Source organism: Arachis hypogaea, chromosome 11 (assembly GCF_003086295.3).
Source record: "Arachis hypogaea cultivar Tifrunner chromosome 11, arahy.Tifrunner.gnm2.J5K5, whole genome shotgun sequence".
In the NCBI taxonomy this organism is placed as follows: Eukaryota; Viridiplantae; Streptophyta; class Magnoliopsida; order Fabales; family Fabaceae; genus Arachis; species Arachis hypogaea.
Window position 1 is genome coordinate 132476799 of NC_092046.1, and position 72089 is coordinate 132548887.

Here is a 72089-nt window from a genome sequence, read left to right on the forward strand (position 1 = left end):
AGAAGCATAGTCAGTCCATCCCTCATACTCTACAGGAGCAAACTACTCTGATACCATAATGTAACACCCTACCACATAGAGTCTTATGCTTAAGTTATACAACAGAGGTGGCGAGGTATTATGACCTCTAGAAATAAAATTATATATATAATATTGAAAAAAGATTGCTAACTAGGAGCCCTTGAAGAGAAAGAGGTAAATCAAAATCGTTAAATCGTAAAGCGCAACACTCACAAAGCGGTAAAACAAGCAGAGAAGATAGAGTAAGATAATGCGGATATATATACAATAGAGTGCCAAAATACAGATAACGTTACTGGTGCGTTAGTGAGTCCAAACGGCATCAAAATCACCTTATAGTGCCCCATGTGAGTCCAGAAAGCAGTTTTATTGATGTCCTCCTCCCGCATTCTAATATAATGGTAGCCACTTCGGATGTCAACTTTTGAAAAGAAATCTACACCATGTAACTCATCCAAAATCTCATCAATGGTTGGAATAAAAAACTTATCCTTTATGGTGATAGCATTCAAAGTTCGATAGTCAATGCAAAATCGTCACCCCCCATCTTTCTTCTTCACTAATAAAACTGGGCTCGAAAAGACGCTCTGACTGTCTTTGACTACCACTGTTCGTAACATCTCAGCTACCAAATGCTCCATCTCTTCCTTTTGAAATTGTGGATATCTATATGATCTAATACTTACTAGAGATGCCCCAGGAACAAGGTGGATTGGATGATCTACCTCCCTTGGTAGTGGTATTTGGGTGAGTTTAGCAAATACATCAGAAAAATCCTTAAGTATCCCATGAACAATCTCATCAGTCACTATTGAAGTAGGTGCTACTACCACTGAATTAGATACCTACAAGTGAAACAAAAAGGCAATATTTCCACTGCCAGTTAACATTTTAAACTCTTTAAAATTCAATTCAGCCTCCCTTAATAGTCTTTCCCCCATGAAAATGACCCATTTTTCTTGCACCTTGAATTTCATGAACAACTCCAAGTAATTAATTCAAATGGTTCCTAAGCGCATCATCCAATAGACTCCCAAAACAACGTCTTCTCCTTTTAGGTCCAACACATAGGTATCCACTGTAAAGTTATGCCCTTGCACCAATAGAGAAAAATCATTACACTTTGCAGCACAATTAATTGAATCACCATTACCCACCATTACCTAAAGTGTTAGAGTGAAAGTGAGACTCAGGTTGAGTTTCTTGGCAACTGATCCCTTGATAAAATTGTGAGTACTTCCATCATCAATCAAGATCAGTAACGGTGGGTTGCCATGGGTTCCCCTCACTCTTAAAGTCTCTGGGTGAAATTCGCCCTCCAGGGCATTCAACCTAATGCGCAAAATTTGTTGTTCGCCTTCCATATCATCATCTTCAGAATCAAAATTTGCCACCCTTTCCGGCATTGAGTTCGTGTCGTGCAGCAATTTTGCAAGTTCCTCTTCACCGACGAGGAGTTGATATGATGCCTTGCAATGGTGCCTAGGTGTGTACCACTTGTCACAGTAATAGCAGAAGCTTTTTTCTCTCCGTGCTCAAATGTCGGCGCTAGTCAATTTCTTGACTGCTGGTCATACCCCTTTCAACGTGGGTGAAGTTGTGCTGTTGGAAGCCATTGGTCCTATGGGAGTGGAGTTCGGTGCCGAAGAAGTAAGCTCAGGGGTAGAGTGGGTAGGGTTGAGGGTCCTATTGGGTGTGAATCGGGTCGGGCTCTGGGAGGACATGGGCTTGTTTCCACCACTTCTAAGCAGGCCCAAATGTGATGCATTTTTTCTGCTCATGCAGTTTGGCAATGGAGACTGCCTAAACATATGAAGTAGGTTGGGCTAGGAGGAGTTCACATTTTAGCTAGTCCTGAAGCCCAGCCACAAGAGGGAGATGATCCACTTTTCACTCAACCCATTGACCCTGTTGGTCAATTCCTCAAATTGGGTTTGATACGCCTCCACTGAGCCGCTTTGTTTCAGATCCTTTATGGCGGTGCATGGATCATAGAAGAGGGATTTTCCAAATCTAACTTCCATGGATTCCAAGAAGGTGTCCCAGCTGTAGGGTATGTTATTATTGATGCCCCATCGATACCATGCATACGTCGCCCCAACCAGGTGGAAAGACAATACTCGAATCCGTTGCTCCATCGGTATCTCAAAAGTTTCCAAATATTGGCAGACGTAGAAGACCTAGTCATCCACTCTTCACCGTCAAACATCAGAAGATCGGCAACCTTTACCCTTAGTCGAGGCCATGGTTGTTCTACTCCCAAGCTCATCGCACCAGACTCCAACACTCCATCTCTGGCATTGTCGCCGGTTAGCACATACTCAGAGTTCTTCGTGTTCATCTTCGTGGTGTCACGTAACAACTTCTCTATGGAACGTAACAACGATTCCATTCCAGTGAGACGAATTTATGTATCGGCAATTTGCTCATTCGCCTCCACAGGACCCCGGCTTAGGGTAGTGATTTCTTGCTTATTGGACAAGGTGAGTTCCTCCAATCTAGTCATACGCGTTCCCTCTGCCATGGTGTTGTTAACTCAATGAAACCATCAATAAATAGTGATTTTCACTAAGAACTTCACAATAATCACAGTAATGGCAATTACCAACATTAACAATGAGACATGAAAGAGTATTGATAAGAGTAAAGTACCAAAACTGACCATGAAAGATTATAACGCTGATAAATCAAACCATAAAAGAATTAAAACTAATTTATAACCATGAAAGATGGGGGTTTCAAAAACAAAATTATTCAAATCCTAAAAATCTATCAAAAATCCCTAAATTGTCCCTCTACTTTAACCTAACCGCTCTCCAACTCTATTCACATCTCATCTTCAACGACAATGACGCCACTTCACACCACCACTACAATCTCACTCCCTTCCAATCGAAACCCCAAGATCCTTCTTCACCCACCCAAAATCCATCCTCAACCTTTCCCTCTGAGAAATAGAGATTATGCTGGATCTAAGTCGCTGCACGAGCCCATTAGTTCCGATAGTGACAGCTTAACTTCCAGTAGTTCATCTAGAGCACAGGAATTTTCCAGCGCTAGAGGACAGCGAGGTACACGTTCACTCATTGTTTCGACAAGGTTCTGCCAAGAGGCTAACAACAAGAATGGTGAAAATAGAGTAGTGGAAGTTCCACAGAAACTTCTGCTACCAAATAGAACATCGTTCGATAGTCCTAGACCGTCCTCGCAAGGAGTGGCAAATAGCAAGGGACAAGCTTCTTTTCCAATTCACTATGTAGTTCGACTTGCTTCCCTGGTCACACTCTCGGCTATGCTGTCTTTGGCATTTTATTCACTGTCATCAAGAGGGGTGAATCATGCAAAGGTTAGAAATTGAGTTGCTGCTTGTTTGAGCGACAAGTTCTTCAGGAATGAGCCTTCTGTTCTGAGCTTCGTTGTTGATGTTCTGAGAGGAAAGGTTGGGGATGGGTGGATGAGGAGGGATCTTGAGGTTTCAATTGAAGGGAATGAGGTTATAGTGATAGTGTGAAGTGACGCCAATATCGTTGGAGATAAGGTAGGATTAGAGTTAGAGAGTGGTTAGGTTAGAATAGAAGGGCAATTTAAGGATTTTTGATAGATTTTTCGGATTTTAGTAGTTTTGTCTATGAAACCCCATCTCTCTTGGTTATAAATTAGTTTTAATTCTTTTATGGCCAGATTTGTCAGCGTTATAATTTTTCATGGTCAATTTTGGTACTTTACTCGTATTGATAAACTATGGAAAGAAAACAATGAAAAATATGAAATTGTACTATGTACTCCAAAGAATACTGAGTACTGGACTAACGATTCTTAACCATGATAGAAGATGAGTTACTCCTTTACACTCCTATTCTCCCTTTAACCATGTATTTTCTATTCTGTTGTAACTAACTCACACATCAGCAACGGTAATAATCCTTTGCAATGCACCATTCTCACACCTCATAATCTTTCATCCACAGAGGTGCTTTTCTCACCATTTTGCTAACTGGGTACTCTCTTTAATGCATTCATTCAGGCCATCTTCTTTATCTTTTTGGACTTTCATATTGACATTGTTATTTTTATCTTCCTTAGAAACAAGGATAAATACACATAAATCTTGTGCATCTTCGCAAAACTTTTTCAATAAGGACCTAGTTTGTATTTTCTATCTCTGTTCATGCTCTTCAACAAATTGACATTGAACCTTTGCACACAAACAGAGACCTCGTGCAAGTGTACGGGACTACATAATTGTTTTGCTTAAAGAAAATATACAATTTCTTTATATAGATTCCATGTGATCCTAGTACATTGAATTTAAACACCAAAAGAAACCACAATTTAACATCTAGATGTAAAAACTATAATTATTGTACAAACTACATTTTAACTAAAAAATCATATACAAAGGATATTTAGAATCCCAAATTCAATTAATTACAAAAAAAATACCTTTAAACTTTTGTATTCTTTTTAGAATCCCATGCCATATACAACTTTTGGTAACAAATTTGATTAAAATTTACATGGTATTTTTGTTTTTTTCCACAATATCAACCATAATAATAACAATAGTGAACTTTGACTTCATGATAAGAATTAGTTAGTTTATTTCAAAGCGAAAATTCAAATAGACAATTTGAGTTAAAATAAAATTTATACATGAATATTTTTAATTATAATATCTTGTACAACTATCAGCAAAAATAGCTTCTTTCTTTTACTTCAAATGCACACTTCTTATTAAAAACACACACACATACTTCATGGAATCCTGAAATTGGAAATTAAACTTTAAATGCAACATTTTGGAGCATAATGCTAGACTTGCCCAAATATTACTTAATAAAATAATGCCTTAAAGCTATTATCTCTACATTCCAAAGTTTCGACTGATTCTCCAAAACAAAAGATTTTTGGAAAAGTATAGGTAACCAACAACATTTTTGAACAATGTGTAAACAATGTGAATTAATAGGATTAAAAGAGTAAATTTAATTAGTAGCATTAAATTAGAGTGTAGTGTATTTTCATTTGATTGGTGGTTGTTCATATTGTTCAAAATTTTTATTGTTCCCCTAGCACTCCCCAAGATTTATTTATTCATTATTAAATAGTTTTTCATTGCTGAATGTAACTGTTTCCTTTCATTGAAATCATAGACAAACACAATAACCAAATTAAAAAAAAACGTAATAACCAAAGCAAGTTAGAAAATGAGATGGAAGTGGTGCAGTAAGCAAAATGCATTGAAAGTAATGGACCAAGACAAACAAAACCAAGATTCAAATTCAAATATAAATAGTTTGAAGGGAAAAAAACTCAGCATAACTATCCACACAACCAATCAGAAAGATAAAAAACAAAGAACCTTGTTTGCATAACCTAAATATGAATGTGAGATCCAAATCAATTAACTTCACTAAGAACCATGAATTTTGTATTTAAGAAATGCATTATCCCTAAACAATAAGTTGTTTTTTTCCCTTCCTTGCACATTTCAAGCCAATAATTTGAGTATTTGGTAAGAGACAGTTAAATCAGTTTTCATTCCTCATTTTATTTAGTAGAAAAATTTTATTCTATTTTGAAAACTACCTAAACTATGACTAGTAACAGAGCCAACGTCAGAAAAAATATCGATGAAAGTATAATGTACTACTAAATTATCCATCTTTTTATAGAAAATCAATGAATAGAAGAAAAGGATAAATGAAGCAAAATAGAAAGCAAACTTAATGCAGACTGAAGAGTATAAACACATGAATTAATGAGCATTCGAAATTATAAAGTAAACTGAAATTAAATCTAATATTAGCTATCAATATAAGAAAAGGTTGCTGAATTGCTGTTAATATAAAACATCTTTTCTTTTTAATCCCAACCATTCATCACCTATACTCTCTCCCTTGAATACACCATAAAGAGATAGCTTTACACAAAATATGTATCTAAACCAGGTAAAATGATTCAAATCCATAATACATGTCTTTGATTGACATAAAGCACACCACATATTCTCTTGTAACCTTTTTCCTCAGTATACTTACTTTTACACATTTAGTAATATTAGGTAATAGTCCTATTTGCTTATAGCCATATTGAACTTTATTGGCATGTTGTTGACAATGAGACAAACAGCTACTATGTAAAAGTCTAAAACAACAAACCACCATTTTAGCTTCTAAAACTATGTAGTACTCTCTTGCTGGATTATAGACTTAGATAACTGTTGTACTAATCATAGGTCAATTAAGTTTTTCACTCAATCAAATCAGATCCTAGTAATAAGTAGCAGGTTGTCTATCCCCTGGTAAATCCCTACTAATGGATTCATGTCAGTTTTGTTGTTAGTATATAACACATGCATAACAATTTCATTAAGAATATTGGAATCCATTCAACAAACTAATAGGATCTCTAGTTAGCAACTCAAGAAAACTGTCGCATCATCTTAATCCTTTATAGTTTTCCCATTTTAGTTTAAACATGAATCCTCAAAGAGACATATTCAAAATTCACACTAGAAACTTAGGATCAGAGTCCCTTCACAAACGTAAACTGAAAAAGAAACTTATTAGTCATTTTAAAATAAACTACAAAGCAGCATCAATTGGGGGAACACACTCATTATCTGATGCAAATGATATTTCAAGTTTTAGACACAATTTGCATAACTTCTACAGTTTTAAATACAAATAGTTGGAACTTGGAAGTTGAAATATTCAATTTCCATTTCAAGATATTTTATGAAACCATTTCTATCCTTTGATTCCAAAGGCTATTCATGCAGCAACCTTTTTTTTTTCCTTTAAATAGATCTTTAATATTAATGTCTTAGTAACCAAATACACCTCTAAGGGAAGAAGCTACTCATGTTTAGTTTGTACCCAGGATATAAGACCAAAACTACACTGCATTCCTAAGTTCTGAAAATCTAGAGTGAAATTGCTATAGAAATAAATTATTCATGTCAAATTAAATCTAAACATTCATGGTGTGAGGCTTGGACATTAAGGGCCTAAGAAAAAAAGAGTATGGCAATAGCCAATTTCAAACAATCTAAAGAGAAAAGCAATTCAACCATTATACATGCTGTCAAATGAGTTTAATAAACAGTGGCTTCGAATGAGGATATAAATGCACCTGTACTCCATCAAGAACTTTGTGGTGATGAGCAAAAATTATCATCCTTTTAGAATTCTCTGATCCTGCCTATCAGTGGATGGAGGAAAAGCCATTCACGAAACCCAGAAAGATTTGCAATCCCAAGTTCTTGGACAGAATGGTCCCTTGGCAACATATAGGTGAAAAAGATTAAGACCATATATTCTTCCAATTCAAACAAACAATAATTTCGTGAAGAAGAGAGAGGCAGACAGAGTGAGTGACATTAATGGAAGAAAATTTAGGAATTTGATAATAGAGAATTTGAATAATAGTAAATAATCACCCAAAAAAGGTTGATCCATTGACATAGATTTTTATCAGTTTTCTCCTCATCACTCATATGCTAGTTAGCAGCCCTTTGTAATACATGTCAATTAAAAAGTTTCAATAAAGCTTATAATAGACAAAAACATTCATTCTGGTTGATAATATGAGCAACGTTTGATGAATTTTAAATAATGTAAAAAAAAATACATAGCTAGGTTCAACCGATAATGAAAGTATCGGTACATCCAATCCCGGGAATTAACTCCAGCTAAAGTTCAGGCAAACCTAGTTAAGCAGTTGCGGTTGATAACCGAAGAAAAATAGGCAATTCATTTCAATGGAGTAAAGAAAAAAACACACTAAAACCATCTTCAATAGGCAAATCATTCTACTTTCTATTTATGGCACACTTATCATAAAAGGTAACTCTATATCAGATTTTGTGTCATAAACAATAAATAAGAACTTAAAGCATCTCTCTTCTCTATTAGAAAGAACTAACTTTAGTCCCTATCGTGGTTCTATTTAATTAATTATTTAAAATAATTAAAATTAATGTAATTTTTTTTTACAATAATATTATTAAAATTTATAAATTTATCTTCATTTCTTTAATATACTTCTGAGTTTGTAATTCTTGTTCTTTCATTGCCGCTTGAATTTGTAACTCCTTTTCTTTGACTGCCATAATCTATGTTCCCTCTCTTCTTCTCTTTTTTTTTCTAATCTATTAATTCTTTTTCTCTAACATTCTTAATATTTTACATGAGAGATAACTTTTTAACAACGGATAATTTCTTTTTGCTAAGATCTTTAAACATTTGTTTTTTTTTCTTACTTTTCTCTTGCTCTTCTTTGATCCTTCTGGGCGAACGAGAGAGTTCACACTGGTTTCCTCAACCAACGGTGTTTTTAAATTTGATGATGATGAGTATGCTCCAGTTGGACTAGCTTTGGTTCTCTATGAGCCTCCACTTTGTGTAGGTAGTTGGCTTCTTCATTTTTGTTCCAAACGAAGCATATTCCAATGCCTCTCAAAAGTGTATCTTTTACCATAATTTGTAGAATAAAGTTTATAGATCAACTCCTTTATATCATCAATGTTCAAACCACTCTTTATGTTTTGACTAGCTTGATCGTAGCAACTAGCAAATTGTGCAACTGCCTTGTTAATCTTATACCATCATTTTTTACATGTAACTGCCCTCTTTTTCATGTCGGCACTAAATTCTACACAATAGTTGTGAATTTGATTCCAAATGTTTCGCCCTTTTAGTCAGCACCAAATATAGGGTCAGTTAAAACATTCAATCATGCATAGATCAACATCTCATCCAATGCCAATGTTGAATACTATCTTGCCTATGATTTTTTGTATCATTATTATTGAGGTCGATAACATCTAATCCACGAAGGTTGGCAAAATCTGAAAACTGAAAATTTGGACTAGATTGTATTAAAGTCTGAAGGAATGGGTTAGAAGAGCTACCAACAACAAATGAATCATGTCTCGATGCATTAAATTGAGTTGGAAACGGCAAGGATGTTGGAGTAATATTTCCGATAGAAGGATTAAATATGGATGAAAATAAAAAATGTGGTGTTTATGAATTTAAATATGCGGTTGGAAAATAGAAAATTGATTATCATAAGGATTAAGGAGCTTGAAAATTGAAATTAGAAAGATTTTGTGGATTTGGACCTTGAAATGTATTTGGTAGTGTGAAGTTTTGATTTGGAATTTGAGAGTTTGAAGTTTGAAAAAAGAGTTGAATTAGTTTGGATCTATTTAACAAAAAATAATATCAGTAGAACTTTGATTTCGTAAACTTAAAAGAAGATGAAGAAGAGTAGAAGAAATTGTGAGAATAAAAGTGTATGTTGTAACACCCTACCATACAAAAACTTACGCTATAGTCATAAATCAGATGTGGTGAAGCATTATGAAGACTAAAAAACAAAAATATACATATATTCAAGGAATAATAATATAATTAGGAGCCTATGAAGAAAAGATAACAAAACAATAACTGTGTCACTCATGAAGCGTTAAAGATAAAAACGTTAGATATATAATAAGAGGGGCATAAACATATACAGCAGATTCAGAATAGATACATAATAAGTACTAGTCTCGACCTACGAAAAAAAGGCCGATTAGACAATATTAAAACCCAAAGTATACAAAATATAATCTTGTTTCTCCACAATATAGAACCTCTAAGAGGAATATACAAATACATGTTAAAAAGTGGAGAATAAACATCTAAGTACAAAATGAAATCCAAAAGACAAGTCTTCGCTTTCGCCAAAAGGAGTCCTGCACACTCAGCAAGGTGTGTCACATCATGTATCTGAAAAATCAATAATTTTCACAATAGGTGAGAACCCGAAGATTCCCAATAGGGTAATAATTCTAAATAGAGACAATGTAAAACTACATGAACCCACTAGGCAATCCTAGTCTCCAATTACACAAAGTTCAAGTATAGAGTCTTTTCTAATCTAATCAGGATAAACAGACTAAATCTCAGCTCTTTCCAACACCTCTCATTGTCTCCAATTTCCAATATCATAGTGAACCAGTATTCAGTAATCAATTTAGTAGTAGCAAGCACAAGTAACGAAGTTCAAACACAATCTAGAGCAATTACATCAAATATGGTAATTAGCAGTTAAACAGAAGTAATCACATAAGCAAACCAAATACTGTAAGAACCTGAATTTTCATGAATAAAATAATTTAAATGCCCAAATTAAGTTCCGGAAAGTTAGAATGAGAATTTGATTATTTAAATATGATTTTTGGACTTAGTAGGTCTTTCCAAGTCAGAAAATGTGTTTTCTGCGAAAAATCGTGAAAAACTGCAAACCGGCAGTTGAACCGATCGAACCAGTTTAAATCTGCCCGGTACTGTGCGAAAAAAAGTGAAAACAGTCGAAAATTCTAGAAACATATTAGGAATAAAAAATCGGGCGTTAGTGTTAAAAGTTTGGCCCAAAGTTGAGCCGAATGGGCTAAAAACACTAACGGGTTGGACCGGACCCAAGTTGAGCCCAAGCCCAACATATAAAAGCACATTTTAATGAGCCTTAAGCTCATTTTCAGCAACTCACAAAGAGAGGGTCGCTGGTTATGAAAGAAGAGAGGAAGAAGGAAGTAGCACTATTCATCATCCACTTCCGGGAGCCATAACTTGAGCTACGGACCTCCGATTGACGAGCCGTTTGCAGCCACGTGAAGCTCTCGACAAGCTCTTCCTTTCTATCTAAAGAAATCTGGTAAGATCTCGCATCTCACTTCCCAGTTTCGTGCCCTAAATTTCTACGCGTTTTAGGTTTAGTTTTTGAGCAAGTTTTGTGGTTTTGCTTGTTTAGGTGATCTCTAGTAGCAGATAATTGTTGGATTTTACCCCTAATCTCGTTGGGTAAGGTAAGATTTCACTAAACCCTTGTGTTTAGTTGTTTTATGCATCTTAGGTTTTAATTTTAGTGATATATGTGTTGTTAGTTTGAGCTTTGGTATTTGTTGGAGTTGGTTGAGGCTTTGGATCGAGTTTGGTGGTTTTGTTTTGGTGTTTTGAGCGTTTGAGAATCTGCCAAGGTATGGTTTCGGTTTTCTTTATGTAATATGTAATATTTTTGAAAACTTAGGCTAGTTGACCCTAAGATAGGAATGAATGTTATTGGTGTATGAATAATTATATGTGAATTGATGTAATTGTTGGTTATATTGGATTAGTGTGGTTGATGGTGATTGTTGGGAATTTTGTGTATTGATGAGTATTTATGGTGATTAGTTATATTGGTGAATAATGAGGATTATGAAAATTTAAGGTAATAAGTTAATGTAAAATGTTGTGGTGATTTGGAATAAAGGATATTGATGATTATGATGTGTGATGATGTATATTGATGATGATTTTTGGATATTGAGTCTTGCGGTTGATGTTATGTTAAGGTTGGTGGTTTATTGTTGATGTGTAATGTTGTTGAGAGTTGTGGGTGTGGTTGATAATTGATGAGGGATTGTGGAAATGATATTGATGAATGAAGAGAATTAGGATTGTTTGTGATGATTTTTTATTGTTGGAGAATAATGATTTTGATGGTGTGGGATAGTGTAAATGGGAGATTACTGATGGTTGAGATTGAGGAATGAGTGGTATGAGCTTTTGTGTTGATTTGGTAGTATTTGGATTGTGAGTAGTTTGGTTTTGAAATGAGAGTTTTGGTAAAAGTAAGTTTTTAAGGTTTTTGGTAAAAACAGATTTTTGGTGAATTTTGATGGATCATAACTTGAGCCTCAGTTTTCAAATTTGGTTGGGATTTTTCTTAAATTAAAGTTCATTGAAAACCCTTCAAGTCGATATAAAATTTGCAAAATTTGGATTTTTGTAGAGTAAGTTATGATTATTCAAAATTTGGTGTCAAAATCTGAAATTCTGCAGAGTTGCAGAATTTTGTGATTTCTGGTATGTGCGCACACACAACCCTGCAAGATTTTAAACCTGTGCGGACGCACAAACCTGTGCGTATGCACAGACCTGTGCGTACTCATAGTTAGGGATGGGCGTGCTGTTTGCAGCGCTAGCACAGCTTGTGCACGCACATACCCAATGAGGTTTTACAACCTGTGCGCACGCACAGCTCTGTGCGCACGCACAGCTCTGTGCGCACGCACAAGTTAGGAAAGTTAATGCCTATGCGTACGCACACCTTTATGCGTATGCACACATCATGAAAATCTTCTAGACGTGCGCGCGCACACCCCTGTGCGTACGCACACGTCCTATTTTATAACTTAAACTTTATTTTTAATCTATTTCACTTTCCCAACAAGCTTGTAAGCTTCTGTGACACCATTTTAAGACTCTTGGGCTCAATTTTGGATATTGGAACATGGGAAAGGTCCTAGGAGGTTTAGTTTGGGTTTACTTTGAAAAGTTAGCAAACGGAGGTTTAAGTTTCTGATGTATGGATGATGAGTTAGGTTGATAGATAAGGAAGAGTGGTGAAATTGGTGATTACTGATAATGACTGGAGGAACCGATGAACTAATGAGTTCGGAATGGAAAGTTATGAATTGAGGATAGTTGTGACGAGTATGAGTAGAAGTGTGTTTAGAAGAGTGGCCTCTAAGATTGAATGTGTAATTACAATATGCATTGTTCTCCGTCGGAGGGGCTGTGGCAGTCTCCCGCCTACGTTCGGATGTGAGAGTTGAAGCTGGGCTTCTCACTCACTCATATTTCTCACAACCAGAGGAAGGTGGTAGGGAACGCTCCCTCGGAATATTTCCCTATGAAAGGAGAAGGTGGTAGGGCACTCATCCCTCGGAATTATTCCTCCTGAAAATGATTCGATTTCTCTCTGATTGCAAGGTGGTAGGGCACTAACCCACGAAATCATGCGGCAACCAGAGGAAGGTGGTAGAGCACGCTCCCTCGGAATATTTTCCTCTGAAAGGAGAAGGTGATAGGGCACTCATCCCTCGGAATTATTCCTCCTTATGTGCAATAGAGAGATTGATCCGGGAGTTGTCGACCAAATTTTCTGTCGGGTTTGGCAATAACCGACATGTGATATCACCGTCAATAGGACAGACATGCATCATCTGCATCTTCTATATGCTTGCTTGCTTTGTTCACTTGAGTTTGCCTAATCGTATAACATGCCTACCTGCTTCTTGAACTACTTGTTGTATATGAATATTATCTGTATTTTACTTGTGTGCATTAATTGTGATTGTCTGGTGCTGAGGAGGTTAGGTAGGCGGTGGCGATGGGATCGCACGGAGGTTAGGTTGGCGAGGGCTGTGGGATACAGCGGTGTGATTAGTATTAGTTAGAATTCTAGTAAGTTTAGATAACCCGGTTTATGGTTTAAGTTCTTTAAATATTTATTTATTTTGCTCTAAGCTTGAATATCCGTATGTGATGTGAAGTTCTAGGATTGCCTTCGACGTCCCGAAGCCTTACATCTTACATCATTGCGCACTGTTACCATACTGAGAACCTCCGGTTCTTATTCCATACTTTGTTGTTGTTTTTTAGATGCAAGTCGCAACCCACCTCGGTGAGTTGTCTGGTGACAGAAGCGGAGGATCCGGATACCTTTTGAGTCTCCTGATTTATTTTGCTATACATCTCTCACTTTTGTATTTGTTTAGCCTAAAGTCATGTATTGAGAGAACAAAACTTGTATAAGCTGTTTTTACTGTCTGGTTTCATGTATGGTCTGTATATGGCTAGCCGGCTTAAACTCCGCAAGCCGTGGCTAGATTCTTATGATATTATACTATGATATTTTGTTATATGATATCTATTTCTTGTACTTTAAGTTAGTAGCTTCGCTGGTACGTTTTGCGCTTTTCAAATCCTATTAAATAAGATATATCCTTCATCAGACTTCTAGAATATATTATTTTCTTCTATATATAAATATGTATAAGCCTTAGGACTGTCGTAACCTCTGATTAACCTTGGCTTTACGGCTAGAGGTAACGCTTAGGGTAATTGGGGTGTTACAAATACAATATGCACACTCAAATAATTTCACATAGATGCATATGATGCATACCTGTCCTACTGATCATGAGCTCACATATCAGTTATACTGCAAAACCCGACATAAAATCCGATTGACACCCCAGATCAGTCTCTCGGTGCGCATCCCCAGGAGAAATTATACAAGTCATGGTACCATTATCTCAATGGAGAATGTTGTCTCACCTTGCTCTAAAGGTATAAATCGTGCCAAACAATGGAGAGTGACGTCTCACATTAACGGAGTGTGCCATCTCACCTTTCATCTGAGAAAATATGGTTGTTACGTATCACCGTCCCTACATCACACCACAACCAAGGACAAGCAGGATGAGACTTCCGTCCTTGCCCGGTGCAGGTGCCAAAACAATTATCAAATCGACATACAAGCAGGACAACACCCAGACCTTGTCACGCAAGAGGGACAAACCTCTGTCCTTGCCAATCTAGCCATTTAGGCTATAATTAATCAATATCGATGTCTTTTAGCAATATCATAAGTTATTAAAATCATTAATCACAATCTTTTGTCAATTTGCCAATTCCATTAACACGTGAGCGGGATGACACCACTATCCTTATCAAGGACGAGATAAAACTACCATCCCCGTAATATTTTCTTTGGTCAACTAAGTGTTTATTCATAAATTAATCAATTTAATTCATTGAACTTAGCCACACTCTATCCAGAGCTTAAAAACTATTTATCAGACATCATACGGGGTTTACAAAGGCTTACAAGCCTGCCGAGAAAGCTAAACAGTGGTAAAATCAGAGTTCTTCCAGAAAATAGGGTGTGTGCGCATGCACAACCTACAAAAATTCCTTGGTGTGCATACACACGGGCCTTTGCACTCGCTCTGTGTAGTGCGCACACACGCACAGGTCAAAAATCCTAATTTTCTGCATAATCTCATAATTTAGTTTTTTACACCAGTTTTCAAACCTTAATAATTTTTTCTATAAAATCCCATTTTCCTACGTTCTTCGACAGTTTTAAAGCTTTTATTACTGGCTTTAATTTAAGATATATTTCATATAATTTCACACTCTTAGTGCCATGTTATGACCCGTCGAAGTTGGTTAAAATTCTGTTTTTACCAAGTTTTATATAATCATTAATTTTACTAACTTCTTTATTCATTTCGTTTCAAAACAACCCCAAGTTATTCCTCGACACTTATTTATCAATTCCTAACCATTCAAAACCTAATCAACCCGATTCCAACTCATATAGCATAAACCATCACAATATCCATTTACAACAGCGATCACTACTCATCAATTATTTATCCAAACTCATCAATTATTTACACCAACTTACCAAATAGGGGATACCTCGAGTAAATCCCCATAGTGGTCCCCGAGATTGACGCCATACACCAAAATCGTCCATAAGATTCCAATTGCACCAATTACGTCCCTGAGATTAGAAAAATTGCACCATAGTAGTTCCTGACCCATTTTCCGTTAACGACGCGCTGACGTGGCTTGATGACGTGGATCTTTAGTGACACGTGTCACCTCATGGTTTGGTCACGTATAACAGTATGATGACGTGTCGGTCAATGACACAGGGCATGCTGACATGGATGTGTATGCCACGTGTCACAATGCTATTTTGCCACGTGTCAGATTATGCCACGTGTTGCAATGCTATTTGTTCACGTGTCATCCACTATGTCATCGTTACATGTGCACCAAATTGGTCCCTTACTTTGCATCAAATGACTCATTTTAGTCCCTGAAATTGAATGTTGTGCACCAAATTAGTCCTTTCATCAGTTTTTAGTCCCTGAAATTGAATGGCATAATCTGACACGTGGCAAAATAGGATTGTGACATGTGGCATACCCATCCATGTCAGCATGCCACGTGTCGTTGATCAACACGTCATCATACCGTTACACGTGGCCAAACCATGAGGTGACACGTGTCACCAAAGGTCCACGTCATCAAGCCACGTCAGCGCGTCGTTAACGAAAAACGGGTCAGGGACTACTATGGTGCAATTTTTCCAATCTCAGGGACGTAATTGGTGCAATTGGAATCTTATGGACGATTTTGGTGCACGGTGTCAATCTCGGGGACCATTATGAAAATTTACTCGGGATACCTCACTCTATTACAGCTTTCAGCCCAATTTTCATTTCATAGCCTTAATAGGCAATCAACCACAATTTTTATATCCAATTTCATTCATATATACATTTATGACTCATCAATACCTCATTTCACACAATCATGGCAATTCACATCATTTCATACAAGCATTCACACTAATCAATTACCATCAACAACAACCTATCATCCAACACTATCTTAAAGGCAATTAACCTAGGTTTTCACATAATTTTACATAATGCCTACCTGAAATTAAGACTCATACCTCTTTGACGGCAGTTTTTCCAACACTTGAATTCTCACCCTTCCGGCCAATCCAAACTTGCTCAACGTCAATCAAGCCTCAAGAATTGCTCCGCAACCACACCAAGCATTCAAAATCAACTAAGCAACTCTAGCAACTCTAATTTTACCAATTTTACACATATTTCAAACTACAGTTTGTAAGTTACGTGAATTTGAGTGTATATGGTGAATAGTGAAAGCTAGAGCTTTACTCTCACTCATCTCCTCTCTATCCGCTGCTCTTTCTCACTCAAATGGAAAAGAGTGGCTGAAATTTCACTAAGTGGAGTTGGCTAATAAGTCTTGGGTTTCGACTTGGACACAATTGAAGGCCCATTTTAATTTTGTGTCCGTTTGGCCTCACACGGGGCCAAAACTTTTAAGATAAGTGTTTGGATTTATGTTTTAAATATTTTTTTGTCATTTTTATAATTTTAGTTTTCTCATTTGCAATACCGGACAAATTTAAGCCGGAACATTTGATTTTAATGTCGATATACGTTTTTCTGGAATTAATTATATCTTTGCGCTCAATTTTATTTTCTAAGTTTAATTCTCATAAGTAATTTCCAAATTAATAAATTTTTAATTTCTTAATCCTTTTTTCTCATAATTAATTTATTATTTATTATTTAATTGAATTTTACATATGTAAGTAGTATATGTAAAATAATAAAATATTAATTTATTAATAATAACAGTAACATAGTAACAGTATATATATATATATATATATATATATATATATATATATATGCAACGGTCAAAATAGACAACTTAAATTTGGTTAGCATTTTAAATTTTATGAATAAAAATAAACAACTCAACTAAAAATTATTTTATAATGTTGAAAAATTAAATTTATTTTTTTATTTAAACAAATGTAATTAATTATAATTTAATATAATTAATTATTAAATAATTAATATAAATTATTAATTAAATAAAAATATAATTATTTAGTTAATTATTATTTCATATAATTATTTGTTTTTAAAGTTATTATTGGACACTAAAATTTTTTTCTAAAAAAAAAATATCCCCTATTAAAATGCGTGCAAAAACTCACCATCTCCTTTCTTCAACGGCTGGCCCTTCTTTTTGTCAGAAAAAGTGAATTTGAAACGTTTTGAAAACCATACCGTTAAAGTTGCTCTAACATTTTCCTGTCATAACCAACAGAAAAAAGAGAAAGTATAGACAGACAATGAATTTAGTGTACAATGTGTACAATAGGAATAAAATTAAAATTATAATCAATTAATAATTAATTTAATTAATTCCTAATAATTTAGAATTTTAAATTTTAAAAACATAAGGATTTGGTTATGCGAAAGTTACGTATTCCTCCATTTTACGCGTGCAAAGAATGTGCTGCAGTTTCTTCCTCTCCGGCAATCTCTTCCACTCTCTCCGGACTGACGCCGCGAAGATCACCACTGTCCGCCGCCTAGAACGCAACCCGACATCTCCCAACTGTCGGAAAACGTTCGACGAAGACACCCTCTTCGCGCACGTTGCGTCTGTCGTGTAGCCCAAGACCGCCATGGCCGCCGCTGCCGCCTTCAACGATGTCGCGGCCTGGATCCTCCTCGCCCTTGCCGTAGCACTCGCCGAAAAGGCCAACGGTAGCGGTGGCCACAAGAGCCCCCTGGTGTCTGTGTGGGTTCTCCTCTCCGGCTTGGCATTCGTCATCTTCATGATTACGGTTATCCGACCGGCAATGAAGCTGGTGGCGCGGCGGTGTTCGCGGGAGCAAGATACAGTGGATGAGGCGTATATCTGCTTAACCCTCGCCGGAGTGATGTTCATCAAGGTATATACATCAATGGACGAATTTAGATGCTGGATGTTCAATTCACTAGGTATGCAGATGGTTATTTTAATTCTTAATTGGATAGTTATTTTATTTGATTCAGTTTAAGTATATACAATTAACAAATGCTAGATGGTATTTCACTAGGTAGTTGAATGATTATTTTAATAATTACGTAGATGGTTGTTTGATGGCCGGTGAAGGAACTTCTAACGCTAAAGAGGTGGGATGATTGATGAGGATGGAGTAATAGACAGTTGTGGGAAAAGAAGGTATTTAAGTAAATTTCATTGATAAATTAAGGTTGAGATGATTAATTTTTTGAAATAACTATTTGAGTTTTTCTTTTCCTTGTATTAGGCCAAATTTAAAATCTATTGTACACGTTATCAAGATTTCTCCTTATCTTCCTAACGAAATTCAAAGAAAAACATAGCACTTCAAGCTCTAACTTACTCCCTCACATCAGATTTTGCATCAATATAATAATTTTTTATCTAAACAAGTTTTTTCCCGTAAACCAAATAAAAACAAAAGAAAAATGATCATTCGAAAAAAAAGAGAGGATAACAATTAACATAGAAGAAAATATCAAATTGGAATAAAGTAAAGAGAAGTTCAAAAATTAGAAACGAACCAATATTAAAATTAAAATTGCTCCACGACAACCAATTCAGCTTTAGCACAAGAGAGAACCTGCCTCCTCTTCATTTTCTATACCAAAAAAAAAAATTATAATTATAATATGATACAATTGAAAAAATATAGAGTAAACTACCATTTGTATCCACAAAAATTGAAAACGTTGATATATCTACTCATAAAAAAAGGAAATTACCATTTGTACCCATAAAAAATAATTTTTACAAGCAAAATTATCCAAATCCTAAAAAATTACCTAAAATCCCTAAATTACTCTTATCTTCACCACCACACCACCTCCTTCACCCAATCACCTTTCTAACCCTAACCCTCTTCACCCAGCTACCACCCCCTTTTTCCTTTCTAATCTCAAATCCCACTACCATCTCATTTCTTTTATCACTACTATCACCACCACCACCACTATATCTCCATCATCATCTTCTTCACATGCAGCAGCAGCAGCAACAACAACAACAATAGAAAAAACAGAGAAAAAACGGTTCTTCCTCACTGAACAGCGTCGACGACGATGGTGGCAGTGACACCCACCGGCGCTGTCGCCCTCTCCTCCTTCTCCGATCTCTTGCGCGCTCTCTTCCTTCCAGACCAGCGACAACGACAGCGACGGACTCAATCAATGGCGGCGACAGATGTGACGGAGCCGGCAGCAGCAGGGCGCGACGGCGGCGACAGCTCCCCCTTCCTTGGTTCTGGCTTGCATTTTCTCTTGGGCACCCTCAACAACGGCGACGATGATGCGATAGCGGCAGCGAGTCCCCACGTTGCCAGTGCGGTCTCGCTCCTCCTCCTCTTCTCTTCTTCTTCCTCGGGTGGGGGTGTGTGTGTAATGTCTCCGTGTGTGAATTTTGGAGGGAAAGGGGGTGGTGGCTGGGTGAAGGGGGTGGTGGTGGGATTTGAGATTAGAAAGGGAAAGAGGGGTGGTGGCTGGGTGAAGAGGTTTAGGGTTAGAAAGGTGATTGGGTGAAGGAGGTAGTGTGGTGGTGAAGATAAGAAATTTCGCAGATAAGAGAGAGTGTGGGGGCAAAGAATCTGAAGATGGTTCTGTTGTTGTTGATGATGGTGAAGCATTTTTCTGGGTTGAGAATTCGAAGAAGTATAAGAGAAAGAGAAAAGCAAAACACAGAAAGAAAGCGAGAGAAAGAGAAAGAGGAAGGAGTTGGCAGAGTTGACGAATTATGGCGGCGTCGACGAGCTCAAAAAATGGAAGGAGAGAGAGAGAGGATGGGTTAGTGGTGGTGGTGTCAGTGGTAGGAAAAAGATGAGAACATTGAGAGAGAGAGAGAGAGGAGAGGGGGAAAGGGGAGGAGATGATAGTGGTAGTGGTGGAGAGAAGGGTAATTTAGAAATTTTATTTAATTTTTTAGGGTTTGGATAATTTTGCTTGTAAAAACTATTTTTTATAGATACAAATGGTAATTTCCTTTTTTTATGGGTAGATATGTCAGCGTTTTCAACTTTCGTAGATACAAATGATAGTTTACTCAAAAACATAATATCATCTAATATCACATAACCATTACATAAACATGATTTGCAATTAGAAAGTAGCAAAAAAATCCTAGCAAATCAAAATAAATACCTTATGCACACCGGTTGAAGTGATTTTAGACCGCCGGAAGCCGTCATAACAATCTACCAATCTAGTCCTACCTCAACCTTCAGCCAAAACAAGAGCAGATTAAGCATACATAAATAAATAATTTTGTTTTAAAAAAAGAAAATATAAAATAAATTTTTGCTTTTGAAAAAAATTACCTCAACAGAAGTGCAAGACAAAAATATTAAAAAATCAATAATAGAATTGTCAATATAATGACTCTACTAATATCAAAGAAGGTGCTTCACAGAAACTCACTTGTCTTATTCCTTCAAAGAGATATGGATTCCTATCAGTAATAGACAAAAGGTCAAAAGCAAATGCTTGAGTTGTGTAAAGGCATCAATATCTACACTCACTTCAAGTTCTTGTGCCTTAACATTAGCTGAACTGCAAAAACAATAAATGAATTTTTAATAAATAAATTTAAAAAAAACTTTTAGAATTTCACTAAAAAGGGCCGCTGTTCATATCATCAAATGCAATTTCTTGAATGCAAGTATAAAAACTAAAAATTGCCCACATAATTACGGGTTATTTTTATTTAAAAAGTATAAAAATTAAAAAAGAAAAAACATAATTAAAAGTATATGAAACGACATATGAAATATTCCGATACAGATTATAAATACATGTGCAACTATTTTAAGACTAATTTAAGTACCCAAAGATCATAGTTAAAAAAGGATATTTCCTTAGACTAAATTCAGAAATTGGCAACCTCTAGGAAACCTTTCATTACATCTCAGAATCATCTTTTGTCGGGAATGGATCCTTTTCAATTTTTTTGATACTTGAGAGAATAAAGTGTAATTTTTTATTGTTAATTTTATAAATGGGACCAAAAATAAATATGAGAGAGAATAATAAAAGATGAGATTAAACAATTGACACTATCCAATTTTTTCTCCACTCCCTCTTTTGTTATCCAAAACAGCAGCCTTTGCCGGAAAGTAATTATGATGATCACACAAGGGGAAAATAAAATAAAAACAAGATTCCAAAGTTGCAAGATTCAACAATCATGAACATTATGCACAAAAAATCCTAAAATAAATATATCTCATTACATTAATCAACAAACCTTGAAACTCCACGTAAATTTGATCATATAAAGTAATTAATTTGAATAAAGATACACAAAAATATATGTAATGTAATTGAACAAATAAAGAAATTCAAATTGTTCGTATTTATCTCGTGGTACGTACTTAAGAGAATCCGAGATTTTCGAGTTAAAGTGTTCACGGACCAGGCCGAAAAGACAACTTGCAATGACACTCCAAAACTTATATTAGAAGTGTATTTTTCGTGGAAAATGATCATGATCCTACTATTTTAGAGCCCTCGTTTTATATATTTCTTGAATTGAGCATTTAATGTCGGATATGCGTTCATATCGAATTCCAGTCATTTTTTTTAGGGCAAAATACTATAATAAGCCAACATGAATCCAAATTTACCTATATGAGCCAAAATGAAAATCGATACAGCAATGAGCCAGATCATATTTTTATGTAATTCGAACCAGGCTAGTTCGAACTTCATCTTCAAATAAATCAAACCAGAGCATTTCGAACTTTAAAGAAAAAATTGAAAGTAAATCGAACCAGACTGGTTCGAACTAGGTATGCAAGTAATTCGAACCACTCCAGTTCGAATTATGGGTAAATGAGGTCTTCATGTAATTCGAACCACCCTAGTTCGAATTACGCTTAAGCTAGGTTGTTAGTAATTCGAACCACCCTGGTTCGAATTACTAGTGATTGGGCTATATAAGGAGTTCGAATCAGCCTCATTCGAACCATTCTCATCTTCCCCTGCCCCACCAAATCTCAGAGAAAACGACCCAGATTCTCTCCGAGAAAGACCTGAACGGAATACTCTGCTCATGGGGGACGATCCGGCACGGTTATATCGCTTGGACGGAGTCGCCCATATAGCTGGGGTCATCAACGAAGAGGTTAGTACGGAAATAACTTTATTTTACCGGTACATGTGAGTTAGTGGTTTGGCATGCGGGTTAGATGTTGGTTTAGTTGGTGGTTTATTTTAGCGGTTTATGTTAGTGATTTCTGTTAATGGTTTATGTTAGTGGTTTTTGTTAGTGGTTTATCTTAGTGGTTTATCTTAGTGGTTTATCTTAGTGGTTTATGTATGTGGTTTATGTAAGCGGTTTACATTAAGTGTTTACGTTAGTGGTTTATGTTAGTGGTTTATGTAAGCGGTTTAGTTGTGGTTTTATAATGTTAGATCTTTGATGTCAGTAGGCTATGGTGGTTTCTAATTTAAGTTTCTTATGCAAATGGTTCTCGTTCTTGGATTTTTAAGCGGCTATGCATAGTAAGATTTTTGGGTTTAGGGATTATCGTGTTGATTATGTTTGTCACCGGTTATTAAGTTGGTTCTAATAATGCGGTTCATTTCTTCCGCAGCCTCAGCGATGCATCAGGAGCATGCGGCGGCAGCAGGGCATGGTCCTGGATGACAGATACGTTCCGTACCTGCAGATGGCTGGTCTTTACCATCTTGCAAGGCTGAACGATAGATGGTTCCGATTGGACGAGGCCCTTGTCAGTGCGTTTGTTGAGCGATGGCGTCCGGAGACGCACACGTTTCATATGCCGTTCGGAGAGTGCACTATCACACTGCAGGACGTGGCATACCAGCTGGGTTTGCCAGTGGACGGGCGTTACGTCAGCGGCTGCCTATCAGAGTTCCATGTATACATCGATGGTGGCCGTCCAGCCTGGGTTTGGTTCGAGGAGTTGCTTATAGTGGTACCTCCTCCTAGCCAGGTTCAGAAGTACGCGGTCAACTGCAGCTGGTTTCAGGAGACGTTTGGTGATGTCCCGGAGGGAGCTGATGAGGATACTGTGCGTCGTTATGCCCGTGCGTACATCATGATGTTGTTGGGCACGCAGCTTTTTGCGGACAAGTCGGGCAACCGCGTTCACATCAGATGGCTTCCGTTTGTAGCTAGGCTGGAGGAGATGGGGACCTACAGCTGGGGTTCTGCAGCACTGGCATGGTTGTACCGGTGCATGTGCCGTGTGGCGAACAGAAATGTTATCAAGCTAGCGGGCCCACTTCAGCTACTTCAGTCATGGATTTTCTGGCGATTTCCTCGGTTTAGGCCTGCAGGATTTGAGACGTTCAGCTGGCCATTGGCCTCGAGGTACTTTACTAATCTTTGTCTATTTCAATTTACTACACATAACCGCGTGTTCATTCATAATGTATTGGATACCCTAAGCACACATATAAGTAGCGGTAACACATGTGCATGTTGCAGGTGGTCAGGTTACATCCCTTCCAGTAGCGAGAAGGGTCCTAGAGTTCAGACGTGGAGGCTCTGGATAGACCGGTTGCAGGATAGAGAGGTCAGTATGTTACTTAATAAGTTTTTTTATTTAACCACGATTTACGAGTTGGGATCACGAGTTGCCATGACATCGTATCGTTCCGGGTGCAGTTTATCTGGATGCCGTACAGTAGCCCTGACGTACTTCAGGTCGTGCATCCCGAGGTTTTGGAGCCTCGGCATATGGTGCTGTGTCGGTCTGTTACATCGCTTATCTACTTTGCCGTCATAGAGTGGCATCAGGTAGACAGGGTTCTTCCGCAGTTTGGAGGGGTGCAGCCCCGTCCACAGGCCGCCCTGAACATCGACTTTCTGATGTCGAAGGACGGCAGAGGCGACGATCGATGGTTCCCGTCCCATTTGCAGAAGTGGCATCAGTATTGGGACGACCGTACAGAGAGCGTGCTGAGATTCGATGTTGTTGCTGACCCTGGTCCGTCGTATCAGTTCTTGGATTGGTGGAGTCAGCACGGGAAGAGGTTTTTGTCTCCGGATCCGTAGTTGGGCGATCCGAGAGCCGTTGCTATTCCTGTTGAGGCCTCACAGCGGGGAGCTGGGCAAGTACCTGAGATGGATCGGCCTGACGACGTGCCGGACAGGAGGCGGGTTGATAGGAGAGCTCGCGTGGGCACACGTCGTAGCCAGCGTGACTGGGGGTGGCGTGAGCGTGCTATGGAGGCTGGCGACGAGGCCGGCCCCGCTAGGGGTCGACGACGACATCATCCTGGCAGAGGTAGAGAGCGTGCCGTACTTCATGCCGCTGCACCTGACCCTGAGGACGATGACGATGATCAGCATGGGCCTGAGGGCGGGGATGGTGCAGGGGCGGCTTCAGTTGCTGGTGGTATTACCCAGGATGGGGTTCACGGAGGTGAGTGGTATGGCTCCGGGATGGGTGACGGGGCTGAGCCTAGTGACGCTGGACTTGGGTCCGGTCCTTTTGGACATTACTTTGTTGGAGTACCCACCGACGACCAGCCTCAGCAGGACGGTACTCCATCGGTTATTCCCGGATCACAGTGGCAAGACTTCCTTGGGGCAGATACGCTTGATGCGGACTTCGGCAGTCCACGGTTTCTAGCGGAGATTTCGGCTATCATGCAGGAGGACGAGCCGGGCAGGAGGCGTCCTCAGACCCCTGGCACGCAGGCACCCTTAGATGTTGATCTGAACGAGCCTGCTACGACACCTGTTGGTGACCAGTTTGCTTTGGGAGGTACCCCACATTCCGCTTACACCGCTGCATCACAGTCTGTCGCCGAGCCGTCTGCCGCACCACTCCATTTTACGCCACCCGCACAGCCTGCCCCGCATGAGGACGCAGATGAGATAGAGGATGAGGAGCCGTTTATCCGCAGAGGTCAGAGGCCACGGGTTCCCCGTCGTTGTGGGACAGGCTCCCACTTGTTTAGATGATTTACATTTCATGTATTTTGGACGTTAGGGTTCACTCATGTACCAGACCGATGTGGACTACTGTTGTTACTTTAGAGCTATTTTTCCTTGTTGTGTCCTCATCTTATTGTACTTAAAAATCTGGTATTTACCTAGTGGATTAGTGACTATGTATTATCATTGAATCATATAACACTTTAGTTATCAACTTTTGCAGTCATGGGATTTCTAATTATATTCAAATTCAGATGCAACTTTTTCATTACTAGAACGTAAAAAGATAAACAGATTACATAAGTCATCTTACATAACAAGTAACAGGAAAAATAAAATCAATAAACACTAACAATAACAAGATCGCTACTACTGGCCCCCCGTGTGAGACGGTCCTCCAAGCTGTGGGCAACTCCTGTGGGTGTGTCCGGGTTGTCGACAAAGGCCACACCTCTTTGGCCGATTCGGATCTGCCTCGTCCATATTCGTCCGTATCCTGGTGGATCTCGGACGACCCTCTCTCGAACGCCTCTTGGCAGGATCCGGGATCACGGTTGGCCCGTCGTAAGGTGGCCAGAATCCTTCCGGTATCGGCGGTGTGAATCCCATCTGGTACACACGGAACACTGAACTAATCTGATACACGCTGTGAACATAAGAGGACCAGGTAACCCGTGAGTAGGCGCAGCATGCAAGTGCGTGCTGGCACGGGAAATGAAGTGCCTGGAAGTACCCGCAGTCACAGGTCCGGGACACAAGCGATACTCTGTAGGTACCCAATGAGAAAGAGCCCGTCGGAGTGGTCTCGGCTACGGTGAACTCGGAGTTATCCCGGTCATACAAAGTCACCGTGAAGCACCGCGAATTCTTCAAGTTGGCCTCTATACACTTCACCAAGTACTGACTGAATTGCTGTCCGGCTCCCATCTGGGCCTCAGCCTCTCTACCCTTGCGAACAAAGAGTTCCGCAAGCCTTCCATATGTTGCCTTCACCAAAGAGCATACAGGGAGGTTTCTGACACCCTTTAGGATTGAGTTCACACACTCCGAGATATTCGTCGTCATGTGACCGAATCTCTGTCCCTCGTCACGATGCTGAGTCCATAAGGAATAATCAATCCGGTTCGCCCACTCACACATCGCCGGGTCTTCAGACCGAAGAATATCAAACCAGTAATCAAACTCAACCTCGGTCTTCGCATATGCGGCATTCACTAGAAGCCTACGTGCATCCTTGCCCTTGAAGGTAAGGGCAAAATTAGCCGCTACGTGTCGAATGCAGAATGCACGGTATGCAGATGGAGGTAACCAACCTCCGTCCGGAGCCTCAAGCGCAGCCTTTATGCCGTTATGCCTGTCCGATATAACCAGAAGACCGGGCTGCGGTGTCACGTGCTGTCTAAGGTGGGAGAGAAAGAATGACCAAGACTCTGCATTCTCACCTTCTACTAGTGCGAATGCAACGGGTAGAATGTTGGAGTTCCCGTCCTGTGCAATCGCGATGAGCAAAGTACCCCCGTACTTCCCATAAAGATGGGTCCCATCAATGCTAACTAAGGGCTTGCAATGGCGAAATGCCTGGATGAGCGGTGGAAACGTCCAGAAAAGTCTGTGGAAAAAAGCTTGAGACTCGTCTACTTGTCCACTAACTCGAACGGGACTCGTCCGTAGGATTGCAACAGTACCCGGCATCGTCAACTGGACTCCCAAAACCCACCTGGGGAGCTCATTGTATGACTCATCCCAGTCACCGTATACGAGGGCAAATGCCTTCTGCTTCGCCATCCAGACCCTCCTGTAAGTCGGCCTAAACCCGAAGTGTGCTGCCGTGGCATTTAGGAGCACCTTGATGCTGACGGATGCATCAGCCCTAACCATTGGCATAACGAACGCGGAAATCACATGATAATCCAAGCTCCTGTGGTCACTCGAGATGGAGGTCGCAAGACAAATGTGAGGTCCATTGTACCGCTTGACCTCCCAAATGCCCTTGCGCTTCCGCAGACTCAGTCGAATCAACCAGGTGCACCCATTCCCAAACTCAGAACACTTGCCCACATAACGGCGATGATCAGACTCCACAACCTTGTACTGTACCCCTCGCCGGATGCTGTAAGTCTTCACACTTACCAGGGCCTCGTCTTTATCCTGAAATTGCTGACCAACCTGGAACTCTGTCAAACCAGCAGTCCCTTCAGCATCTCTAGCTCCGAATCCAACAGAGTGCCCTGAAACACCTTCTTGCCTTATGGCATCTAGGTCCAAAGAGGAAAAATGTGGTGGATACTGCTGTGTGCCAGAACTAGAACCACCGACTACCAATGCAGGCTCAGTCGCTCCAACCTCGTCGCCGCTGTCATCCTCAATCATATCCAGCTCGACGTCGTCCTCCTCTACATCACCCAACACTCCGTCTTCGACGCCAACCGGTGGAACTCCCTGTAAAGCGTTCGGCAGAATATCAACTGATCCTACCACGTCACCTACTCCATCATTCAGATCAACAGCAAAAGACGGGGAGGCGACTGGTTCGACTGCTGGCTCGTACACAGGGACGGACGAAGAAGCAATGGCAGGCCTGGAACTCGAACCGGCTGCTGCTGCTTCAGTGGTGGCATTCCGGTTCGAACCCCCTGAGCTGGATACCACATCAACCAACTTTGCCAACAACTCTGGTGTCCTAACCTCGGGAAACTGCCTCCGACATAGAAACATGACTTGCAGGTCCTCATCACTACCAATCGTGAAGCAATCATACTTCACTGTATCCTGCAAGACAGTGATTGGAATGCGATAGAAAAACTTCTTCACTCGCTTCGCACCTTCCAGACCAAGTTTCATCAGCACAGATCTAACAAGATCATCATAGCTCGTCGTTGGTTTCACGACAATACAGAGAGGATCCTTATCTGGGAACTTCACACCGGAGCGAGTTTTCCTCTTAATGGATCCTCTATGGTGAACCAAAACCATAAAACTCTCCTCACTAGCCATATTACACCCTCTATGAGGGCAACTCACGTTTAGAACCATATATATACTGCACTGTCTACCACTAAATCGAACCGGACTGGTTCGAATTCAGTTTGTGTAATTCGAACCGGACTGGTTCGAATTACTTGATGCAGCTTCTCCCCATATAATTCGAACCAGCTTGGTTCGAACTATGTGCTACGTTTTCCTCCCAAGTAATTCGAACCACCCTGGTTCGATTTACTTGAATGAATTTCTCTCTTAATAATTCGAACCACCCTGGTTCGAATTACTCATGAATAGAGTTCGAACCACACTGGTTCGAATTATATAAATATAGGGTTTGGCTCATTACAGAAACGAATTTTACTTTGGCTCATTTAGGTAATTTGCAACTTCCCTTGGTTTATTCTAGTTTTTTGCCCTTTTTTTTATCTGGAGTTATATTTGTATCTTGCGTTATACGTGTTTTCTGTGTATGTCGTCAACGCATGATTTGGTATAGTCATTTTTTTTCGCTATCTATTATTGTCCATAACAGTGCCCCCTGCTTGAGTTTCTTAACTCTGTGACTTCATTAAGTATGCTCAAGCTGAATGGATCGGGTCCACTTTTGATATTTTTGGAAGATTTTTTCCTTTTTGCAGGGTCTTTTTTAGTGCCAAAAACTCCTTTGAAAAGACCGCCCAGTTCCTTCAGGCAGCTTTTGCTTCCCCTTAGTTTTTGAATTGTCGCCCACTTTCTTTTTCTCTCCATCAATCAACTAATTTAATGAAGCATTTGCTTTTTATTAGGAGTGCATGTGGCCAGGTTCAGTCCGAAGACCTGATTCGATCTCAAACATTTTAGAGGTTAATTTAGTGTGATTTTACCGAATTTAGGGTTGAGTAAGAGTCTCAAAAATATACCCTCTCATTAGGGGTGGCAAACGGGCCTAAACCCGTCAGGCCGGCCCGCATAACCCGCAAAAAAAGCGGGCTGGGCTGGAAAATTGAGACCGCCAAATAGCAAAAGGCCGCCTAACCCGCACCGCCTAAACCGCGGGCTTTGGCGGGGCAGGACGGGCTTCTCCGCCGGGCTTAGTATTTTTTTTTTTTGCCAAAATCCAACTTTCCACAACCCAACTTAGAAGAGAATGAAGATGAAAATTGAGTATTTTGGATTATGTTTATTTTGTTTTAGAGACAATATTTATAATTATGTTTTGGATTATGTTTATTTTGCTTTGGGAACAATATTTATAATTATGTTTTGGATGAAAACTTGGTTTCTAATTATGTTTATTAGATATTTATAATTACAAAGACTTTAATGTTTGTAAATATAAAAATTATAATTTGTTTATACTTTTAGAAATTATAATAGTTAAAAATAAAAAACAGAAGAAATTTTTTTATGCGTTTATATATATTATTTAATAGTTAAGAGTAAAAAAAAGATATTTGGCGGGCTGGGATTCTGGAACCGCCTCAATAGGCGGGGCGGGGCGGGGCGGGCCAGCCTGCCAAAGGGCGGGCTTCTGGCGGGGCGGGGCGGACTTCCCCGCTTGCCACCCCTACCTGTCATTATTTTGAATCGCGTCTGGGTCGAGGCAAATCCGACTTTGCCCGACCCATGTGCACCTTAAGGAAATTAAAAAGGATATATATTTTTTAAATTAATTTCAATATTATGTTATATAATTATAAGCTTATTGTTTTATTTTTAATCACACTTATTGAATTAGAAAATAGATCAAAGAAGCATCAAATTAGAATTTATGAACAAATTCAAGTTTAAATATGAATATCAACAAATTTCTTCTTTATAGAGTGTCATAAATAATTTTTTTATAAATTATTGTTAAAATTTTAAAGACCCAGTTTTCACTCGATTTAAACTTGGTATAATTGTAGCCCGAAAATATAAAAAACAGACTTGATATATATTTAAAGTCAAATCTGAATCAAGACAAACCCAATTTTACCCGGTCATAAACACTCTACTTTTTATTAGTCCCAAATTTTAAATTTGTCTCTACCTTAAAAAATTATTGTTTACCTTGTTGAATACTCATAAACATAGTTTGCTGAGTAACTTAATACAAAACCAAAGTTTAAATGTGACAAGTGTTACTTTTTTTTTAGTTAATAGTCAAATTTGTCCCTAAAAGATCATCGATTCTTCAAATTAGTCCTCAAATAATTTTTTTAGTCATTAATCCTTGAAAAATAAAACGTAAGCTAAATCAGTCCTTCCATTAGTTAGATGATAACGTGTCACGTTAAGTGCCACGTGGCATGATGATGTGTCACGTTAAATGCCACATGTCACTAGATGATTGGTTGACATGTCAGGTCAGTGACACTTAGCACGCCACGTGTCACTTGGCATGTAAAAAATATATTTATAAATTATAATCAAAATAATCCCTGAAAGTCCAAACGTAAGTCATTTTCATCCCTAAAATTTTAAAAATTAATAAAATTAGTCCTTATATAATTTTTATTTTTTCATAATATTAAATTTAAAATATTTTTTTATAATACTAATTTTAATATTATTTTTAGACCTTAATAAATAAAATTCTCTTTACATAAAATAATAAAAATATTTAAATTATTATAAAATTACTTTGTCATTTGTATTTTAAAGTTTTATATTTTTAAATTGTAAGTTTTTTTATAGTGAAATTTTTATTTAAATAAATTTATCAAATTATTATTAATTATATATTTAAAAATTTAATATTTTAAATTTTATTAAATAATATAGTAATTATTTTAAAATTCAAATCTTTTAAATTTTTTAAAATTATAATTTATATTATTGTTTAATTTATATGATAGAACTCAATAATTTAAAAATTGATTAAGATGATAGAACTTAATATGTTTAAAATTCATTTTGTATTTTTTGGAGGCCATCCTGAGGTATATAGTAGTGAAATGAAAATCTTTAGTTTTCTGTTGCTTCTAACTAGTAGAGCAGGGGTAAATTTTTTCTCAGTGATAATTATGAAACCAGAAGTTAGTTCTGAAACTAGTTTTTGATTTGTTTCTCATATTATATGCACGATGTATTCCTTTTGTTCATGTAATCATTTTATTAGTATGTAATCATTACTAATTAGAAGCTAATAGCTCATCCAAAATTATGAAAATTTATTGAGTTTTATCATATAAATTAAATAATAATATAAATTATAATTTTAAAAAATTTAAATTTTAAAATAACTACTATATTATTTAATAAATTTTAAAATATTAAATTTTTAAATATATAATCAACAATAATTTGATAAACTCATTTAAATACAAAATTTCACTATAAAAAAATTTACAATTTAAAAATATAAAATTTTAAAATACAAATAACAAAATAATTTTATAATAATTTAATTATTTTTATTATTTTATGTAAAGAGAATTTTTTTTATTAAGGTCTAAAAATAATATTAAAATTAATACTATAAAAAATATTTTAAATTTAATATTATAAAAAAATAAAAAAATTATATAAAGACTAATTTGATTAATTTTTAAAAATTTTAGGTATGAAAATTACTTACATTTGAATTTTCAAGAACTATTTTGATTATGAATATCTTTTTTACATGTCAAGTGACACGTGGCGTGTTAGGTGTCACTGACCTGACACGTCAACCAATCATCTGGTAACACATGGCACTTAACGTGACACGTCATTATTTAACTATCGGAAAGACTAATTTGACTTACGTTTTATCTTTCAAAAACTAATATGACTAAAAAAATTATTTGAGAACTAATTTAAAAATTTGATAATCTTTCAAGACAAATTTAGCTATTAACCCTTACTTTTTCAGTTGATGGTCAAAATATGAGCAATCTATAGTCACGGTCATCCAAAGCTTAGCCATCAACTTGAGCCTTAATAATAATATTATATAGAGGAGAAAAGGAAAAATCCAAAATTCTAAATATAGACTTGATCATTCAACCATGTTAATTATTGATTTATTAATTTAATCGATTCTACGACAGTTTAACCAAAATAACTATTTTATAATAAAATAATAAATAAAATAAATAAATATATTAAAATATAATTATAATTTAATATAAATTTTAAAATATTATTCAAATTAATAATACTACATCAATCATAATGTTATAATTTTATTCAAATACAAATTTAAAAATTAAATAACAAAAAAATAATTAAGGTCAAATATGAACTAAAAATATTCACGTATCAAAGTATATATAAAACTCATAATATTATATGTTATAAAATAATAAAAAATATTCACACAAAAATATTTTGTCAACTAAATTTTATTTTAATTTTTAATTTTTATTTTCTATTTGAAAAAAGTATTTATATATCTTTTAATTTTTAATATAATTAAATTAAATATATTATATTAAAGTTTCGAGATAGATATAATTTATTATAAAATTAATGAAATAAAATAAAATAAATCTGTACAAAAATTATATATATATATATATTCAAAAACTCTTATGAATTAAAAAAACAGTGTGTTTATTGGGCTAGAATCATGGGCCAAATACCAAATATTACTAATCCTAATTTGCCACTAAACCACATGGTAACGGTAAAAGTAGCAGCAAGGGTTTAGTGGTGTGAGCAACCCTTCTTCCTTAATTGTATTCATTTTACTCATTAATTACATACTGTTTCGCCACTGTACTCGTCTTCTACATTAGTTTTGCTTCTAATTTTTTTAATTATTTTATTTTTGTGTTTTTCCTATTTAATTAAATTGTGTTTAAAATACTATTAATTATATTCATATAAATGATTGATTGATGTTAATATAATATTATTATTTCAAGATAAATATACAAAAATAAAGATATAATAAAAAATAAAAATTAATATAAAAAAAATAATATTTCGATCTTTGATGCACTGCAAACAAATTGACGTAAATAGCAATGATTTTTTTATGCAACACATTTGTTTCAAAAATTCTCTAGAATTACTATCCTATTCTTTTATAACTGGTTTAAAATGTGTTATGGCCCAGCCCAGCTGGTGTTCAGTCTAACCCGACCCGGGCGGCCAGATCAATGGACGTCGAACCTGAGCCGGGAAACCGATCCTGACACCTGTTTTCCAGCTCACCACACAACGACTGTGCAGGAAAATTTCGAGGAAGGTGGGTCTATCTTTGCGAGACCCACTTCTGACATGGTATATATAGGGAGGGCCCTACCCCTCCTCCAATGTACGTCATTACCACCCTCACTCCCGTAGCCATCTATATCATCTCCTGACTTGAGCGTCGGAGTATCATTGCAGGTGGCGCCCTCCTCCTCTCATCGCAACAGCTCGTGAAATTGTGAAACCTCAACACCCCTTTTCTGGACCCATACCAAGGCTGGTTTCTATCACTCTACTTTCAGAGCTCCACCGACCCATCTGGAACCCGAAGAATCGAACATTAGCGCCGTCTGTGGGAACCAGCCAAGATGGACTTTCTGTTGGGTCCTGTAGAGGCAGAAGACGGAGGCGAACCACGCGGGGAGGAAATGGTCCCCAGAACAAGCAAGGTAGCCTCCGTGGTTTCCTCTCGTGAACGCACAAGATCCCCACTGCGCAACCCAAGCTCCCTTCGCGCTCCCACAAGAGGCGACCCTTTGGAGGGACAGGTAGTGACAGCGCCAGAATAATACAGGAGCTGCGCCACAGAGTGCAAAACCTGGAGTGAGAGGTGGCTAGCAGAGAGCACCACCAACCAGCTCCGAGGCAAGAGCGTTCTCGATCTCCTCAAAGGAGAGGGAGAAGCCCTCGAAGGAGCCGCTCCAGACGCACCTCGAGCCCCCGATCGGAGTTAGAGAGCCAAGGAGAAAGCAGGGAAGTGCCGAGAAGACGGAGAGATCCCGTAATTTACACCCGACCTCCGACAAGAAATAACGTGAAGGAAAATCGAGAGGACAGCAGAGAAAGACCAAGGAGAAGGCGACAACCTGTAATCATGGGGGCAACCCCGTTCCACCATTCGATCCTCGAGGTCCGGCTACCGAAGCACTTCGATAAGCCAACGAACATGAGGTATGATGGGACCCAAGACCCCCAAGAGCATCCAACGGCCTTCGAGGCCAGGATGAACTTGGAAGGGGTAGGCGATGAAGTGAGATGCCGCGCCTTTCCCGTCACCCTAGCGGGCCCGGCAATACGTTGTTTCAACGCCCTCCCCCAAGGCTTCGTGACGACCTTCGCGGACATCACCCGCGCCTTCCTAGCTTAGTTTACCACACGTATTGCTAAAGCGAAGCACCCGATCAACTTGCTCGGGGTGACACAGAGAACTAGCGAACCGACCAGGAAGTACCTGGATAGGTTCAATGATGAATGCTTGGAGATTGACGGCCTAACCGACTCGGTGCCCAGTTTGTGATTGACGAACGGGTTGCTGAACGAGGATTTTAGGAAACACCTCACCACCAAGCCCGTGTGGACAATGCAAGAAATCCAAAACGTGGCTAGGGAGTATATCAATGATGAGGAGGTTAGCCAGGTCGTGGCAGCCAACAAGCGAGAGCCCGCCTACAGCCATGCCCGTCAGCCCAGAAAAGGCCTAGGGAACACTCCAAGGACGAAGCTCCAGCTAAAATCTTCAAGCCATTCCCCCGAGTAGGAAAGTTTACCAACTATACCCCCCTTGGCAGCCCCAATTATTGAAGTTTATCAGCAGATCGCCGACAAAGGCATCCTGTCGAAGCCCCGACAACTCAATGATAGGACGGGAGGAAACAAAAACCTCTATTGCAACTACTACAAGAACTACGGCCACAAGACCCAAGATTGTTTCGACCTGAAAGATGCTCTAGAGCAGGCGATCCGGGAAGGGAAGTTGGCCGAATTCTCCCACCTTATAAGAGAACCCCGGAGACAGGATCACGATCGATCTAGCGACAACAAGAACCGCGCCGTGAGACAGAAGCAAGAACCCGAGGAGGACAATGAGCGCGGCCTCACTATTGTAAATATTGTAGCCGGGAGAGATGTTCCGCCCAGGTCGAAGTCGGCAAGAAGAAAAGACGCAAAAGTGTTAGTCGTGTCATTATCTAGCCCCGCGCCTCCCTCCAGGAGGGTACCATCGATATCGTCCGGGCCCGAGGACCAATGGTTCGACGACTTACTGGAGAACCCTCCCATGGTAATCACAGCTAGAGTTGGAACCGGCCTAGTAAAGCGAATTCTAGTAGACACTGGAGCTTATTCGAACATCATGTTTCGCAACATGTTTGATGCTTTAGGCCTCCAAGACGCCGACCTGAAGACCCACCAACACGGTGTGGTTGGCTTGAGCGACAACTTTATTAAGCCTGATGGGATAGTCTCCCTACCGATCTCAATAGGAGAAGGCCGAGAGAAAAGGTCGGTAATGGCGGAGTTCGTCGTTTTAAGGGACTCCACGGCCTACAACATCATCTTGGGTAGAAAAACCATCAATGAGTTTGGAGCAGTAATTTGTACTAAGCTACTGGTGATGAAGTTTGTTTCTGATAATGCGTTAATTGGATCTGTCAGGGGAGATTTGAAAACGGCGGTCGCTTGCGACAACGCCAGTCTCTCCCTAAGGAAGAAATCCAAAGAAGCATCCGGGTCTTCTTGGCTGACCTAAACGCACGAGTCGACGACAAACCAAGACCAGAATCTGAAGGAGACCTCAAGAAATTTAGGGTCGGCGACTCGAAAAAAAGTTCACATTCATAAACAGGAACCTCCCTCATGACCTAAAAAAACCATTGGTGGAAATGATCCGGGCAAATGGCGACCTATTCGCCTGTACACCAGCCAACATGCAAGGAATCGACCCCCAGATCATGTCGCACCACCTGTCTGTGAAGACAGAGGCTAAGCCCGTGGCGCAAAGGAGGAGGAAAATGTTCCAAGAAAGAGCTAGTGAGGTGGCCAGGCAAATGGCCAGCCTGCTAGAGGCAGGGTTCATCCGGGAACTCGACTACTTGACTTGGCTGTCGAATGTAGTCCTATTTAAAAAGTCCAGCGGAAAATGGATAATGTGCGTGGACTATTTCGACCTCAACAAGGCGTGCCCCAAGGATTCTTTTCCCCTCCCTAATATTGATGGTCTTGTTGACGTGACTGCGGGATACCGGTATCAGTGTTTCAGTGTTTCATGGACGCATATTCTGGTTACAACGAAATACCGATGTACCGGCCAGATGAAGAGAAGACGGCGTTCATAATGCAGGGGGAACATACCGCTACAAGGTGATGCCGTTTGGGCTGAAGAACGCAGGAGCTACGTACCAAAGGCTGATGAATAAGATATTCAACGATCTTATCGGTAAGACGGTGGAAGTGTACGTAGAGGACATTCTGGTAAAGACCACCAAGGTTGGGGACCACATCGGCGATCTAGAGAACGTGTTCGCATCTCTTCGGCGACACGGCATGAGGCTTAACCTGCTCAAGTGCGCTTTTGCCATGAAAGTTGACAAATTCTTGGAGTTTATGATAACCCAAAGAGGAGTAGAGGCAAACCCGAAGAAATGCAAGGCAATCTTACAAATGAAGAGCCCAGGATGCGTAAAAGACGTCTAGAGATTAGCAGGAAGACTCACCGCACTATCTCGCTTCCTCGGCGCATCGGCCGCCAAAGCTCTGCCATTCTTCAACTTGATGAGAAAAGGGGTAGTGTTCGAGTGGACTCCGGCATGTGAAGAAGCCTTCAAGCACTTCAAGGAGATAATCTAGGCACTGCCTGTCCTCGAGAAACCTATAAATGGAGAAGCACTGTACTTGTACTTAGCAATAACCGATGAGGCATTAGCAACAGTCCTGGTGCGAGAAGAAGGAAAGATCCAGCAACCAATCTATTTTGTAAGTAAGGCGTTACAAGGCGCGGAATTGAGGTACAGTAAGCTGGAGAAGCTAGCATATGCACTCTTGACCTCCTCTTGCAGGCTGCGACAGTACTTCCAATCACACCAGATAATCGTCAAGACGGACCAGGCAATCCGCCAAGCACTCCAAAAACCCGATCTGGCAGGCAGAATGATGACTTAGGCAGTCGAACTGTCTCAGTACGACTTGCAGTACGAACCCAGCCAAGCGATTAAGGCCAAAGCCATGGCTGACTTCCTGGTAGAGGTAACGAGAAGACTCCCCGAGACACCGAGCACGCGGTGGAAGCTCTATGTGGACGGAGCCTCCAACCAAACGTCCGGGGGAGCGGGGATCATCCTGAAAAGCCCAACCGGGGTCATATATGAGCAATCAATCAAGTTTGAATTTCTGGTGTACAACAATCAGGCAGAATACGAGGCCCTTCTTGGCGGCCTAGTTCTGGCAAGAGAAGTCGGGGCCACAAGAGTAGAAGTGTGTAGTGACTCTCAGGTCGTGACTTCACAGATCAATGGAACGTACCAAGCCAGAGATTCACTGTTGCAGAAATATTTGGAGAGAGTCAAAAAGCTGAGCGAGCAGTTCGACGAGGTCACGGTGCAGCACGTTCCGAGAGAGCAGAACTCCCGGGCGGACCTCCTCTCAAAACTGGCGAGCACAAAGCCAGGAATAGGCAACCGATCCCTGATTCAAGGTTTATTGAAAGAACCAACGGTGACCCTGCATGTAACACGGGCAACCGACCCTCCCTCCTTGGTGGACCCAATCATTGATTTCTTAGAAATGGGTAAGCTCCAGGATGGCGACAAGACGGCAAAAGCGCTAAGAAGAGAAGCGGCCAAGTAAGCGATAATACAATGCTAACTGTTTACGAAAGGGCTCAGCCAGCCCCTATTGAAGTGCCTGCGCCCCGATCAAACGGACTAAGTGTTAAGGGAGGTCCTTGAGGGATGTTGTGGCCACCACATCTGGGGAAAGGCCCTAGCCCGAAAGCTCGTCAGTGTCGGCTATTATTGGCCCTCCATGATGGCGGATTCCAAAGAGTTTATGAAGAAGTGCAGAAGATGCCAGGAGAACACCAACTTCCACAAAGCGCCTGCGACCAAATTAAGCTTACTGATGGCCTCTCGACTATTTTCACATTGAGGAGTCGATCTGTTAGGGCCTTTCCCAGTCGGACCGGGACAGGTCAAGTACCTGATTGTCGCCATCGACTATTATACTAAGTGGGTAGAGGCCGAGCTGCTGGCCAGCATATCCTCGGCTAATTGTCAGAAGTTCATGTGGAGACAAATAATAGCCAGATTTGGAGTCCCGGAGGTCGTCATCTCGAACAATGGGACATAGTTTGCCGATAAAAAATTTGGAGAGTTTTTCGCCGGCTTGGGCATAAGACAGAAATTCTCGTCTGTTGAGCACCCCCAAACCAACGACCAAGTCGAAGCTGCGAACAGGGTCATCCTACAAGGCCTCAAGAAGCGACTTGACCAAAAGAAGGGGGCATGGACAGCGGAGTTAGCCTCGGTCCTCTGGTCCTATCGCACAACTCAACAGTCGTCTACTGGGGAGACACCCTTCCGGCTCACCTATGGGGTGGACGCGATAATACCCGTGGAGATCGGAGATCGGAGAACCGAGCCCACGACCACTCTTGGGAGGATTAGAAAAGGCCATGGAAAAGTACTTGGTGTATGAGGCTAGAGAGATGGCCCACTTGTCGGAAACATCGTTGAAACAAAGGATAGCCCTGCGTTACAACGCCAGAGTACTCAAGAGAGAGTTTGAGCAACGCGACCTGGTCTTACGACACAATGATGTCGGACTTAAATTGGCAGCGAATTGGGAAGGCCCGTACAGGGTAAAGGAAGTGCTCAAAAACGACGCATACAAACTGGAACGATTAGACGGCAGAGAAGTGCCGAGGACCTGGAACGCGAGCAATCTAAAGAGATTCGATTCCTAGTGCCGGTCTAATCGGTTTAGTAAGACACGTATCACTATGTTTGGATTATTTACCATTAATTGTTTAATTGGAATTCGTCGTTCCCTTTTCTATCGTTATTTAATTGTTTCATACTTATTGGAACCATTAATTGGACACATTAACGACACGGTATCCCAAGACTGATCACCTCGGGAAAGACTGGAGTAGCAAGTGCTACAATAGACGGCCACTAGAACGGTAAAAGCCACGACCTGGCTACATTAATTACTAACAGAACATTAAATAAGTATAAACAAATAGCTAATTACCAGTAAAGCGGTAAGAAAACATCAAACAAGTTAATTACCGATAAAGCGGCGAATGAACAGTTTGTTGCATACCGACAAAATGGCGAACAAGTTTGCCAAAACTACAAAGTATTCAAAGATGTACAAGTTACAAGGTCCAAACAAAAGTACAAGTGAGATCACATCATTTCTTCGGAATATCAACTAGCTTGCCATCCTTGATGGTCTTGAAAACGCTAACGGCAGAGGTGTCGAAGTCGAAAGCTAACAACTTCACCTGAGCCTTGATAGCCTCCTCGGTCATCAAGATGGCATTCTTACCTTGTTTCACGGTCTCTTTGTACTTCTTCTTCAGATCAGTTGCTTCGGTCTTGGCCGCGGTCGCCGAGGAAAGAGCCTCCTCACGCTCCTTCACCCGACCTTGAGCGGCGTTGAGCTGACCCTCCAAGGAAAGCTCCCGCTCGGTAAAACGCACTACGGCAGCATCAGATGTCTTAAGCTTCTCCTCGGTTGTAGCTAACTGTGTCTAGAGTGACTTGACCTCAACCTTATACTTTTTATTAGCTTGGACAGATCACTCAAGCTTATTCTCCAGCGATCGTTCCCCAGCCAAAACGTTCTCCATCTGGCCTGAGAGGAGAGATCCCCACCGTGAAAGAAGTCCTCTGTGCCAAGGAGCAGCTGGGAATCAATGAAGTTTCCGGCATCGAAGTTCTTCTCTATCATCGTGAGGACTCCCTCGGGGCTAGAAGACAGTTTCCTCTTCTTTGCGTTGTGAATAACAATCACATATTCATCCTCCACCTCAACCTCTGGTTGGAGACCCGGACCAGCACTGTTTCCGATCACCTCACCTTGGGTGGGTTAGGACTGAACCTCGGCCTCGACGGCGTCATTGAGAGGCACCTCGTGGTTAGGAGTAGCAGAGGCATCATCATTATCATCAGCAAGGAATGTATTAAACAAAGCGTCAAGTCCAACTTGCTCACCAGCCATCGATACTGAAACAAAACATGGAAGCTAGTTAGTCGTTAAACTAAAAAAAAGAGGGTAATAGCAAACACGGGTGCACCACTAGACAACTACTCACATATATAACTCCTAGTCATATCCTGATCGCCCATGAGGAGATGGGGATTAACATGATTCTTCTCGAAAACGGCTAACAACACGTCGACGACCCTCTTATTTTCGGGAGGCAACCCTTTATACGTCACCTTGGTAAAGGCATTAGCTCCCGCCCAGAAACTCCCGTGGGTCGAGACGCGACGTTCTCCCTCCAATGTCAACCAAAAGTTGGACTTGACGCTTTGCTTAATACGTTCCTTGCTGATGATAGTGATGATGCCTCTGCCACTCCTAACCACGAGGTGCCTCCCAATGACGCTGTCGAGGCCGAGGTTCAGTTTCAACCCACTCAAGGTGAGGTGATCGGGACCAGTGCTGGTCCGGGTCCCCAACCAGAGGTTGAAGTGGAGGATGAAGAGGTGATTGTTATTCACAACTCGAAGAAGAGAAAACCGTCTTCTAGTCCCGAGGAAGTCCCCACGGTGATGGAGAACTTCGATGTCAAAAACTTCATTGATTCCCAACTGCTCCCTGGCACGGAGGACTTCTTCCACGGTGGGATCTCTCCTCTCAGGCCAGATGGATGTACCGCACCTTGCTCCGAGGAGCCGCCATAGCGAGAAAAGCGGAAACCGCTTTAGCTGGGGCATGATCGCTGGAGAACAAGCTATGGGATGCGACGTTCTCCCTCCAATGTCAACCAAAAGTTGGACTTGACGCTTTGTTTAATACGTTCCTTGCTGATGATAGTGATGATGCCTCTGCCACTCCTAACCACGAGGTGCCTCCCAATGACGCTGTCGAGGCCGAGGTTCAGTCCCAACCCACTCAAGGTGAGGTGATCGGGACAAGTGCTGGTCCGGGTCCCCAACCAGAGGTTGAAGTGGAGGATGAAGAGGTGATTGTTATTCACAACCCGAAGAAGAGGAAACCGTCTTCTAGCCCCGAGAGAGTCCCCACAGTGATGGAGAACTTCGATGTCAAAAACTTCATTGATTCCCAGCTGCTCCCTGGCACGGAAGACTTCTTCCACGGTGGGATCTCTCCTCTCAGGCCAGATGGATGTATCACACCTTGCTCCGAAGAGCCGCCATAGCGAGAAAAGCGGAAGCCGCTTTGGCTGGGGCATGATCGCTGGAGAACAAGTTTGAATCATCTGTCCAACCTAATAACAAGTATAAGGTTGAGGTCAAGTCACTCCAGACGCAGCTAGTTGTAGCCGAGGAGAAGGTTAAGACCTCCGATGCTGCCGTAGCACGTCTTACCGAGCGAGAGCTTTCCTTGGAGGGTCAGCTCAACGCCGCTCAAGGTCGGCTGAAGGAGCTTGAGAAGGAGCGTGATGAGGCTCTTTCTTCGACGACCGCGGCCAAGACCGAAGCAGCTGATCTGAAGAAGAAGTACAAAGAGACCATGAAGCAAGGTAAGAACGCCATCCTGATGACCGAGGAGGCTATCAAGGCTCAGGTGAAGCTGTTAGCTCCCAACTTCGACACCTCTGCCGTTAGCGTTTTCAAGACCAAGGATGGTAAGCTAGTTGATATTCCGAAGAAATGATGTGATCTCACTTGTACTTTTGTTTGGACCTTATAACTTGTACATCTTTGAATACTTTAGTAGTTTTGGCAAACTTGTTCGCCGTTTTGTCGGTATGCAACAAACTGTTCATTCGCTGCTTTATCGGTAATTAACTTGTTTGATGTTTTTTTACCGCTTTACTGGTAATTAGCTATTTGTTTATACTTGTTTAATGTTCCGTTGGTAATTAATGTAGCCAGGTCGTGGCTTTTACCATTCTAGTGGCCGTCTATTGTAGCACTTGCTACTCCAGTAGTTCCCGGGATCAGTCCCGGGATACCGTGTCCAAAATGCATCCAATTAATGGTTCCAATAAGTATGAAATAATTAATAAGTATGAAACAATTAAACAACGATAGAAAAGGGAACGGCGAATTCTAATTAAACAATTAATGATAAATAGTCCAAACATAGTGATACGGGTCTTACTAGACCGATTAGACCGACACTAGGAATAGAATCTCCTTAGGTTGCTTGCGTTCCAGGTCCTCGACACTTCTCTGCCGTCCAATCATTCCAGTTTTTAGGCGACATTGCCACATCCCTCATGGACCTCCCTTAACACGTAGTCCGTTTGGTCGGGGCGCAGACACTTTAATAGGGGCTGGCTGAGCCCTTTGTTAAACAGTTGGCCTTGTATTATCGCATACTTGACCGCTTCTCTTAGCGCTTTTGCCGTCTTGTCGTCATCCGGGTGCTTACCCATTTCCATGAAATCAATGATTGGGTCCACCCAGGAGGGAAGGTCGGTTGCCCGTGTTACATGCAGGATCACCGTTGGTTCTTTCACTAAACCTTAAATCAGGGACCGGATGGTCCCTCATGGACCTCCCTTAACACGTAGTCCGTTTGGTCGGGGCGCAGGCACTTCAATAGGGACTGGCTGAGCCCTTTCTTAAATAGTTGGCCTTGTATTATCGCATACTTGGCCGCTTCTCTTCTTAGCGCTTTTGCCGTCTTGTCGTCATCCAGAAGCTTACCCATTTCCAAGAAATCAATGATTGGGTCCACCCAGGAGGGAGGGTCGGTTGCCCGTGTTACATGCAGGGTCACCATTGGTTCTTTCACTAAACCTTGAATCAGGGACCGGTTGCTTGGCTTTGTGCTCGCCAGTTTTTAGAGGAGGTCCGCCCGGGTGTTCCGCTCTCTCGGAACGTGCTGTACCGTGACCTCATCGAACTGCTCACTCAGCTTTTTCACTCTCTCCAAATATTTCTGCAATAGTGAGTCTCTGGCTTTATACGTTCCATTGATCTGTGAAGTCACGACCTGAGAGTCGCTACACACTTCTACTCTAGTGGCCCGGACCTCTCTTGCCAGAACTAGGCCGTCAAAAAGGGACTCGTATTCCGCCTGATTGTTGGACACCGGGAATTCAAACTTGAACGATTGCTCATTTACGACCCCGATTGTGCTTTCTAGGATGATCCCCGCTCCCCCAGACGTTTAGTTGGATGCTCCGTCCACATGGAGCTTCCACCGTGTGCTCGGTGTCTCGGGGAGTCTTCCCGTTACCTCTACCAGAAAGTCAGTCATGGCTTGGGCCTTAATCGCTTGCCTGGGTTCATACTGCAAGTCGTATTGAGACAGTTCGACTGCCCAGGTCATCATTCTGCCCACCAGATCAGATTTCTGGAGTACTTGGCGGATTGCCTAGTCCGTCCTGACGATTATCTGGTGTGATTGGAAGTACTGTCGCAGCCTGCAAGAGGAGGTCAAGAGTGCATATGCTAGCTTCTCCAGCTTACTGTACCTCAATTCCGCGCCTTGTAACGCCTTACTTACAAAATAGATTGGTTGCTGGATCTTTCCTTCTTCTCGCACCAGGACTGTTGCCAATGCCTCATCGGTTATTGCTAAGTACAGGTACAGTGCTTCTCCATTTATAGGTTTCCCGAGGACAGGCGGTGCCGAGATTATCTCCTTGAAGTGGTTGAATGCTTCTTCACACGCTGGGGTCCACTCGAACACTACCTTTTTTCTCATCAAGTTGAAGAATGGCAGAGCTTTGGCGGCCGATGCGCCGAGGAAGCGGGATAGTGCGGTGAGTCTTCCTGCCAATCTCTGGACGTCTTTTACGCATCCTGGGCTCTTTATTTGTAAGATTGCCTCGCATTTCTCCGGGTTGGTCTCTACTCCTCTTTTGGTTGTCATAAACCCCAAGAATTTGCCAGCTTCCATGGCGAAGGCGCACTTGAGCTGGTTAAGCCTCATGCCGTGTCGCCGAAGAGATGCGAACACGTTCTCTAGATCGCCGATGAGGTCCCCAGCCTTGGTGGTCTTTACCAGAATGTCGTCTACGTACACTTCCACCGTCTTGCCAATAAGATCGTTGAATATCTTATTCATCAGCCTTTGGTACGTAACTCCTGCGTTCTTCAGCCCAAACGGCATCACCTTGTAGCAGTATGTTCCCCCTGGCGTTATGAACGTCGTCTTCTCTTCATCTGGCCGGTGCATCAGTATCTGGTTATAACCAGAATATGCGTCCATGAAACACAGATACCGATATCCCGCAGGCGCGTCAACAAGACCATCAATATTTGGGAGGGGAAAAGAATCCTTGGGGCACGCCTTGTTGAGGTCGGAATAATCCACGCACATTCTCCATTTACCTCTGGGTTTTTTAACTAGGACTACATTCGACAGCCAAGTCAAGTAGTCGAGTTCCCAGATGAACCCTGCTTCTAGCAGCCTGGCCGTTTGCCTGGCCACCTCGCTAGCTCTTTCTTGGGACATTTTCCTCCTCCTTTGTGCCACGGGCTTAGCCTCTGCCTTCACAGCCAGGTGGTGCGACATGATCTGGGGGTCGATTCCTGGCATGTCGGCTGGTGTCCAGGCGAACAGGTCACCGTTTGCCCGGATCATTTCCACCAATGGTTCTTTTAGGTTGTGAGGGAGGTTCTTATTTACGAATGTGAACTTTTCTTTCGAGTCGCCGATCCTAAATTTCTCGAGGTCTCCTTCAGGTTCTGGCCTGGGTTTGTCGTCGACTCGTGCGTCTACGTCAGCCAAGAAGACCCCGGATGCTTCTTTGGATTTTTTCCTTAGGGAGAGACTGGCGTGTCGTCGCAAGCGACCGCCGTTTCCAAATCTCCCCTGATAGATCTAATTGACCCATTATCAGAAACAAACTTCATCACTAGTATCTTAGAACAAATTACTGCTCCAAACTCATTGATGGTTTCCTGCCCAAGATGATGTTGTAGGCCGTGGAGTCCCTTAAAACAACGAACTCCGCCATTACCGACCTTTTCTCTCGGCCTCCTCCTATTGAGATCGGTAGGGAGACTATCCCATCAGGCTTAATAAAGTTGTCGCCCAAGCCAACCACACCGTGTTGGTGGGTCTTTAGGTCGGCGTCTTAGAGGCCTAAAGCATCAAACACGTTACGGAACATGATGTTCGAATCAGCTCCAATGTCTAGTAGAATTCGCTTTACTAGGCCGATTCCAACTCTAGCTGTGATCACCATGGGAGGGTTCTCCGGTAAGTCGTCGAACCATTGGTCCTCGGGCCCAAACGATATTGACGGTACCCTCCTGGAGGGAGGCGCGGGGCTAGATGATGACACGGCTAACACTTTTGCGTATTTTCTTCTTTCCGACTTCGACCTGGGCAGAACATCTCTCCCGACTACAACATTTCCAATAGTGAGGCCGCGCTCATTGTCCTCTACGGGTTCTTGCCTCTGCCTCACGGCGTGGTTCTTGTCGTGGCCAGATCGATCGTGATCCCATCTCCAGGGTTCTCTTATAAGGGTGGGAGAATTCGGCCAACTTCCCTTCCCGGATCGCCTGCTCTAGAGCATCTTTCAGGTCAAAACAATCTTGGGTCTTGTGACCGTAGCCCTTGTGGTAGTCGCAATAGAGGTTTTTGTTTCCTCCCATCCTGTCCTTGAGTTGCCGAGGCTTCGACAGGATGCCTTTGTTGGCGATCTGCTAATAGACTTCAACAATTGGGGCTGCCAAGGGGGTATAGTTGGTAAACTTCCATACCCGGGGAAACGGCTTGAAGGTTTTAGCTGGAGCTCCGTCTTTGGAGTGTTCCCTAGGCCTTTCCCTGCTACCGGGCTGACAGGCATGGCTGTAGGCGGGCTGCCGCTTGTTGGCTGCCACGACCTAGCTAACCTCCTCATCATTGATATACTCCCTAGCCCCGTTTTGGATTTCTTGCATTGTCCACACGGACTTGGTGGTGAGGTGTTTCCTAAAATCCTCGTTCACAACCCGTTCGTCAAGCAGAAACTGGCCACCGAGTCAGTTAAGCCGTCAATCTCTAAGCACTCGTCATTGAACCTATCTAGGTACTTCCTGGTCGGTTCGCCAGTTCTCTGTGTCACCCCGAGCAAGTTAATCGGGTGCTTCGCTTTAGCAATACGTGTGGTAAACTGAGCTAGGAAGGCGTGGGTGATGTCCGCGAAGGTCGTCACGGAGCCTTGGGGGAGGGGGTTGAACCAACGTATTGCCGAGCCCGCTAGGGTGACAGGGAAGGCGTGACATCTCACTTCATCGCCTACCCCTTCCAAGTTCATCCTGGCCTCGAAAGCCGTTAGATGCTCTTGGGGGTCTTGGGTCCCATCATACCTCATGTCCATTGGCTTATCGAAGTGCTTCAGTAGCCGGACCTCGAGGATCGAATGGTGAAACGGGGTTTCCCCCATGATTACAGGTTGTCACCTTCTCCTTGGTCTTTCTCTGCTGTCCTCTCGATTTTCCTCCACGGTATTTCTTGTCGGAGGTCGGGTGTAACTTATGGGATCTCGCCGTCTTCTCGGCACTTCCCTGCTTTCTCCTTGGCTTTCTGACTCCGATCGGGGGCTCGGGGTGCATCTGGAGCGGCTCCTTCGGGGGCTTCTCCCTCTCCTTTGAGGAGATCGAGAACGCTCTTGCCTCGGAGCTGGTTGGTGGCGCTCTCTGCTAGCCACCTCCCGCTCCAGGTTTTGCATTCTGTGGCGCAACTCCTGTATTATTCTGGCGCTGTCACTACCTGTTCCTCCAAAGGGTCGCCTCTCGTGGGAGCGCGAAGGGAGCTCAGGTTGTCGCAGGGGGGATCTTGTGCGTTCGCGAGAGGAAGCCACGGAGGCTACCTTGCCGATTCTGGGGACCATTTTCTCCCCGCGTGATTCGCCTCCGTCGTCAGCCTCTACATGACCCAACAGAAAGTCCATCTTGGCCGGTTCCCACAGACGGCGTCAATGTTCGGTTCTTTGGGTTCCGAACGGGTCAGTGGAGCTCTGAAAGTGGAGTGATAGGAACCAGCCTTGGTATGGGTCCAGAAAAGGGGTGTTAAGGTTTCACAATCTCACGAGCTATTGCAATGAGAGGAGGGAGACGCCACCTGCAATGATACTCCGACGCTCAAGTCAAGAGAGGATACAGATGGCTGCGGGAGTGAGGGTGGTAATGACGTACCTTGTGGGAGGGATAGAGCCCTCCCCATATATACCCGCAAGGACAGACCCACCTTCCTCGAAGTTTCCCTGCAGAGCTGTTGTATGGTGAGCTGGGGGACAAGTGTCAGGGTCGGTTTCCCGGCTCGGGTTCGACGCCCATTGATCCGACCGCCCAGGTCGAGTTAGGCTGAACACTAGCTAGGCTGGGCCGTAACAATAATAATATAATTTTTTTAATACACCATTAAATAAAAGTAAAAAGATAGATATAAAATTAATATTAGTTACTATCATAGAATAATGGACATAACAATCTCATACAAATTTAACAAATTGAACAAATTGAAGTGAATCAGTGGTATCATATTGCCGTCGAGATAAAATATTCCTCATCTCATTAGACTATACATTGGTAGCCCAGTTTTTTAAATGTAGGTTTTCTTTCTAGAGACAATAAAAAAGCCAACCTGACATTTTATTTTTCTGTTCCATTGTTAGTGTTATTTTTATACAAATATATATCAGCCATCAAAAAATAAAATATTTTGTCTCTGCAATCGTCTATAAAATATGAATGTTGGAAAATCTATTTTCAATGCAATTATTTTATGAAAAACAATATAATAAAAATAAAAATAATAATTTACAAAAACTAATAATAATATACTAACAATTGATCAATTTACTTATTAAATTTCATAAATATCTTGAATAGTTTAAAGACAGATTTAAAAGGACCGTCGGTTGTAAACGCACCAATAACCCAGTTTTCACTTTTCAATAGTATGTTTTTTTGGTCTTTGTTCTTCCTTAAAAAATAGACAAATTTATTTCTCAAATACCGATGAGACACCTTTTTCTTAATGTATCATAATTATTTTTATTTTGTAATATTCCATAAATCATTTCTTTTATCTCATATAAATAAGCTAAAGTATTTATAAAACTTTTTAAATATTTTTTAAATTGGTCCAATTTTCTCTATAAAACTCAAAATTAATAAAATTTGCTTCATAATATTTATAAATAAATATTCCACATGTTTTCTCGTGTCAACAATATCTAGATAATATTCTAAACCGGCTATAAAAGAATAAAAGAATAATTTTAAAAAATTTTCGAAACTCATACGTTGTTCAAAAAACCTAATGCTGTTTACGTTAACTTCAATCAATTTTATTTTTCGTCTTATATTTATTTACATCACATTAAAAACCAAAATATCATTATTTTTTTATATTAATTTTAATTTTTTTTATTTTTTTTAATTCATATTTATCCTAAAATAATAATATTATATTAATAAATTAAATTAAAAACTAACTATAATATAATATTATATTAACATCAATCAATAATTTATATTAATATAATCAATATTACTTCAAATACAATTTAACTACGTAAAAGGAACAAAAGAGAAAAAATTACCTCTGCACTGGAGAAACAGAACTAAGAAGGCGAGTACAACGGCGAAGCACACTGCAGATGGAGCCGAGGCAACGAGTCAGGGACAAGCAGAGGCTGGATCGACGCAGATGAAGACTAGCACGGCGAAGCACACCGGGGCAGCACACAGACGAGCAGAGGAGCTGGAAACGAGACAGTGACCGTGACCGTGACCGTGGGGTGAGTTAGAAAGGTGAGGTCCTCTGCTTGTCTCAAACCAAAGATGGTCTTCATTGCTCCTTCCCCTTCTCCTGAAGTTACTGATACAATGACGTTGCCTGCAGGATCCTGTACAATCAAAGATTTTTCCAATTTTTGAAAAATAGGCTAAACGATGGCGTTTTGGAAAGAATTAAGAAAAAAAACAAAAACAGTGCCAGAAATTTATATTATTAAAAAAATCCCTGGATTTCTAAATTGAAAAATTGAATGGTGAGGGAAGAAGAAGGTGAAGGAAAGGGAGAGGTAGTGCCATGGAAGACAATGGTGACAAGGAGTATGTAATTGATGAGTAAAATGAAGAGCAGTTAAGGAAGAAGAAGTGTTGCTCACACCACTAAAAACTGGAATAAAAATAAGCGAATATTATCCAAGAATAAAAACCAATAGCCCACTTTTTCATCAGATCTCCAGTTATTATCCAGTATCACTTACATATCTAAGAAGATTGAGACTTTGATTTGGGATGCAAAAACCTCTGTTATTCCTACTACAAGTGACTTCGAGCACAATCACACCAAAGACAAACACATCCAATTCATAGCAAAAAAATCATAACAGAACCAAAACCTTAAACCAAGAATCTCAACCAAGAAAATAATGAATTCAGAAATCAGAATAAACACAAAAAAGATAAATAAAATCAGAATAAACCCTAAAATCTAATAAAAACAGAACAAAATCAAATAAACCAAGAACAGAGCTATAAAACATAATCATAAACAACCCCCCCCCCCCAAATAAATGTTATTACCAATAATCATAACAAACTGAAAATTATCATAACAATCAGAAAATCAAAACCACTAACCAATAATCATAACGAATAGAAAAATCATCATGTCGAAACATAAAAAAATTAGAAGTCAGAACAGAAAAAAAAAGTTCAGAAAAATCAGATTAAACAAGAAATCAGAACAAAAATTGAACAAATCATACCTGAGGCTGAGAGACTGAGAACCATGGAGCACAACTGAGAATGATGGAGAACCACGGCACTAAGGATGATGCAGCTGCTGAGATCAACGGTGCTGAGAACGAAGACGCTGAGAGACGCGGCTTCTGGACGGCGTGAGGCATCGACGGACGACGAGACGGAAACGGCTGTTGCTAGACGGCTGGACAGCGACGGAGAGAGGAGTGTGGGTGAGTAGAGACAGCAGTTTGTGTGTGAGCGAGAAAGCAGCAGGGCTCGGCGGCGCTGGGAGGAAGGGTTCGCCGGCGCTGGGAGGTGCTAAAAGGAAGTGGGTTTGCCAGCGGTGGGAGGTGCTGGGAGTGGGTTTCTTTGAGAGTAGAGAGTGCAGAGTGAGAGTGGATCTGTTTTGGGGTATATATATATATATATGGATATAGTTTTTGTATAGATTTATTTTATTTTATTTCATTATTTTTATAATAAATTATATCTATCTCTAAACTTTAATATAATATATTTAATTCAATAAATAGATATTAAAAATTAAAAGATATAAAGATTTTTTTTCAAATAAAAATTGAAAATTAAGAATTAAAAATATATATACAAATATATATATAAGAAGATCAAATATTACAATAAAAGAGTAAGTGCGCAGCCATGGGTTTAGAAAGTAGAAATATAGTAAAATAGTGATACTTGAGTGACGAAAGAAGAAAGTTCTGCAAATATTATAAGTCAATTAAAACTTAAAAGAACTCTTTCTGTTTCTATATCTTTGCTATCACATGTTTCAAATATTTAAAAAAATTTAAAATATTTCTTTATGCATGAAGACAAAGTTGTGTGGCTATATATGAGGACAAAGTTTTCATCAAATTAAAATAGCAAACATTAATATTTTTATAAAGGAAGTAATAGCCAGGTTTGTTAATCATACACAGGCAATAAAACTAAATTTCACAATTCTTTAAATGTAGATAGTTATAGAAGATCAAAAGTATTGCATACCAAATCTCATACAATATGAAAATTTAAACACATTAACCAATAACCAATACATCCAAATGAAAAAGTGTGAACAATCTCATTTCAAATGAAAGCTTAGCATTTTCTTTTCCTTGGTATGGCAAAGAGGTACAAGTAGAATTGAATTAAAAGGGTGGCCGCTGGCTAGAATAGCTAACCTATTATACAATATAAGATGTACAAGAACGAAAATCACTAATGCAAGGAAAGAGAAAAGAGAAGAAGAAAAATAAAAAAAAAAGATTATTTTTTATTGTTTAATTGAGGAGAAAAATTAGAAAGAAAAAAAATTAATAGAACTCACTAATTTTTTTTCTAACATTAGAAAGAAAATAAAAAAAAACTAATTTTTTCTCTTTATTTTTAATGTTATTCTTTTACTTTTTTAAATATATTTTATAGTACAAAAATAAAATTGTCTCTTTATAATTTTTTTATTTTTTTATTTAAATACATCTAAAAAATTAAAATTCACTTAATTTTTTTTAATTTCTTTTTTTTTGTTTCTTTCTTTTTAACCAAACTAGTGTAAGACCCGCGTGTAAGCCAATTGTTTAATCTCTTATAAAAATTTGTTGGTACCGAATTATTAATACGAGTAAAGTATCGTTTTTGTCCTCAATGTTTGGGGTAAATTCTATTTGTGTTCCTAACATTTAAATCGTCCTATTTGTATTCCTAACGTTTATAAAAGTGATTCAATGTTATCCTGCCGTCAATTACACATCATGAGTGCTTTAGTTTGAGTTTTAAAAATCTCTTCTTGAAGTTAGAATACAAACGTCTGGGATAGAATCAATAATCAACTCCGAAAAATAGCTCATCAAATGTTGAAACTAATTCCTACAATATTTATATAATTCACTTTTCTATGGACATAATTGATCTAAACACAAATAGTGGGTATAATATTAAAATCGAAAACATCCAAGTGAGACCTAACTAAGAATGAATACATCCAAGTGAGAATAATTGAAAAATATAATCTTATTTGTTAGTATAATTGATAGTAGGATAACATTGAATCACTTTTATAAACGTTAAGGATATAAATAGGACGATTTAAACGTTAAAGACACAAATAGGACTTACCCGAGGACAAAAACGATACTTTATTTTATTAATATTAATATTTATTATTTTTAATTTGAACAAATTTTTGTGTATAAAAATTTATTATACAGTGTATAAGACTGTTTTATTATTTATTTTTCTGAGACTGAATAAATTATCATTTTTTTAGTCCATATTAGTGAATTTTACTTAAATATAAAAGCTATTATGTTTGTGTGTTTAAAACTTTAATAAAAATAATTTATATTATCACTATACAAACAACAAATACTAAGTGATATTTAGTTATATTATTAGATCCTATTATATGACATATGTCTTTAATATACTTTGTTGTATTTATGTATAATTTGTTTATAAAAAAATTAATATATATTTAGGGCAAATCACTATAATAAGCCAAAGAGAATAAAAATTTACACAAATTCGTTAAACCGGATTCTGTTTCAAGAATCCACCAAAGCACGTTTCTATGTAGTTCGAAACAATGCAATTCGAACTTTAAATTCATATAATTCGAATCATGTTTATTCGAACTAGTTGACATGCACACACCCATGTAATTCGAATTCGTCTGATTCGAATTACACACTAATAGTAATTCGAATTAGAGTGATTCGAATTACTCCCTAGCACGCAATCCTAAGTAATTCGAATCACTCTAATTCGAATTACTATTAGTGTGTAATTCGAATCAGATGGATTCGAATTACATGGGTGTGTGCATGTCAACGTAATTCAAATCAACATGATTCGATTTATATGAATTTGGAGTTCGAATTGCACTGTTTCGAACTACATAGAAATGTGCTTTAGTGGATTCTTGAACCAGAATCTGGTTTGACGAATTTGTGTAAATTTTTGTTCTCTTTGGCTTATTATGGTGATTTGCCCAAAAGAATTAACTTATTTAGTATACAAATTAAATGATTAATTTAATTAGTATATAAATAAAATAATATAGTTAATATTCTTTAATATTTTAGTTTATATTAATTTATATTTTTTTAATATTTTTTGTAAATGATAACTTTTAAAACATATTTTAACTAAATTTAAAAAAAAATAAATTAACAATTATGTGGAAGTGAAAATTAACTATTCAAAATATTTTTCTAATATATTTTCTATTCTTCGAACATATTTTTTCATAAATCAATTTTATTTTGTTTTCTTAATCTATGCACAAAAGAGCTCATATATGAATATATAACACAACATAAATCATTCTATACATCCAATACATTGTCCATGAATAAATAAAGTGCTTTCATAGTCTGAAACAAATACAAAAATCATCGATCAAGAAGGGAAGACATTCAAATTAAAATTTTTCATAGATAAATGATTATGGTTTTTCTCCCAAAAAGGAATCATGTTTGAAGCTTACACTCTATTAATATGGTTACCTTTCAAAAGGAAAATAAACAAAATAAAATCTGAGGCAAAATTCACATTTATAAAGGTTAATAGATAATTAAATCCTTACCACTATTATCCTTGGCAATATAACTTGCAGAACCACATTTGAAGAAACCACAACCTGCAGACAGAAATTATGGCAGAGATTACAAAGAAGATGTAGTTGCAATCACTTCCATAATGCTACCACAAAACATAACTATATCATTTACCTATTGCCCTTCTACTTTCTCCTATATTGCGATCACATTCTTTCCAATCCACATGTATTCTCCAATCATCAATCAAAGCATCATCCATCTATTATGGGGGCAATAAAAGTAAAATGATTAGAGGAATCAGTTTTCTATTCATCCCAAACTGTGGTTTTTAAGTATATAAGATGATATTAAAAGTTAAATGCAAAATTGAAAAGAAAAGAACAATTATACAACTCGAAACATCTAAGAGGCCAATTAAAATTAAACCAAGAAAAACTCTTTAAGAAAAAAAACAGGTAAGCAAATTGATCTTTGTTTTTTAGAGAGATAAGATGCGAGATTCTTTTAATATAACCACCTTCAGATTTGAAATTTTAAATGTACTAAATCAAAATGCAATTCTATATGACAATCTATATATATTTGCCCTCCAAATTCGCACACGAAAGAATGGTCATAGCTCATAGCCATACGTGGCATGCATGAATGATCATAATTTACTTATAGAGTTAAATAAGATTCATCTCTAGAATTTAAATAAAAGTAATTTGGTTTCCAATTTTCATGTTTAAAAAATGGTTTATTGGTATTCAATTTTCATACCTTTAATTTGACCAACAGATGAACCTTTGTTTGCTTCCATATATTCTCACATGTAAAATATTTCAGTTTTGAAGGTGAAATAAAGTCTTAAGACTTTTGAGGTGAAATTGAAAGTTAGGAACTTTGAGAATAAGTCGGACTTTTGATAACCTTATCTTATATTGCATAAAATTGTTATTAATAGATTTAATTACTAAGTTAACTTCTTCTTTCAAAAGAACCATGGACAACTCCAATGAAAAAAGATTGTTTTTAATCTGTTTTTTCTGAAATCAAACACATAAAAACAAAAAGAATTAGTCTCCTTCTCAAGAAATTATTCTTTCCAAAGCAGTTCACATATAAATCATCTATACTTATGCAACCTCCTCATAGTGCATTAGCCAAAGATTTCTTTTTACCAAGAAAAATATCTTTATATAAGTTGATTTAGTATAAATGAATTAAACTCAACACTTACATGAATTAGCCTCCTTTTACTGCCAAGAGCTATTAAAGTTGTTAGTAACTTGAAATAAAGAGTTTCTTACCTCTAACTAACACATGAATTAACGTTCAGGAGTTCTTTTATCTTGTCAACTTTTTTCTCTGAAGCATTAAATATAGAAATAATGGTTTTAATAGCCTCCACAAAATGTATATATGTATATTAAGTATATAAAGTAATGTTATTGAGATATTTTATGAAATAATACTAATTAAAAACATGATGTTGTTAAAGAGCTACTTTAAGCTTTCTAGCTACTTGAGATATTATATATTCTCCTTAGATTATCAATAAAACTAATTACACCGTTGGTTCTTTGGCTTTGGATTGCAGTAAAAGGAAGCAATTAATAATTTTTTTCCTTGAGGCTAATGATATTAAAAGGAATTGTATATTTACATGATATTTGAATTGCATTCATAACCTAATCACCAGTATAAAGCTACATTGAATAAGTGGCTGATGAACAATCACAATGATGATACAGTTTAATCAAATATCAATCATGTGTATGAATATCCTTTACAATTTTTAATTTTCAGTTTATTAAAACCTGAGGCATAGGCCTATTTGATGAAAACCTGAAGCTTATATCACCAAAATAAAAAAGAAGGAAATGAAACAAAACAACAATATCTAATGGCAGAAAAGAATAGGGAAAGAAAAAAATAATTTAAAACAATTCCAGGAGATCTAGTTAAACTATAAAACAATTTAAAAAGAATCAAAATAAAAAATCAAGAGATACGTGAACGATGCTTTTAACCAAACAGCTCAAACTATGATATGCTATTCTACAAAGTATTTTATTTATTTTTTAAAAAAAAATATTTAACTGATCTAGAATCTTATATAGCCATCCAGAGATAACAGCATATTTCATCAGATTCATCACTAAGTTGAATTAAAACTAATGCAAATTGCAATTCAATTACCAATGCCAACAGGTTGGGTCTCTCATTCATAGATCATAAGTTTCTTAAATGAAAAAATAAGTCTTAGATATTGCTTTCTAATAGAATAGCAAGCAGTATTGATACCTACCAATTTGATTAGAGACATTGCAAGCTCTCTGCCTCTTCAATGAGGCTACTTGTTAAGTGTATAAACAATAGTAATACTGAGATAACTTGACTAAGCAAGAAAATCTGTTATCAATTAGTTATTGGGTCAGGATTGAGTTCTACATATAGGGTTTATGTGGCCCATTTCTTGTACAATATAAAACTTCTTCTATTTCATTGAATAATGATACAAAAATACCAATTTCATTGTTAATTGCAAAATCTTCTCTGCAACGTTCTTCTTCAATCTTCATCTTCTTCACTCTTGATCTCTGGTACCTAACATGGTATCAGAGCAAGACTCCGATCCAGAAGTAAATTCACCAGAAATCACATCTTCCAAAACCCTAACCATGACCAACAATCTTCCTCTTCTCACAAATAATTCTCAGAAATTCATGCCGATTGGTGACAAGCTTGATGAAGCAAGCTTCTTTACTTGGGAACAACTTGCTTTATTCACAATAGGAGCCAATGATCTTGAAGATCACCTCCAGAAAGAATTGGTCCCCTCCATGTTTGATTCTGAAGCAGATCGTGCATCCAACACAGTTTCAAAGAGCTACAAGCAGTGGAAACAACGTGATAATCTTCTCACTACATGGCTTCTTCAATCCATGGATGAATCTTTCAAAACAAAAATGATTGGTTGCAAATTTGCTTATCAGATGTGGGAAAGAATTCAAGAGCACTTTGAAAAATTTTCGAAAATCAAAATCAAGCAATTGAGGACAGAATTGAAAAGCATCAAGAAAGGAGGAAGTTCAGCTAGTGAGTATCTCAAGAAAATTAGAAAAATTGCTGATTCTTTAGCTGCCATGGGTCATCATTTAACACTTGATGAGCACTTTGAAGCCATTACTGAGGGTTTAAATGAAGAATACAAAGTCTACATCTCGATGATGTCAAAATCAGACTCTATGAGTCTAATAGATGCTGAAGCATTACTGATCTCTCATGAAAGTATGTTGGAAAAATTCAAGAAACCTGATCTTGGAATCATACAATCAAACTTCACTCAAACCAGCTATCAATTCAACAATAGAGGAAATGGTAGAGGTTTTGCAGCAAGAAGGGGACGAGGAAGAACCTTTAGAGGTGGCAGATCGAATTGGAATTCCACAAATCGTCCTCAATGTCAACTCTGTGAAAGATTTGGCCACATTGCAGCTTCATGTTTTCATCGGTTCGACCAGAGTTTTCACACAAATTCAAACAACAATTCCAATTCCTCATCCTCAGTAACACCACCACCAAACTCTTTTCACAACCCCAGAGCCTATTTTACAACACCTAAATCTGATGTTGAATCCTCCTGGTTCCCAGACACGGGAGCCTCACATCATATCACTAATGATCAGACCAATCTTTACTCCTCTTCGGATTTTCAAGGGGCAGAACAGGTAGTGCTAGGTAATGGTTCTCAAACTCCTATTACACACATTGGTCATTCCTATCTCATCTCTTTAGACAATAATCACAGATTTATTTTAAAACAATTACTTCATGCACCAGATATCTCTCATAATCTAATCAGTGTGCATCAATTCACAGTTGACAACAATTGCTATTTTGAATTTCATCCTGATGCATGTTATGTAAAATCACAGGGCACCCACCAGATTCTGCTCCAAGGATCTCCTAAGCAAGGAGTGTATGAATTTGAGAGGGTTGCTATAACTAAATCATCTAAAATTCAATCCAATCCTCTTGCTTGTACTGCTGTTTGTACTGATTTTCAGGTCTGGCATCAAAGATTGGGTCATTGTACCCCTAAAATTGTATCTTCAGTACTTAATTCTTGTAATCTTTCTTCGATTCGTATGAATAAAAATGATATTAATCATTCATCTCTATGCAAGTCTTGTTGTATGTCCAAAATGCACTCACTGCCTTTTACCACTGACAATTTTAAATTCAATCATCCATTAGAAATGGTCTACACTGATGTTTGGGGACCCTCATCAGTCATTTCTCATCATGGTTTCTCATATTATGTTTCATTTCTAGATGCATGCACAAGATATCTTTGCATCTACTTGATATCCTCAAAGTCACAAGTGTTCGCTGCTTTTCAGCAATACAAAAATCAGATGGAAAATTTTACTGGTTTAAGAATTAAACAATTACAATCTGATCATGGTCAAGAGTATATGTCTCATTCTTTTAAATCCTTTTTAGCAACAAATGGCATCATACATCGATTTTCATGTCCCTATACTCATCAACAAAATGGTAGAGTTGAGAGGAAACATAGACATTTAGTCGAAGTAGGCCTTTCATTATTAGCTACTGCATCCATGCCTCTTAAACACTGGGATGATGCATTTTTAGCTGCTGCATTCATTATAAATAGATTACCTTCCACTGTGACATCAAATAAATCACCATTTGAACTTTTACATAAACAAGTGCCAGATTATAGTTTTTTTAAAGTGTTTGGATGTGGATGCTATCCTCTACTTACACCTTATAACTCTACTAAATTTCAATTTAAATCTGATTTGTGTGTCTTTATGGGATATGCCCCACATCACAAAGGCTATAAGTGTATGAATTCTCAAGGTAAGATATTTATTACTCGTCATGTGCTTTTTGATGAAACAATTTTTCCATATAGTTCTATGTTTTCAGCACAGTGCAACATGCCAGCCAGAAATCCTACTGTCACTTCTATATTGCCGGTTCCTATATTGACTACCACTACCGATTCTACACCTAATTCAGTTTCTCCTTCACTTATCACTCACACATCTACCACACCAATTCTTAGTACTAGCCCTCCAGCCTCCTCCTCAGATACAATAGCTAATTCCCCAACCCCAGATCCTATCTCTATAGGGGACATTGAAATTCCACCTCCGCCCATTGCCAACTCCAACACCACCAATGTTCATCCTATGGTCACACGCTCAAAGACTGGGTCCCTAAAGCCTAAAGCTTTACAATCCACAGTGAAAGCTCCTCCTGATCTTCTCAATGAAATACCCCCCAATACTAAACTTGCTCTTACAACACCACATTGGACCAAAGCCATGGAGGAGGAGTTGGCTGCTCTGCATCGAAATCAAACTTGGAAAATGGTTGAACCACCAAAAAATAGCACAGTGATAGGTTGCCGTTGGGTCTTTGCTATCAAACGACATCCCGATGGAACAATTCTCAAATATAAAGCACGACTAGTGGCCAAAGGCTTTCATCAACGAGAAGGAATTGACTATGATCAAGTTTTCAGCCCTGTCATCAAGCCAGCAACCATTCGTATCATTTTAACACTTGCAATTTCTCAATCTTGGCCAATTCGACAATTCGATTTCAACAATGCTTACCTCAATGGTGACCTTCAAGAAACTGTTTACATGCAACAACCTCCCTCTTTTCCCCAAGGCTCCCCAAATCAGGTTTGCAAACTTCATAAGTCAATTTATGGTTTGAAACAGGCCCCTCGAGCCTGGTTTACTAAATTGGCTGCCACTTTATCTCGATTTGGCTTTCAGAATACCAGGTCAGATCCTTCTTTGTTCGTACGATTTACTAAAACTTCTACTATGTATGTTTTAGTGTATGTTGATGATATTCTTGTTACTTGTAATAGTGATTCTGAGATTGTTCAACTTATATCCCAACTTAATTCCATTTTTGCTTTGAAGGACTTGGGAGAATTCAATTTCTTTTTAGGCATAGAAGCAACAAAAACAACATCAGGATCTTACATATTATCACAATCAAAGTATATTAGAGACCTTTTAGTTAGATCTAAGATGCATGAATCTCATCCTATGCCTACTCCCATGATTACTAGTACTAAACTTTCAGCTCATGGCAGTGATGTATTTGATAATCCAACTCATTACAGATCAATTGTTGGAGCCCTTCAGTATGCCACTCTAACCAGGCCTGACATTGCTTATGCTGTGAATAAAGTTTCTCAGTATATGCATAAACCTCTTCTCCCACACCGGAAGTGTGTTAAGAGAATTTTGAGATATTTAGCAGGTACCATTGATCAAGGACTTTTCTTTCAATCTTGTACTGATTTGACTTTGTTTGCCTTTGCAGATTCAGATTGGGGCTCGGACGTTGATGACCGTCGATCCACTACTGGCTTCTGTGTCTATCTTGGCACCAATCTGGTCTCTTGGGCAAGTAGGAAGCAACATTCTGTCAGCAAGTCCAGTGCTGAGGCTGAGTTCAGGAGCATTGCTGCAGCCGAAACAGATCTTCGGTGGATATTGAACTTGTTCACTGAACTTCGACTCCAATGTTCAAACACTCCTGTGATTTACAGTGATAACATCAGTGCTGTCATGCTCACAGCCAATCCTATCCTCCATAACAAAACCAAACACTTTGACCTTGATCTCCATTCAGTACGGGAGCGAGTAAATCGCAATCAGCTTGTTGTAGTTCACATCCCAGCCACAGACCAAGTTGCAGATCTTTTGACCAAGCCTCTGTCCCTTCCCACCTTTGATCGTTTCAAGAACAAACTCAGGGTCTTGTCTAAAACGACCATGAGTTTGAGGGGGGGTGTTAAGTGTATAAACAATAGTAATACTGAGATAACTTGACTAAGCAAGAAAATCTGTTATCAATTAGTTATTGGGCCAGGATTGAGTTCTACATATAGGGTTTATGTGGCCCATTTCTTGTACAATATAAAACTTCTTCTATTTCATTGAATAATGATACAAAAATACCAATTTCATTGTCAATTGCAAAATCTTCTCTGCAACATTCTTCTTCAATCTTCATCTTCTTCACTCTTGATCTCTGGTACCTAACACTACTTTTGCTCCCTAAAAGCTCAATAAGATCCTCAAGAACACTAAACGCTAGTGACATAGAATTCGTATTATGGAATCTGCAAATGAAATTTGTGATATAAATATCTCTGTTAGTATCAAACACCAAAATGCAAATATAAAATAGTAAAGTAAACTACATATTGATCTTCTAAGAAACATAAAAATCAGAGACCAAATAGCCAATTTATAATTTTCTTCTGCCTTTTCAAGTAGTAAACTACAGATTGATCTTCCATTTGGATATAATCAGTATCAAACAGAAAATACAAATTCTGATTCCATGAAAAAGGCTACAACTTGCACTAACCCAATGGCAAAGAAAAATATGGTGGCAAATATTCAGTAGAAGGCATTTTTGTATAAAGGAAAACACATGTTGTATATGGGTTAGTGCAAAAGATTTGTTTCATAAATCTATTTTATCTTTTAGTTTTTTTAATTTATGAGCAAAAAATTGATCACGCTAAAATAGAACATTATAAATACTTAATCACGATAAAATAAAACAGCAGAAGCATCACATAATATTTTTCAATATCTCTTGCAAAATTGAAATGCCGAGAGAAGCTTAATGAGAAAGGAGCGCAATTTTAAAAACTGGTGGCAGCCTAACTCATACTACAATAGTTGGTCATGAAGTCGCAAATCTAGATAAACTAAACACTTAATCAGAACTTTTGGAAAAAAACACCAAGATAGTTTTGAACATAATGCACGTAGTAATCATATCATGACTCATTTCCATCTGAAAGATAAAATAAGTAAATAAACATCATTAGCCACCCAGAAATAAAATCTATCAACATAAGCATTAAGGCCAAAAGGATGAACAAAGTTTCATGTCAATAGAAGATGTTAGTATCCAAGCTAGACAACACAACAATGCCAACATTCATTGAACATTATCTACCTAGCTTTCACTTATATTTTATTAGTATTCAAACAAAATAAAATAAAATACCTCATTGGTGAGTTGCTCAATTTCCTTCCCACCTTTGAACTAAGCCCCAAAACCTTGACATCTCACTTTAAGACACTATCAATAAGAGAAGCCTTAAGACAAACTTCAAGTAACTATCTTCTACTTACAATGACTATCATTACTAAAAGCAAAATATATCTAAATCCCCAACTGCAACATGAATGTCGACAACCCAAGCAATTTGAGATAATAATGAAAATCTTGGTTATAGTTTTAGCAAAATACATCACAAGTAAGCAAAATTGATTATAGTCTTATATTTGTAAATATATATTTACCAAAAAACTTGACAGTGATATTCTCAGATGTTAATATGTAATTCTTAATTGCTAGACACAGCTAAAGATGGAGGAAATTTCAAACTTTAAAGAACAATCACATAACAAATATTAATCATGCAACAGAGAACATTCTTATACTGAATATTTTTTCACATTAAGAAAGAGCATTAAGAGAAAATAGATGGAGCAGGATTCCTTCTACAGAAAGTTTTTCACTCAACAATTAGTAGAAGCAAGAATCATCCTTATGACAGCTTAGAAACCTTACAATCTTAAAAGATGATAATTTGTTTTCATTTTTCTATTACAAAAGCTTGAAAACAGAATTGCTGAAAAATTAATTGAGAATGCTGTCATTTGTATAATAGTTAACATCTTTAAAATAACATCTCTTTTATTCTTTGCTGTCCCATTTTCATTTCTCCATCAGTTTGAAATACAAAATGATGAAATTTGTATAGCTTTGCTATTTTAAATTAGTTATTAAGAAACAAAAGTGACTACTATGAAAATATGCTTAGATTACCATGCATGTGTCAAGCTGCCATATTGATGGCAATGTTTACAATCACACACCCCTTCGAAAAAGGATCTTTCTTAGGGAAAGCAAAGGTAATAAAAGCTTATCCACTCTAAAGTCTTAAGAGGCAAGCAGGACCGTGCAAAAAACAAAAAAAGGTATAACAAATGGCCATGTTTTGTTGACTTTGTTTTAAGCACATATCTTGACATCTCTCTTATGTGAACATTCCACATCTGTAAGCTTGTCAAAACTCAAAAAATGACTGGACTAAGAGTAGTGTCTATAAATTCATACAGAAAATATTATCTTTAGAAGCAAATAACTATAGAGAAAAGCATGTAATAAAGTTATCTAAGATGAGCGAGAATGAAAACCTTGATGACTTTTTGGGATGCAATTCCACCAACCAAAGCAGCCACATCATGAAGCTATGCCGCACCAAATTGACACATCTAATTGATAAGATCCCAACCAAAGCAGCACCATTGTATATTCTGATCTGTTGCACTAAAAAATAATCATCAAAATATACAAAGTTTGATATTGGATAAATGGCAACTAACCAAGCACCTCAAAAGCAACCAAAAAATAGTCCATGTATTCAGTCAAATTTCAACATCAATATATTCAAATTGATTTTACATAAAAATGTGTTTATGCTAACTATATTCTTTGTTCCAATCTGGTTAATTATGTCCTCATCGAATCGAATGCAAACCAATTAAAATGTGTAATCAGATTCCGGTCGAAACATTAAATAAACAAAATATAAATAAGAGATTATATCGACTTGAAAATTTTGCATCATAGTGATAAAGTAGCTTCACAAAATAAATTGTTTGTCCTCTATTAAGCATTTTTTGTATAGCTTGTAAATATTTTGAATACAGTAAATACTATAATTTGTAAAATCATCAACATGTTCATATTGGTGCAAATGCTATTTATATAATTTATGGAAGCATTGGTACTGTTAAATCATAGAACTTACTAATCCAAGAAAGTCAGGAATGTGTGACTCCTTCATAGCATCTATTCATAGTATTGAAAGCTCCTCTGCTGATGACTTCTTTATAATATTACAAATGCAAAAAGAATTATTAGCTTGATGCACCAATGATATGCTTCTTTATTTGTCTTCGAAAAAGCAAAAGCAAAAAATACAAAGAATAAAAACTCCAAATCAAACAACTGCATTACCTCATCTTTGCGCATGTGAATTTTTAACAGATCCTATGCTACTACAAAAAACAAAGATAATAATCTAAGTTACAACATCATTTATGAAATGAAACTGTTTCAATTTGTCTGGGTTTACATAGAATTTAAGCAAAATTTTCACCTCTAAAATACTACTGCTCCAGTATTACAGTGCAAAATTGAGGAGAAGAAAAGATTGGAAAAAACTGATAACAACGAAATAATTTTAAGCAATAAGTAAATAGTTGGACAGAATCTAAATTAGTAGCATTAGTAGCAGTATTTTGCCTTCGAAACTTTAGTTGTGCTACTCAAAAATGGTAACTTACATTATAGATTACACACCACATCAGCGTTTCCAAAAAGGTCCGAAATCTTTAACTGGCCATACCTACACACCCGAAACATAAAAAGATTAGTGGAGAACATTGAGCAGAGAAACTTAACAAATCTCACCATATTTAAGCTTGAAGTCATTTGGGGTGGAGTGAGCCACTGCACGACTTGGCCTTTTCTGGGCAAAGCTGTCCGATTCAGAATAGTGGGGGTTGAAACTCTTGCCGAACGGATCGAGCCTCGGTTTCTGGTGTTCCGGTGCTGGAACTCTTGCCGAAACCATCACACCTTCCTCCGGCGGTTCCTTTTCTTGCATCTCGAACCCTAATGACATTTTCTGTAATTTTATTAAAAAGAAAAAAGGAAAAAAATTTCTACTTTTAAAAAAGAAAAATGACCTTTGCAAAAAATATGGATGGTATATGGATCTCAGAGCTCTCCATTCTCTTGGTCGGTGTCTTGAACTTGTTGTCAACTGCTCCTTCTTCATTGATGGCAGCAACACCCTAAACCCTGTCACTGTTCTTTCTACTTGAAGCTGTATCAATAGCCACCGTCACCTCTAACTTATTGTTCTTCATCTCTGCTACTCGTCGGAAACAGATTCGGAGCCCATGACGTGTCTTCTTTGTTCTTTGCCAAACGCTCTCGTAACTACAGCACTGACCACCGCCATTCTCTATCTTCTCTGTCAATTATTGCTTTCATCACCGGCAAGCTCCTCCTTCTTCCTCGCAGCGTGGTGTTTCCTTTCTTTACCCTCATGTTTTCTTCTTTTCTGTAACATTATGTCTTTCTTTCTCTCTTCTCCTACCGTTTTGTCTTTTTCTCTCCCTCACACCGTAAACCATATACCTCTATTTTGAATTTGAATTTTAGCAAAAAATCCGCCCAATACTTTTCTTATTCACTTTCTCACGGAGCTTTGGTTTTTTTCTTTTTTTTTCTTATTTTGTTTTTCTCTGCCACGTGTTGCTCAATAAAATCAAATACTTGTTGAGTAATTAACCCACTACTATTCTCCTATTATATATTAATAGATAGATATAGCCTAAGAATGCATCCTTAGATAGAGATAAGACAAGGGATAGTAATAACTAATAAAAAAACGTGTAAAGGAGGTCCTATCACTTTTACATGCAAACTACATATGCTGGCCAGCTCACTCGCTCACCACTCACCAACTCATCGACCACCCTCCTCTACTAAGTCCTTTTCACCGTTGCATGCGTATACTTTACACAGCCTTCACTTTAATGGTCCAATACTCCAATTAAAAGATGTTGCCACAATTTACATGCATAGTGCGCGATAAAATAATAGTTCAATTAATGCTTCTGTACCAATTTCTTCTGTATATATTAATAATAAAACTATAATTGAGTCAATTACCCCTTCTTTATAGGAAACTAATAAAATATTTTCCGTGCTCCTGTTGAAAATTACCGATTTTGATCAAAATTATATATATATATATATATATATATAGACGGACCCAAACATACAAATGAAGGGCACTTGTCCCCATAATTTTTTAATTTTTATTTTAAAAGATATAGTTATATATAATATGCTCCCACTTTAAATTTTAAATGACCTCACTACAAATAAAATAAATTCAATTAGCTAAAATTTTAAATTTATTTTTTTATTTTTTTTTATCATTTTGACTATTATTTAACCTAATCAAATTTAATTATTGTACCGTCAGTTCTTTATTCTCTTAAACCCTCTTCTTATTTTTATATTTTCAACCTTCTTTTTCTATTCCTTGTCTAATTGTCATCTTCTCTTCATCAAAAAGTAAATTTTAAATTCTCCAATTTTTTTATATAGCTCTCCATGACTCTATGTATCTTTTAATTTCATTATTTTTCTTTTTGATATTTTCAATTGCATTTTTTAATTCAAACAATTATAGTTTAGGTATCAATCTAATATTTTATTTTTTTCGTGACTTTATATATTTTATTTTATTCTCGATTTATTCATCCTTATTACTTATTTTTTATCTTTTGTTCTAATATATGTACCTATGTTGCATATAAAATTTTAAAATGAACTGATTAATTTACTAATTTAGAATATATTTTTTATTTTTAAAAATAATAATAAAAAATATTTTAATTATAATATATAATTAAACAGATACATAAAATATTTTATCTAATATTATATCAAAATTAAATTAAAAAAATATATAACAAATTTAATTATTTTAAAAAATAAAAAAAATTATAAAAATTATGTTTTTATTATTTTATATAAACATACTTTTTATATAAAGATTTAATTTTTCTAGTATTTATATATAATTCTAATTTCAAATTATAAATACTAATGTATTATTATGCGCTAATATGCCAGTTAATTCAGTCTTTTATTATTAAATGTGTATAAAAAGATTAGTTAGGATAATAAGTTATCTATAATTTAATTAAAATACTTTAATTTTAAATTTTAGAAATAAAAAAATATTTTTTATAAATTATATATAATAAATAGTATTTTAAGAATAAAAGTGTTCGCTAACTCTTTTTAATTTTTATATCTCCATATAATTAATAATATTTAACAAAATTTATTTAATATATATATATATATTTGCCCCCACTCCTAAAATTTTCTGGGTCCGTCACTGTATATATATATATATATATATATAATGCACAAACAAAGATTGAATGTGCCCCTTTATCATTCTGTACAAATAGAATAAACCATTAGATCTGTGCCAAGGTTTCAGATGATAATACTTGTTGATTCCCTTCTTTGAGTGGAACCTTTATGAGATAAGATAAAATATCAAACCAACCCATTGACTATCTATTATTTGATTTACTAATCCTTTATATTGGAAAATTATGTGCTATTGCTCAAATCCGTAGTCAATCCTATTTCCGATAGGAGCAGTTGACATAGGTGATGAATTGATTTCTTACCGATGTCACTCTATTTTTGTTCGTCTATAATGATTGATAAATCCACAAATCTCAATTGTATTTCTCAAATGGTATCTTTTTCTTAGATATTTAGGTATACCCTTTCCATGAGAGTATTTAAAAAATAATGCTTCGAATTGTCATCTAATAGAGAATTTTGTGACTTATAAGCTAATAGAGGATTTATTTTTTGTAATATCTGCCAAATATTTTGTTTTAAGAATTCTAATTTGTTTCAATTCAAAGAATAGAAATAGTGCACATAGAAAAATAACATTTTACAATAAGAATAAAAAGTAAATAATTGCTGCCACAAATAAACTCGAACACTTAAGAAATCTGTAGGACAGGCAGATTCACACCTCTTACAACCAACACAGTCCTCCGTTCTTGGGGCAGAAGCTATATATATATATATATATATATATATATATATATATATATATCAGTATTATATTATTAGATTTAACTAATTAATATACTTTTTATTTAAAAGTTATGATAATTGTACATATACAAGTCTTTTTTGTTGTGATACTTGAATTAGTTAGATCTGTAAATCAATAGCTAAAATGGCTTGATGAATTAACTCATTTATGTTAGATAAATCATCATGAGAGCGAGAGTGAGAGCGAGAGAACGTGTGAGGGGGGAGGGGAGGAACACTAAGCGAGGTAGAATTAGACTGTTTCAATGGGGTACAAAGGATCCTAGGGTTTGGAATCGGGAAGAATATTATCGCCTGGAAAAAGAATCTTTCTCCGTATTTGTTGATAATTTATCGGAAGATATTTCAAAGAAGGAATTGTACCACTTGTTTGGGTGGACGGGTAGAATCATTGACATATATCTCTCACGGAAACGTAAACAGGGATTAGTTTATCTTTTTGCTTTTGTACGATATACGACGAAAGGGGCCGCTCTGAAGGCGATCACGGAGATAAATCGTATGAGGTTACAAAGAAAGTTATTGTCTGTTGGTGAAGCAAAATTTAGAAGACACCTACAAGAGTGGGAACGATGGGTGCATGTGGAGCAGAGAGTTTTGTACGAGGGAGGGCATAAAGGAGCTGATAGTGGAAACGAGGGAGAGCCTAAGGAATCTGATAGTGGAAAAGAAGGGGTTAATGCATAAGAGAGTGAGGTGAACAAGGATGGTGCGCAAGCAGCTGACCATAGTAAGAGGAAGAGGGTTGACGTTGCAGTAGCGCAGGCGAACATGGATTGGTTAGTGAGGAGCGTAGTAGGTAGCACTTTAAAACCGTTTGACATCCAATCGTTGAAAAGATCTATTTGCAAGATTGTGCCTCAGGTTGTGGAAGTCAGAGAGATAAGTGCTTGTAAAGCCCTAATGACGTTTGAAATAGTGAAACATGCAGACGATACTTTTACGTTCAAATTGGATAGGGTGCTACATTTCTTTCACAGGGTTCAGAGATGGGAAGAGTCTGATTGTTGTGAGACTCGAAGAGTTTGGTTGGAGTGCTATGGAGTGCCGCTCCATGTCTGGTCAACATAAACTTTTAAAACCATAGGAGGACAATGGGTGGAAGTTATTAAATGCGATGTAGACACAGAAGCAGGATCATCTTTTAGAAGTGGACGGCTTCAAGTTGACACTGGTGTTTTTGACGTTATTAGAGAGTGGGTGCACGTCTCTATTGGTGCTACTGGTTTTTATGTTTTTGTGAAGGAGCTGGGCTGTGAGGTATGTGGTGCAGAAAATATGGTTCAGAACCAAGTAGAATGTACAGTGAGTCGCAGATCTTGTTCTGAGAACAGTAGCATGATGGCTGGGGCGGTGCCATGGGATCCGGCGGCTGACATGTTAGTTTCAAACGTGCGGTCGGTAGACGGGGACGAGGATAGAATGGTCATTCCTGAGGTCTTATTTAATGATTTAAATTGTAATTATTCAAATTTGAATAATACCGCTAATATTATGGATTCGATTAGTTCCTATCAGGGTAATGGAAAGAAGGATTTTGAGGGATATGGTTTGAATGAGGAGGAGGGGTCGGAGAGGACAGTTACGTAGGAATTAACCAGGTGTGGAGATGAGGTAATTCATGCTGTTATAAGGAAAGATGGCTTGAATCAAATGGGCTGCTCTTATTATTGCCAAACTAAGGCTTGCTATGAGGGTAAGGGCGAGTTGGGCTTGGAGTTGAGAGGCCCAACTCTCAATGGATTGGAAGAGGGGCTTCGGGTTGATGGATCTCAGCTAGATGGAGGGAGGATGCGGAAGGGGCTGGTACGGGCTGGGGGTTGGGCCCAGGGAAGGATGGGTTAGGCAACAAAGAGAGGTCAGGTGTGTTAGGTGCTGATGGGTCAGGCTGGAGGGTCGGGGTCGTAGGACGTGGAGGAAGGATGGGACACAGAGAGGTCAGGTGTGGTGATCCGGCATGAGGATGGGGACACGAGGAGGACTGGTGCTATGCGGGGTGCTGACCCAGAGGTTTCCGATGAGGATTATGGCACGACGGAGAGGGAGAAGCAAACCGAGTAGGGACCGTGGCGAGCTGATAAGCGCGGTTCCATGGCTGTTCCGGCGCCCGACGCTATAGGGAACGATCAGGCTGGGACGGCGATTCGGGGGCGCTGCGGGCGGTGGTGACAACGAAGGGTTCGAAGGAGACGGCTGAGGATGGGGGGAGAAATCCTGCTTGTGGAACCAGTTCGGGTATTCCGACACAAGCATATGGGAGTCCGATAGCTGCGATAAGGGACACAAGGCTAAACATAGAGTTGCACGATCGGGCTGATGGATACAGGGGAGCGGGGGACGTTGCAGGGGTAGAGCCGGAGGAAGAGCAACGAGAGGAGACAGTTGATGACAGAAAAATAGAACAAGAGTAGATACAGGAAAATCAAAAAACGTGGGCTTTGGCGATGGAATCGGGTGCTATTTTATATGATGAAGAGGTGGATATTATGGCAATTTTACAGGCACAGAATGAAGAATTAGCGGTGAAGAGAAAGATGGCAAAATAGAAAGAGAAGGTTAAACGGAGTCGGTCTAAGAACCACAATAAGGTGAGTAAAAATGTTTTTAAATGAAGTTTGGTTGCTGGAATATTAGGGGGTTGAGGGGGGACGAAAAATTCAGTATGATTAAATCTTTGAGGAACAATTATAAGCTAAGCATGCTAGGCTTGGTTGAAACTAAGAGCCATGAGATATATAAATTTGATGTTGCAAGAATTTGGGGGTGCAGTAATGTGGGATGGGAGTCTGTAGAGTCTGTGGGAGCTTCTGGGGGCTTACTGCTAGTTTGGGATAATGAGATGTTTAAATCCAACAACTGTTATAAGAGGGAGAGGTGGCTGTGTGTTGAAGGAGTGTTGACAAAAATTAATTTTCATTGTGCATTCTGTTTGGTGTATGGGGCGCATGGGAGAGGGGAGAAGCAGGTTGTGTGGGAGGAGTTGAGTTATATTGTGGGTTTGGGTCAGGTTCCTTTTTACTTTTTGGGAGATTTTACATGTCGAAGAACGCAAAGGGGCTAGTAGTATACCAGGGTCAGCGGAAGATTTTAAGGATTGGGTACAGGATATGCAATTGATGGACTTACCTCTCAATGATAGAAAGTTCACGTGGTTCAGTGGTCGATCTTGTAGTAGGATTGATAGGGTCTTGGTTAATGTAGAGTGGATAGAGGAGTTCCCGGAAGTTCGATTGAAAGGTGGCCCAAGAGGGCTGTCAGATCACTGCCCGTTGATTGTGGAAGGTAACAGAGTAGGTGGTGGCCCGCGTCCTTTCAGAACCCTGGATTCCTGGTTTACGCATGAGGGTTTTCTAAGGATGGTTAAAAATGAAAGGAGAAACTTGGGAGACGCTCAGTTCACTAGTAAGCTGAAGGCTTTGATAGGTCCTTTGCGAAATTGGCACAAGGAAAATTTTGGGAACATGGATAAAATACTGAAGATGTTTGAGGAGGAGATTCAGAAGCTGGATACGCTGGTTAGTGAAGGCACGTATGATGGTATAACGGAGGCTAGAAGGAAGGCGTTGGTGAGCTTTTGCGAGAAATGGTATGTAAGGAAGGAGGTCCACTGGAAGCAGATGTCGCGGTCTCAGCATGCTCAAAACATGGATAAGAATACTATGTACTTTCACAACATAGCATCGGCTAGAAGACGGAATAACAGGATTGATGCGCTGATGATTCATGGTCGGTTAGTGAGGAATCAGGCAAGAATAAAAGTGGCAATTAGAGGGTTCTACAAGGAGCTGTATCGGCAGGAATATGTTCCGAGGATTGGCTTTAAGGATGGGTTGGTGAGACAGATTGATGGAGCTGAAGCTGCAGCACTGGAGGCTATGCCGTCGGTGGAGGAAATCAGGGAGGCAGTTTGGGATTGTGAATCCTCTAAAGCCCCAAGTAGTGATGGATACAATATGAACTTCATCAAAAAATGCTGGGAGGATATTGGGCAAGAATTCATTGGAGCAGTGATGGAGTTCTTCCAGACTGCTAGGCTACCATCTGATACAAATGTCACGTGGGTGATGCTAGCTCCAAAGCTCGTGGGTGCTAAAGAGATCAAGGATTTTCGGCCGATTAGTATGATGGGTTGTGTGTATAAGGTGATATCCAAGGTTTTGGTGCGAAAAATGAGAACAGTCATGCCGGGTTTGGTAGGAGAAACACAGAGTGCATTTGTCCAGGGGAGAAAAATACATGATGGCGCCCTTATTGTTTGTGAGACGGTTCAATGGCTTAAAACGAGTCGAAAGAAGGTGGCAATCATTAAGCTTGACTTCCAGAAAGCTTATGATAGAGTCAGATGGAGTTTTGTGGATATAGTGCTTCAGAAGATGGGGTTCGAACAAAGGTGGAGGAATTGGGTGAAAGAGTGTCTGAGTACGGCATCTATGTCTGTGCTGGTTAATGGATCTCCAACCAGGCCGTTCAAGATGGAGAGGGGACTAAGACAAGGTGATCCACTCTCTCCTCTGCTGTTTGTGCTTGTGGTCGATGTGTTGCATAGGATGTTGGGAGAGGCTTGAGGAATGGGTGCATTACTCCGTACTAGTAGAGAGAAATCATGTTGAGTTGTCGCATCTCCAATTTGCGGATGATACGATCTTGTTTTGCCCTACGGAGACAGGAACAATTGTGAACTATAAGAGGATGTTGCGTTGTTTTGAGTTGATGTCTGGGTTGAGCATCAATTTTGATAAGTCGAATTTGATCCCGAT

The 72089-nt window shown here is 38.7% G+C and overlaps 1 long non-coding RNA gene across 5 annotated transcripts; it reads right to left on the bottom strand.

Annotated features, from left to right (window-relative positions):
• Window positions 1–9498: 9498 nt before the first annotated feature.
• LOC112721824 (uncharacterized) lies at window positions 9499–50388 on the bottom strand. 5 transcript variants are annotated; one of them, XR_011867771.1, is made up of 6 exons: window positions 49957–50388; window positions 48781–49086; window positions 20744–20875; window positions 20468–20544; window positions 18860–18936; window positions 9499–9803 (listed from the first exon to the last, which is right to left on the bottom strand). It is a non-coding gene; the product is annotated as an uncharacterized lncRNA (long non-coding RNA). The 5 variants fall into 5 exon arrangements; XR_011867769.1 differs by lacking the exon at window positions 9499–9803 and having other exon boundaries at window positions 18662–18936; XR_011867770.1 differs by lacking the exons at window positions 9499–9803; window positions 18860–18936; window positions 20468–20544; window positions 20744–20875 and adding exons at window positions 33045–40312; window positions 47369–47552.
• Window positions 50389–72089: the final 21701 nt, after the last annotated feature.